This window comes from Telmatherina bonti (genome assembly GCF_933228915.1).
Source record: "Telmatherina bonti genome assembly, chromosome: 9".
In the NCBI taxonomy this organism is placed as follows: domain Eukaryota; kingdom Metazoa; phylum Chordata; class Actinopteri; order Atheriniformes; family Telmatherinidae; genus Telmatherina; species Telmatherina bonti.
The window spans coordinates 34,579,138-34,637,934 of record NC_136627.1 but is presented as its reverse complement, the minus strand read 5'-3'; the positions used below and the strand labels follow the sequence as shown (position 1 = coordinate 34,637,934).

General features: G+C 42.9%; 2 protein-coding genes across 2 annotated transcripts; both read right to left on the bottom strand.

The window, feature by feature from the left end:
- Window positions 1–7,049: 7,049 nt before the first annotated feature.
- On the bottom strand, window positions 7,050–34,737 carry galnt17 (polypeptide N-acetylgalactosaminyltransferase 17; the record flags this gene model as incomplete). The annotated part of the gene is made up of 11 exons (XM_079247058.1): window positions 7,050–7,184; window positions 9,443–9,604; window positions 12,037–12,132; window positions 12,241–12,378; window positions 13,190–13,375; window positions 13,988–14,105; window positions 15,764–15,961; window positions 18,816–18,990; window positions 26,309–26,475; window positions 29,557–29,740; window positions 34,488–34,737. 11 exons carry the CDS (start codon window positions 34,735–34,737, stop codon window positions 7,050–7,052), a joined length of 1,809 nt encoding a protein of 602 aa, XP_079103184.1.
- A 15,792-nt stretch (window positions 34,738–50,529) lies between these two features.
- Window positions 50,530–56,713, bottom strand: rhbdd1 (rhomboid domain containing 1). Its single transcript, XM_079246213.1, has 8 exons — window positions 56,472–56,713; window positions 55,879–56,043; window positions 55,442–55,721; window positions 55,210–55,342; window positions 53,659–53,747; window positions 52,926–52,991; window positions 51,875–52,018; window positions 50,530–51,731 (listed from the first exon to the last, which is right to left on the bottom strand). The coding sequence occupies exons 2-8, from the start codon at window positions 56,029–56,031 to the stop codon at window positions 51,625–51,627; spliced, it is 972 nt and encodes a 323-aa protein (XP_079102339.1). The 5' UTR covers window positions 56,032–56,043; window positions 56,472–56,713; the 3' UTR covers window positions 50,530–51,624.
- Window positions 56,714–58,797: the final 2,084 nt, after the last annotated feature.

Genomic DNA, 58,797 nt, shown 5'->3' with positions numbered 1-58,797 from the left:
CTGAAAGGTTCCTGGCAGAAGGATCCGTGTGCATCAGACCACAGATCCTGGAGCTCCAGCGATACTTCTCCTCTCATCTGTGTCTGTGGGCTGGTGTGAGGTGCTGGCATCACCTCATCATCCTCACAAACCAAGCAGTTAGAGTAAAAAGCAGATAGAAACTCCAGGACTGTGGATTCCCTCCTGGTTGAAATAAATCACCCCCTCAGTACTGTCAGTGGTGTCCAGTGCACTTCAGGGCTTCTGTGATGTAGATTTTTGGTCTATCTGATTAACTTCTGCCTCGGTTGATGATTTTCCTCATTTCTCAGAACGGTCCCATGCAGCTTGGAGAGAAGGTGTGATTCGGTTGCATTCAGCTGTGTCTTAATGTGTAAGTGGTAAAAGCAGAGATGGTGGGTTCAGCGAGCAGGTGAGATGTTTTCCAGCTGCATCCTCTCATCTGAACGTTGATGCTCTGCGTCACGAGGGACCAGAGCCAAACCCGGACATATTACTAGTGGTGTAAATATTCACAAACTTCAAATTCATGAAGTCACGATTCACTTCAAACGTTAAAATAAGTCGTTCTTTTAGCTAAATCTGTAAATTATTAATCTTTTTCTTTTTCCTTAATTTATTTTCTAAATTTTTCCTCAGATGTTTGGTAATTCCAGACATTTTATTCCCTCTTTGTCCATGTTGGTTATAGAAACCTCCAAACGCTGTCAGGAATATTTACTTCGAGTGGTCGTGGCGTCCACAGAGGAAGAACAGATGTAGAGGAAAAACAGACAGATGTAGAGGAAAAACAGGCGGATGTAGAGGAAAAACAGGCGGATGTAGAGGAAAAACAGGCGGATGTAGAGGAAAAAAGGGTAGATGTAGAGGAGAAACAGGTGGATGTAGAGGAAGAACAGGCGGATGTAGAGAAAAAACAGGCGGATGTAGAGGAAAAAAGGGCGGATGTAGAGGAGAAACAGGTGGATGTAGAGGAGAAACAGACGGATGTAGAGAAAAAACAGGCGGATGTAGAGGAAAAAAGGGCGGATGTAGAGGAGAAACAGGTGGATGTAGAGGAGAAACAGACGGATGTAGAGAAAAAACAGGCGGATGTAGAGGAAAAAAGGGCGGATGTAGAGGAGAAACAGGTGGATGTAGAGGAAAAACAGACGGATGTAGAGGGAAAAAAGGGTGGATGTAGAAGAAAAATAGCCCATCAGTCATAAGCGACTTATTTAGGTATTAACTAAAGTCATTTTTACTTTTCAGTGACACAAATCCACCTAAATGTGACCCAGATGTTCCGTGTTTAATATTTGCTCCTGTAAGTTGAAGTGATTTACTGTAACTCCATTCTGAACATTTCCTCATCCTGTTAACCTCTGTTGATTTTTAGTTATTATTTCTAGATTTCTACATGGAGCATTGGGATAACATCTTGCTCTCTTTAGACCCATGTGATGAGTTAAAATGAAGACGGACAGATTTACACACCAAACTCTGTGATAAGTCTCAAACCTTCTCGGCACAGCTCACACATCCTCTGAGGTTTGCTCTGAACTCCTGCACCGAGCCTCATCTGAACGTTTCCGCTCCACCAGGACTCACAAACATCAGTATTATCCAATGCATGTGATCAAGTCAGTGTCTTCTGTAAATACTGTAACCCTCGTCTGAAGTGTCCAAAGTGTGTGTTTAGGTGTCTATGTGTGCATGACTGTCGGTGCTCTCTGCCCACTCGGGGTTGGAGGTGCAGGAAGGGGAGCCCAGCTGCTCCCTCACCAACATGAAGGCCCTCTTTTAGTTTCCTCTCAGCCTTCCTGCCAAAGCCATAGAACTCTGCAGAGGTGAACCAGATAACACGCTGATCCAACGGGCTTTATCTTTGTCTGTTTTTTAGTTTTCCTGGAACAAATGTGTGTATCATGCAGGATCTGCTTTGTTGCTGTTATAGTTTTTGCACTGTAGTTTGTGTAACAGCGCCATCTAGAGGTAAGGTGGACTCACAGCGGCCATCTTCTGTCATCACAGTGATTTTGTGTGTTTTTCACTCTTCAGAATTATACTCACTGTCTGGAAAATGTTAATATTGAATGTTAAATAAGATAATTTTATGTATAGACGGACTTTGACTCCAACAGTGCAGGCAGAGCAGCATTTGTATGCGAACACGTAATTAAATGGTGTATTTAATGGGTTAGCGTTTGAACCTGTGGCAGAACAAGTCTTTTTCAACCTGTAAGAGGTTTTATTCACGTTTCATCTATCAGTATTATATTGTAGAGATCAAATTAGAGGAAAAAGCCTTGTAGGACACATTCTATTTGTTTTATTTGATTGTTTCTTGTTTTTAAAGTAGTTTTGGTGGAGTTTCTCCACCAAATAAACAGCTGATCGCTGCTGCTGTTACCTGGAGATGTTTTTTTTATCAATATTTTTTCATTTGAGACATTTGTCCTCAAAACTTTGATTTTTACTTATTTTTAGGGGGGTTTGAGTTGATAAAAGTCACATTTCTTACAGTTTTACTGTAATCAGACTGTCTCTGCTCCTGCAGGAGGTTTGCATGAGAAGCAGAGTTGCTGTCGGGGTGTCTCTTCAGTAGCATGGTGGTTGGATCCCACTGTTTTTGTTGTTATGTAACTTTGTACATAGTTAACAAAACATCTATTAAACAAGCACATATTATACTTTGCACGTGCAATATTTCAAGATTAACTAGAGAATGACTTTCAGTTGTACTATTTATGAGACAAAAGAATTATGATATTGTAAATATGGAAACCTGTACAAAAATAATAGCATTAAGAACTGTTGCAATAAAAAACTGTTTTTTTAACGGAAGCTTTATGGATTATTTCATGGATTATTCTTACATATACATGTAAGAAAAATTCAAATTCATGCAACAAATATTCAAGTCGTTAGAAGCGAATCAAACTGTCTTCTTTGCTTCTGCTAATTTCCCTGAAATTGATCATATTTATACATTTTAAGTTGTGGAAATTTCCTGATATGTCTGTGGAGGTGAGAGGATGAGGAGGGAGGAAGCTGGGTGAGCTACAGATAAAGAGAAAATATGTGAAGGTGGTGAGGCATTTTGATCCCTTGCTGTAAATAAACGTAACCCAACTTTGACATTTTATGTGCTAATAAATGATAAAGATCCCAAAAAGTTTTTAAAAAATTTTTTGTTACATTTTGTTAAAAGGTCAAAGACCTCATTTTTGAACAAATGGACTCTTCTTAGCATTTTTAATGGGTTTAAAGGATTAAAAGTAATAATTTATTTAGTCATCAGCTGACGTGATGTTCATCTAATGAGGCACGACTCAGGATGTTCGAAACATTTCTTGTTAAGGGATCAAAAGTTGCAGTAAATATCTGAGAAAAGTTGTGATCTGCCGGTAAAGCCTGATGCAGAGAGGAGGAGAGTCTAATCACTGGTTGCCACGGCAACACAAGAAGCAGCTCAGCACAATCCTTCGAGGTGAGGAGAAACGATTCATCATCCTCATTACAACAAAAATGTTTTACAAATTAAAAACACTAAAAAATTACAACAAAAAGTCAATTTATCGGAACTGATTGATGCTGTACAAGCCTTTCTAAGTTTTTACCGTACCAAGTCACCAACCTCTCCGCCCAATCCCTTTTGACACACGAGAAAAGATTTGTTCTTATTTGCTTTAAGCGCTTCCGCTCCACGTCAGCAACATCAGCTGAAGAAGTTACTTCTTTATCACTAATCTGAAGTTTGCTGGTTCACCAAAACTGGATGTGAAAACTGAAAGCCATGATGAAAGGAGATCAGTGAGAGAAGAGACAACTCAGGCACATCATCATCACCATCATCATCATCATCATCATCATCACGGACAAGACTGCAGCTTTTTGTCTGACCAGCAGAGGGCAGCATCGAGCTCTTTCACTGCAGGACTGACTTCTACAAAGAAACAGACATCCTTCTTCTGTTGTTATTGACTGATGTGTAAATTCAGCTAAACAGATGATTCAGTAGAAAAAAATCTATATGATTAGGAAGAGATAAAAACGTAAGGTTTTTTTTTTTTTTTTTTTAAATATCTTCTCTTGGTTACTGGCTGCTTGACAACTTGTTTAACATCGAAGCAAATTTGACAAAAATCCTGTAAATTTGCAGAAAGGAAAGAAAAGTCACCTTGAAAACATTTTATCTATATATATATAAACTTAAATAACTTGGTGAAGGAAAATGTGTTTAAGCACAATATTTAGCACCGTTTCCTCATCATGTTGGGCCAGATTGACTGAGAAATGCACAGATCCCGGCTGTGCAGCAACCATCTGCTGCAGGACTTATGTTCTTCTTGTCACTAAAAATACTTTCTTACTTCTCTGGCTAATGATAGTCATGGTGAAAATGTGATTATTCTACCACTAATTATAAACAATTACCCCTCTAAAAAAACAGCCTTGACTGAACCTCCAGCTTGGTTCCCTGCTACATTGTGCAGAACATTTGCACAGCACCACGTGTGGTCTCATCCAGCTGCATATGATTAGAGTTACTGTTGATCTGTTGCTGTTATATCCAACATCTCTGGTGTCTTTTTTTCATGCAGATTACAATCCTGCAGCCGGGCACAGAGCAGGGTGGAGGCAGAGTTGGCAGGTGCAGTGAAGCTGACCTGCAGTTTGCACCATATGGCACCGGTGATGACACGATCATGTTTGTTAGCACTGACTTCTCTGCTGTTATCAAGCTTAATCAGCTTTCATCCTGTACCCACAAGTAAAACACTGCTGCTGCTGCTGCTGATGATGATGATGCTGATGATAATATCCATATGGAAAGCAAAAGCAACAGTTTTAAATATCATTTCCCTCCATTTTTATTTATTTATTTACATCACAGTTAGTTAGAAACGACAGTCTTGTACCTGTGTAGTTAAAAAATAGATGTTTATTCTGTTATTTTCTGTTTTAGCTGCTGAGTGATGTTCAGCAGGGTTTAAGCAACATAAAGTAATCCTATTTCATGCCAGAGGGCGATGAGCCGGCCTGTCTGCTAGAGTCTGATCAGCATTCAGTGTCGAGTTAACATGCAGGCGCCGTCTTTCACTCCACACCACAATCTCCAGCTCCAGGGGAGAAACAGGGCCTGTGCTCCCAGCAGGCTCCTCCATCGCAGGCGTTTAACCGCCGCTACATCCAGCTCGGAGTGAAGAAACAGCAGGAGGCTGCTAAACTTTCCATTTATAGAAGAGTGTCTCTAATGTTCTGCCACTCAGCTGCCTCAGATGTTGCTTCGTCAAACTTAAAAGAAATCAAATCAAGGTATTTATGAGCCAAGTTGGTGCAGGATGGACCAGATGCAATGCAGATGGGACGTTTGGACGTTTTCCATTTTTGGAGATGATTTTAATCACTTATCATTTACCAAATCGATATAAACGTGGAGCAGCAAAGCAGTTCTGACTTTGCAACTGTGAAACCCTTCAACGCAGCAGATTTCATATTGCATATAGTTTCTTAGACCGTTTGCATCAATTTATGGAAAAACTTTAACCTGCTGTGGACAGTACTTCACCCAGCCTGGTGCACAGAGGGGCGAAAACTGTCTTAGACCCATTTAGATCAGGGGTGTCAAACTCCAGTCCTCGAGGGCCGCTATCCAGCAGGTTTTTGTTGTTTCCTTCTACCAACACATCTGATACAAACCAAATGGATCCAGTCGCCTCTTGTCAGCCTGCGTATTAATTTTGATCAAGTGTGTTGGAGCATGGAGACAACAAAGACCTGCAGGATACTGGCCCTCGAGGACTGGAGTTTGACACCTGTGATTCAGATGTATCACACAGTAATGAATCATAAACATCTTTATTAAAAATGAGGTTTTGTTCATTACTTTTTTTCCACACTTAATGAAAATTATTTACAAAAGAAAATCAGCACAGACCAGGAAACCAGTTGTTTATTGGAAGACAATCTTGGGAGCAAAAATTCAACCAGTAACATTGAATTAATCAAACATATGACATCATATACATGTCAGTATTTTAATCATTTCAGCCCTGAAGGCCTCCAGCAGGTCAGCAATCCACACTTTTCTGTTCCAGGCCGTCGTCGGCAGCCCCGCTCTCACAGAGGAGCTTGGTTGGTGGCGTCCAGCTGCAGACGTTATGGCGCTCAGCAGGCAACACAACAACCTTGTACCCGTGTGCATAAAGTAGTCACAATCATGCTACGAGATGTACTGCATCGGATAGAAAAAAAAAAAATAAAGTCATGACGAGTAGAGCCATGACTGAGCTCTGTAGCCCTCTTGGACACACAAAATATTTTTATTTCATTTATTTATCTGTTTATATTTCAGATGAAATGATTTATGACAACTGCAAAAATAAAAAAAATAAAAAGAAAAAAAAAAAAAAGGTTCTAATGCACCAAGTAATATTTACGGTCCATGCCTTTTTCTTTAAATATAAATATTTACAATATCTATTCTTCTAACAGCTGGAAAAAGATAAAAACATGAATATTTATCATATTTATAATCAGTTCTGTTCAAATTTAAACCTCTCAGATATTTTCAGCTAAAGTCTGTCAAAACTATGTAATCCTATCAATGCATATTTACTGAAACATTAAATTCCAGGTACTTAGTTCTGTTTCACATCCTAAAAGACGTGACGCGATGCAGAACGACGTATTGCAGAGCCAGTTTGGCGGGAATGAAACGGATGTCGCTTCTTAAACCTAAAAACACTGTAGCGAAATGGCACACACAGGAATTAAAACATCACACCAAAAGTTTGTCAGATTCAGGGAGAAACAGCAACCCCCCCCCCCCCCCCCCCCCCCCCCCCACATGTTCACTTTGTAAAAAATAAATCCTTTTAATCCACCGTCTCACCAGAACGTTCACCGCTCCATCTCCCTGCTGCCACTTTCCTCTCCAGTCTTTCTTTTCCAGATGAGCCGCTGCTCATCGTTGGTTCGAGTGCCAGGATGAGGTCCGGCCACATGTCCTGGTCGTGGCGTGTACTTTACAAACACCCCACTGAAACAAGCCTGGATGATGACTATTGCTTCATGGTGTTCTTGATGGTCCACCTCTGCCCGGAGCAGGGCTGCAGGACCAGCAGGTGGCCAAAATAAACATTGGCCGGCACCACCTCCAGACAGCGCCCCGTGGCTCGATTTATGATGGATTCGTTCTGCAAGGCAGGAGAAGTGACAGCTTAATGAGGTTTTACAGATGGCCACACTGAGACAGGGCGCAACCCGAGCCAAGTCCCGCATACACAGATGCTCCGCAATTAATCTTTGCAGGTTATATTTTTATTACATTAATCTTTAATTATGAATGCAAAGACATGCAGCTAAAGTGGCACAAAATAATTCTTAATCTGCTGCATATCCAGTAATAGGATTAAGTCATTGTGATATAAAAGGTGCTATATGATAAACATGCACAAGAGCTTCTATCTGAGCAGCTGAGATGTAACAGAAGACCACCAAGAAAGTTCCTGCAACACCGTTTTAACCAGCATGAACCGTTTAAACACGGCTTGTAATGTGTAAATATAGTCATAGAAGAAACAAAACAAACTGTCAGGTAAATCATTCACTTGTTTTCTACACCTCCTCGTCCAGTTCTGGATCACAAGGGGCTGGAGCCAATCCCAGCAACCATCAGGCGAGAGGCGGGGTACAACCTGGACAGGCCGCCAGTCCATTGAAGGGCACGAACGTGAGTATTTGAACATAAAACTGTAATTTGGTGTGTGTGGTTTTCTAATACCCTCCCTCCCCTCCTCTGCAGGGTGAAGCTACAGGAAGAGTCCTTCATTCCTAAAAGAAAAGTGGCACCAACTCCACCAGCAGGCATAAAACCCAGATGGGAGAGACCGAACTGCTGCAGGAGAAAGAATGATGGTCTGGCATCTGCAGCACATTTCATGTACAAAACAAGTTTTAGGCTTTTCATGAAGCATTAACAGAAATGTGCTAAATAAACAATAAAAGATGCATTAAAACAGAAGAATTAAAGCAAGCTCAGAGGAAAATCAAGATGCAGGAATACATGCAGTGGATTATATATGATGCAGACAGACATGAGTGGAGAATGCATCATCATCATCATTGTGATCGCTGTACATATGCAAGGAAAAATGTTAAATAAGGAAAAAGTCTCCGTTTAGATCTGCTTCAGAAAAGCCAAGGTTTGGACTTCAGGCTTTTTCTGATAGTTTGTTCCAGGTTTCGGGAGCAGAAGATCCAAATGCGTCCTGAAAAGCAAACTTGACCCAGATATGGTCGAAGTCTTGGCGGTGTTTTTAGGTCTTTGTGAGGACACAAGCTGCAGCTTTCTGGATTAGTCCGATCTTTTAGAGAGCAGTAAAAGCTCCATCGCCAGGACTGAAACAAGGTTTTCCATCTCGTGCTGTAATTACATTCCTCAGGCGGTAAAAGGATGATTCGGGTCCCGCATGCAGCAAAGTCGAAGATCAGAGAGGAAAAAAAAGTTAAATATGTACGAGCGGCTTTTGCTCAGGAGGAAGAGCAGTTGTCTTTCAGCTGTAAGGTTGGGAGATCAACCTTTGACTACATGCCGAAGTGTCCTTGGGCAAGACACTGTCGGGATGTGTGTGTGTGTGTGTGAATGTGCCACATAGTGTAAAGCACTTTGAGGTTTCAATATGACTGGAAAAGTGACATATAGGTACAAGTCCATTTACCGCATCGGTAAAAACTGGGGTTCTGCTGGTATCTCATCACATTACTGAAATAAATGTTGTTTTTATTCTCTGGTAATGAACTATTATTACCTGCATGCTGTGGATTTATGCCGGAGCACAATGTGGAATAAATAACGCCTTAAAAAGACCACAGAAGAAGAAACATGTCATCACTGCAACAGAGGATCAAATCACATGAAAACATGAGTATGTCTGGAAGAGTTTTGTCCGCTGATGGACACCGTCCGTTAACAACTGTGCTTTTCATTTGAGCTCATTTCCGTACCCGTCGTTACCGTTAGCTTGTCATGTTTACACACGACCTTTAATGTTAACATTTAGGATGAAGGAACGATCTGTTGTTTCTAACATTCCTGACTGAAGCTGGAAATTTGGTCATTTCAGATTCATCTTTATTTTGCTGAAGAAAACTTCTGTTTTCTCCATCGTTTTGTTTTGATCCGACTGAGGAATGTACTCTATATGGGACCAACATCTCCTGGTAGGACAGTAATATAGAGCAGTGTGTCATCGGCATAATGATGAGATGGCATTTAGTTTGTTTCTATGATCGCAGCTGGATGCTGAACAACAGGGGGCCCAAAATGGAGCCTTGATCGCCACATCATGTCATTTTCATCTGAATAGATTCATGGTTACCAACTATTACCAGTTGGCTTAAAAAGCAGCACAGAGATCCAGCAGAACCAGAACCAAATCTTCCTACTCCTCACCTGAGAGAAATGCCACGTCTTCTGTTTGACATTGGTCACTTTGTCACAGTTGAGGAGCTGCGGAAAGCTGCTGGTCTGATCATCCACCACGCAGCGGGTGTCCTCCCCAGTGCTTCCCAGTGGACCCAGGAACAGCTGACCGTCTTTGGTGTAGCGTCCCAACTGCGGAAAAATGAAGCAGCACATGGAAAACTGTGAATATTATAAAGTTCAAGTGTTCAGCTCTGTTCTTTCAGGTTGTTTTCTCCAGAAGCTCTGACAAGCAGTTGTGGCAGGAAGCTCGCTGCATCCTGGAGGCTGATTTCATGCCTGCTTTGCTTCTAATGCTGCTGAGAAACAAAACACGTCTTTGTTTTCCACCCACTTGTGTACTGTAGCTTTTCCTGTAAATCAGTGTTATCAGTGGAAAACTGTGTCTGTGTACAAAAACTGTTTGGCCAAGAACATCTGGTGGTGCATGAAAGCTGAAAGACCCATTTTCCACACAACGCGATAAGAAAATCAGGATCAAACGTGTTCGTAGATGCTCTGATTTCTGACTGAAATGTCTGATAACCACATCAGCTCTGTATCAGCAGTCATACTTCTAATGACTATAAAAGCATGTAAGCAGCAGTTTTTTCTAGTCATCATGTCCATCTTTCCTTTCAAAGCATAGTTATGAGTTTTGAATCCTGTAAATGATGATGAGGACTTGCAGGATATGAAGTTAGCAGGTTAACTTGGTAAACTTTGGTTCGGGAGCGGGGCCACGCCTCGACCGCACCTCCAGTCAAACTTTCTTCTACTGGTTTCACTTCTTCAGCTGTGTTTATCTTGTTCTCTCAACGTCTTCCATTCTGCCTTATTTGTTCGGTCTCCATTTTCCCGCCTTTCTCCTGACCTCTTCATCCCTCCTCCCCATCCCTTACCCCCCTTACTTCTCCTTCCTTTTTTCTCTTCCTTTTGCCTTCTTTCTTCTCCATTCTTTTTTCTTTCCTTCTCTGCTGCCTCTCTACCTCATCGTTCATCTCAACCCCACTCACTTCTCCTCTTTCCATTTGTTTCTTCTGTTTTTTCTCTTTCACCTAATCTCCACCTGAGCAGTTCTACGTGTCGGCTCTCTGAAGATCTGAGTCTCCCTCACCGGCTCATCACATCCCCACCCAGACATCCTCTCTTTGCATCCTCCCTGCTCCGGTCTCTTTACATCTGCTGCTGCGTGGTCCTCGCTGGTGAAGAGTGAAGTCTATGACCTGCAGTTTCACAGAAACATGGAACTAAAGCTGAAACTGTCAGCTTTCAGTCGTTCTTTAGACTTGTTGTACGTGACCAATAAGACAGGAATATAGTTGCAGAAAAAAATATTATCAAGAAATAATCTACCATTTATTTAAAAACGAAAAGCAGAAGTGTTGTAATGGTCATCTGTGGAGTTTCCAGCTCAGAATCAGCTTCATCATCTTCTTCACGTTCCATCAGTCACTAGTTGGGTTTACATTTACAAACAGCGAAACGTTCATGTCAGTCAGACACGTTTCCACTGGCTGTGTGGAGGGAATAAACCAGTCAGTGTAGTGGTGGAGGTGTATACTGAAGTAGTCCTCACTGGCTAAAACAACTGTAGTGGACATCCAAAAGAAGAAAATAGAGAAATTGCTTTAGTGCACATTCACATCAGCACATTTGACTGGAATCCAAGTCTGTTTGCTCGGAAAGTCCGCTTCGTTTGGGGAAATGTGAATGAGCCAAACAATTCAGATTCGGATCAAATGATTCTGACTCGGTCTGCCAACAAACGCAGGTTTTGGTCCATTTCAAGCGGACGAAATACAAGAAGTGGACTAGAAAAGTCACTTCCTGCATTTGACGTAGCATTGCATTGTGGGTAAATCCATAGCGATGGCGTTAAGGGTCCTCTGCCTCGTCTGGTGTTCATACTGCGTCCATTGTTGCAGTGGATTTCTGCAGTATACTTGCATAAGACACAATAAAAACCCAAAACAGCCATAGTTTCGTCTCCATGTTTAACTTGCAACAGTTTTCTTCTTCTAAATACTACAGCACCACCTTTGGTGGGAATGGGGATCTATTATTTTAATGGTTACTCACCATCCAATGACCCCTTTGATCAAGATGGAAGGGTTACCATGGAAACGTCATGTGCATTGGGAAAGATTATGTGTCTGATAGAGAAGAAAGTAAAAAAATTTTTTTGTTTTTTGTTTTTTAGGTTGTTTAAATGTTAAAACACACTCAGTGTAAATGTTTTAGATGTTTGCAGCACATCCTGCAAACCAGGGAATGTTTGTTTTATTCCCCTGCATTAGAGAGAGAGACAAACATTTAACTACAGGAAGCAGGATTTGTACCCGAAAGCACCTGCTTACCACAGCGAGCTATAATGGGGGCCCAGTGGGCCGAGGCGCCGAGGAGTTGACACAAGCTGAATAAGAGCTTCAGCGCACAAAAAAGGAGCAAACATTTTAAAATTAGACGGCAGATTTCACTCCGAAGTCAATCCAAGTTGAACGTGTGGAGAAATAAGCGAGTTAGTCACGTCACTGGAGGAAAACTCAGATGATTCATGCAGAATGTGATGAATCCATGTTTACCTGAGGACCCCACCCATGGCAGGGGTGCAGGGTGGCCGTATGGTTCTCCTTCATACCCTGATCCATGCACAAATGGCTTACTTTAGAGTTTCTGATCTGAAATGAAGAAAAGAAAAGAAAATTCTGGAAACCTCAGAACATTTGTCTGTTCTGTTTGTGTTTCGCTAAGCGTTCGCCTCCGGTCTCTTTCTCCTGCATCCTCACCTCACCGTAGAACAGCGTGTTATTGTACCTCCTCATCTCCGGGTAAACATTGTCGAGGTACCACTGAAAGCTTTTACACTGGAGACTCTTCCTCAGCGCGACCCTCTGAGATATGTCTCCATAATCGATGCCGTGGTTCTGCAGGAGCAGCAGGAATCATTACAGCAGCTCAAACCAGATCCTTTAAAATCACAACCTCAGTGTTGCTTGTGTCTGCAGAGCATTCACCTAATACTAATTCACAATGTTTCAAAATGTTGAAGACATTCAGAAAAACCAGCTTCTGCACAGCAACAGCAGCAGGTGAGGTTTCCATCAACAGCATGGACAGGTCACGGGAAACAGACTGATGTAAACCTGGTTTTTACAGCAGGACAGAGGTGGCCTGGTGCGTAACGCTGTAAACACCGTGAGACATAATATGCATCCGTTCAGCCTGTTTTACGGCTCAGTGATTATAACATATTATTTACTGACACTACTCTGATTTATGAAAAAAAGGTCGCACACAGACAGTTTCAGGGTTAAAAGCAAAGGATCGTCTCTCAGCAAGCAGCCTCTTGTGGAGGTGGTCCAAAGGGAGATGCAGGTCTACCTGCTATCTTTCCTTAAAGACCATTTGGAAACCTAAAGCAGCACATGGGCCAATCACGCGCCAGTAAATCTGAATAATTTCTAAAAACAGATTCTCTTTTTACACCCTGTTAGCAAGGACTTCCTCAGATCATTACACACAACTTTGACGCACAGCTGCAGTCATGTCCGTCATCCAGAACATCCAACGTTAAACCGGTGATGAGAGACAACATTACGACACCGCTTATCTAAAATCCTGTGGTTAGTTTTCTTCATCATCTGCAGTTGCTCGAACAAACAATCACTGCACATTTCTCAGATTTATGCTTCTGCGTTTAGGGTCCGTTGCCACGGAAACAAGCCTCTCTCTCACCTCCATGGGGATGTTCCAGGCCAGGTAGACGTTGGACTTGTACTCGTCCATCCAGACCTCGGCCACGCGCAGAGCATTGCGCCGCGTGTGGAAAGCTATGTTGCTGTGGTAGGGTTTCTTCATTCGAGCGATGTGAGCCACCCTGGAGCAAGGCAGCACCTCCATGCTGCCTCCACACAGCCACACCTGCAATCACAAGCGCACATTTACTGGGAAATGTACAAAAAGCTCACAGAATGTAACATTCTTCATCACCAGAGGGAAGAAGAGTCTAAATTAGCGGACAGATATGAAGGCTAATGGAGCAACGGCAGCTGTGTGGGTTCATTTCATCTTACAATCACCTGATTGGTTCCAATTTTAACTCTCTAAAGAGATATATTTCAACTCTGTGGATCAGCTACTTGCTCATGTCTGCAGTGTAATATTACAAAAACTAGAAGCTTAATGGGTTTAAAGTGATCTTAGAACTGATCTGGATGAGATTATTTTACAGGACGATAAACACTGCAGGTCACTTCCTCACACAGACCATCAGACGTCTGGACAAACGGCAAAATACAAATGTTTCATTTGCAGATTTTCTCTCTCAAATGCACAGAAGCAAACACCCAAACCTTCTTGCTTCATGTGACCTATTTATCTCTGTTGCCCTGATGTGAGCTGCACACACAGCTCTGGTCCACCAGGACCCCTAATGGGGCCTCATTCATCAGCGGTGCCATGCTACGGTGGCCACTGTTCCACTTAAACCTACAGGGCTAAAGAGGGATCAGGAACAAAGACCAACACACAAACCCGTATGCCCAGTTCGATGTTCTCTCCTCCGTACACATCCATGCCAGAGTCCAGCAGACCGAGCTCTCCGAAGTAATCGCGGTTGGCGACGAAGGAGCAGCCGATCATGGCAGGAGTCCTGCCGTGAGGAAGACGCAGTATGAACAGGAGAAACACTGAATCTTTGCAGCATGTGTGGTGAAGCACATTGTAAATGTCACTTCCAACTCTTGCTATTTGCATTTGTCTGTGTGAATGTGACTTTCAAGCTTTTTAAGGCTTTAGTTTGATATTCCGAGGGAGAATGTGCACATTTTTTCTCACATATCAGGCCATGAAATGTTCCCATTTCTGTGTGCTCGTATGAAACATCGTTCTGAAAATCAAACTGAGAAATTACATCATTAATCCCTCATAATCCCAGAAGTCGATGATGGAAACAGTAAAATTATCTCCCTCTTAAAGAAATCATGATGATTTCAGGAAAATATTAAATAAAAACCATTTTTTTCAACAGATGTCTGAAGCATCTGTTTCCTGTAAAGCGTGAAATCCTCGTCCACGTACAGCAACACCTCTCCAACCTGTATGCCATCTCTCAGTGCTTTCTGTCGGACTGCTTTTACTCATGTCCTACATGACCACTGTCTAAGCTTTTGTTTTTTTTAAATTAAGCCACTTAACACCTATAAATCTTTCAGGCATTAAAAAGCTCCTAACATAACACAGAAACCAGCGTCGACGCATAAACGATTGGATCTTTAGGGAGTTTGTCACCAGCAGCTGAAGACACGTCGTCTGTTCTCATTCCTTCAGATGCATCAAAGAAAAACGCCAAACGTAAAGTTTGCCAGACTGAAAATAGCAGCAACAAGGTGAGATTAGTGCTGCTGGCGGAGAACTGGCGAATCTAAGCGTCGAGCAGAAACTGGAAAAGTGGAGGACAAAAGACGAAGAGTCAGGACTGAAAAACTAACAGATGGGAAGAGATGGAAACAAATCCAGCAAAGACCTGAACCAGGACCTGAGAGATGCATCTGGACCTTTCTCTGCCAAAAGAAACCCTTTCGCTACTGCATACGAACCTGAAAGTTCTTCTAACTTCCACCGACAGAAGCGTAACATGCCGTTGTCTGGACGCTCAGCTGACAATGCTGAAGGACACAGATCACCTCCAACGTTCAGACGGATTAATCCATTTAATTAAATAACTAAAAAAGCAAAGCGACGACAAATAGATGCTATTCTATTAGAGGAACATCAGGAAGCTTATGGAACAAACGGATCTAAAAGTGGACTGTTTTTATGGTTCCTTCTCAGAGCTTCAGCTGAGCGTTTCCTCCATTATTCAAACCATGCACATGAGACAAGAACTGCACCGAAGATCCGCGGAAACGGGTGTGATGGCGCGACGAATCCTCCACAGAACTGAAGCAGTGTGGGATCATCTGCACAGAAAACCAAACTGAAGGCAGAAACAGCCAAAGAAGAGCTTTGGAGAACGGTTCCTGAAGAGAAATGACGGAAAACTCGTCGGAGAAGTTTCAGGCAAATATTCTGTGTAAACTCTAAGCTCTGTTTCTGCCTTATCTCGTGTTTTTCATGTTCATGTTCATGTTTTTCTCATTATATTTGTTCATTTCTATGAATTTGAGCACAGATTTGCGGTTTTTGTTGCAACATAAATGCGTCTCCAGACCTCAGAACTGCATCTCCTGATCTGTCTGCTCACTCCTGTGTCTTGTTGAGTCGTTTAAGAGTTTCTCCTGCAGCACATGTTAGATGAAGTTGGCTCACCTGATAGGAGCAGACATGTCTCCCTCGTCCCACCACTGTTTGGGCGGATTGATGTACATACACCACAGCTCCCAGTTGTAACCGTGGCCGGAGTTCTCGTAGCGCTCCACCTCGAAAGTGTCGTGCTTGATGTTGTCGATGGAAGGCAAGATGATCCTCTTGTGGTCTTCTTTTATCCTCGCTAAGACCGGTTCAGCCCTGGTGAGAGGGCAAACACATTCTCACGCACGCACTTTGTGCACAAACTACGACAGCAGAGAGCTTCTAAGATCACCAATCTTCTGAGAACTGCATGTTGGATTAACTTATAACTAATTCTACTTGATTCAGCTCAGCTCGACTCTGCAGGGCACGTTTCTACTTCTGCTGAGTGAGCTGTGGAAACCCGGGAGAGCTCGATGAGCTGGAAAACAGCCAGAGGCCTGTTCTCCACGCGGCGCTGAAAAGCTCGGCTGTTTCTGCAAGTTCTCGTCCAGCTCTTCAAACACACATGAAAATTTGATCACATTCAATCGTCCCAGATCATAATTATTCACAATGTAACATGGGAGATGTTGCTGCTGGAATCCACAGTTAAGAAAGGATTTTACAATAATTAAGATAAAAGTTGAGTTTAAATATTTTTCTTCTTAAAATCAAGAAAAACTTCACATAGTTGGGAAAGATCAAAAAGCACAACGCAGACCGGGGGTTTGGACCCCTCAAACGGCTCTTCGGACCTTCTACAGTAGATCTTAATAACAGCTGGCTACAAAACATCTAATGCATTTACGTAAACACACACTTTCCCACTGGATGTAATGGGAAAGTGTGTCCAAACTGCTGACTGGGAGTGTAGATGTTAAAACAAATGCAGGTTTTTGCAGTTTTTTTGTTGTTTCAATGGAATTATTGCACTGCATGTCTACAAAATGTTGTTTTGCTTCCGGTTGGTCCCTCTGAAGGCGCCGCCAAAGCCAATCATCGCTCACGGGAACTGGGACACGTTTCACGCTGGATGCCCTTCCTGACACAACCCTCTGCAGTTATCTGGGCTTGGGACCAGACCTCAAACAACAACGCCAACTGCTCATGGCATAACATCAACATAATCCCACTAAAAGTATGAATAAAAATACATTTATATGTTTTAAATCTAATTTTCTTCTCATTTAGTTGGAACTAATTTACATCATTTAAGAAAATATAAGTAATGTTTTTATAACTGTTTTATGCTGTTATTGACTTTAAAGTCCAAATATACAAATAAAACTAGGTTTTTAAAACCAAATTTCATATTTTAGATATTTAAGAAAAGGTAGTTGTCTTTTTTCTGAAAGTCATGTGACTTCTGTGGCTCCAGGTGTGATTCAGCTGAGCTGAAGGTAAAAATGGTTCTGAAGCCTCCCTAAAGGTGCATGTTGGTTTGAATCTCACATCTCTCAGAGGACTCTGGTTGATGTTAAATCATTTAGGTGCTTCATCCAACCACTTGGTGACTTGTTACACCACAGGCTTGACTATAACAACGTGTTTATGTGCATGAGCAAACTGACACGATTGCTTCAGATGGAAAATGTTGATTATTAAAATGATCATTAAGGCTTTCTCTACTATCTATTTGTAAAGAGGCCACAGAGCAGAAAATGCTGAGAGAAAGAGCAGAAGCAAGGAAAAATGGCAAGGAGTGGACCACCCTGGACTCCAGCTGAACAAAGAAGTGTTTATGCTCCATCAGATGTGATAGAAGAAGGTTCCTCTTAATGCATGAGCGATAGTTCAGCCGCAGTGTGGAGATAACCTGAAACAGCAGCGTTCACCTTGGCCTTCTGGTTTCCACTGATTACAGCTACACCCCAGCAGGTCCATCCTGCTGAGGATAATGACCCTAAACCAGTGCATCATGTGGCCCGATAGTCCTTTTTCAGCTGCATGTTTGTTTTTTATCTTCTGTGTCTTTAATCTCCGTCCTACTTGCTCAGCCCTCCTCCTTTTATTTCCAAACCTGTCAGGTGTGAAACAGCTCCCTCCCGACTTTTACACAGTGGAAAGAGGAAAGAAGACAGAAGACAGAAAAAAGTGGAAGGCGGAAGGTGGAAGGCGGTGGGCGGTAGGCGGTGGGCGGTAGGCGGTAAGCGGAACGCGGGAAGCGGAAATCCAACAATGGGAAGCGGAAAAGGGAAAACGGGAAGTTAAAAAAGGGAAAGCAGGAAGCCGAAAGGCAAAAAGCCAAAAGCGAAAACCAAACACAAAAGCGAAAGCGAAAGGGAAATGCGAAAGACGGAAAGACGGAAAGACGGAAAGCGGAAAGCGAAAAGCGGAAGGCACAAGGCAGAAGGCGGAAGGCGGAAGGCGGAAGGCGGAAGGCGGAAAGCCATAAGCCGAAAGCGAAAGGGAAATGCGGAAAGCGGAAGGCACAAGTCGGAAAGCCAAAAGCTGAAAGCCAAAAGCCGAAAGGCAGAAAGCCAAAAGCAAAAACAAAAGGCAAAAGCGAAAGGGAAATGCGAAAGACGGAAAGCGGAAAGCGGAAAGCGGAAGGCGGAAGGCACAAAGCGGAGAGTCGAAAGCCGAAGGCGAAAGACGGCAGACGGAAGGCGAAAGACAGAAGACGAAAGGCGGAAGGCCAACAGCCGAAAGCCGAAAGCCGAAAGCCGAAAGCTGAAAGCGAGGGAAATGCGAAAGACGGAAGGCGGAAAGCGGAAGGCACAAGGCAGAAAGCTGAAACCCGAAAGCCAAAAGCCAAAAGCCAAAAGCCGAAAGCCGAAAGCCGAAAGTGAAAGCGAAAGCGAAAGCGAAAGCGAAAGGGAAAGGCGGAAAGTGGAAAGCGGAAAGCGGATGGCGGAAAGTGGAAAGCGGTAAGCTGAAGGCGGGAAGCAGGAACCGGAAAGTGGAAGACGGAAATCATTCTTTTGAAACTTCTGCTTGTTCCTGTTCTTGCTCGTGCCATTTTACTGTTTAGTTTGGATTAAATAACTTAAATATCTGTAAAAGTGAAATTTGTTCCACTTATCTCAGAAGCAGAGAAAAAAATGTTTAAATGAACAATTCCAGTGAGACTCGAGGAAGAACTCACCATGAAGGGGTGAACTCCACATGCGCATCAAAAAATCCGGTCACCTCAGCAGTGGCCACCTTCCAGCCCTCGATTCTGGCCCGGATCAGTCCCTCTCTCTTCTGGTTCCTTACGATCTTAACCAGGCCGGGGTAGCGCTTGTTCACATACTCCTCCAGCGGTCTTTTCAGCTGCTCTGTAGTCCGTGAAAACAGGAAGTTGAATTACACATAAAGTCATTAACATCGGGGAAACTCTGCCTACAAGCCTGCTGTCATGACGAGCTCAAACAAAATGATCAGTCCACAAGTTTTTTATGGCGTATACTTGTCAGTACAAGCATCCTGTAGGGTCATTCCTGCAGGGTGGTTATAGTTCAGCTGGTTTTTTACCACAACTGATTCAATGAGTAGCTTCTCATTTCTTAAACAAGCACATGGAGACAGATGAGGTGGTCGTGGAAAAGATGTTAATCTGTTTAAGAAAGGTCAGATCATCGGCATCAAGCACACAAAACATCTAAGGAGATGCTAAAAATGGGTTAAAAATAGCGGTGAGAAAACTGAATCAAAAAATCGAAAATCAGGATTTTTTGCTTCACAATTTTAAAATCGATTTTGTTTTTCAAAGAAATAAAATCAATCCACAATAAAATTTTTGTCATTTTATTGTTTTTACTGATCTGCTACTGTGTTGTTTTTTCCTAATTGAAATCAAGAAAAATACCGAGCAAAAATAAAATTTTATACATTTTTCTTTTGTTTTTGATTTACAAAAATTATCAATATCAAAGAACGGTGAGAATCACAATTTAAATCAAATCGGCTCCCAAAAAATCGGAATCTAATCGAAGTGAGACATAATCATATTGTCACAGCCCTAGTTAAAAACATCTACAGAACTGTAATGGACAGTTTGTTAGGGAGCAGAGAGACTGGACTCTGGACCTGGAAGAGGGTCATGTGGTCTGATGAGTCCAGATTTATCCTGTTCCAGAGTGATGGATCATCAGGATAAGAACAGAGGCAGATGAACTGATGCAGACATCATGGCTAATGTCTACCGTAGCCTCTGATCTGGGGTTGCTGCAGTTTGTCAGGTCTGGGTTCAGGTCTGGGTTCAGGTCTGGGTTCAGGACTAGTTTCAGAAACATTATGTGTCCTCAGAATGAGGTCAGCTGATACCTGATTGTACGGTATGAGCAGGTTATTCCATCTTCCCTGATGGCGCAGACATATTCCAGAACTGATGAGGCTCAGACAGTGAAAGACACATTTTCATCTGTAACAGAGTCCAGACTTGAACCTCTGGAGTCATTGGGATGCGCTGGAGAAGACTCTGATTCAATTTAAATTGTGATTCTCACAATTCTTTGATATTGCGGATTTTTTTGATTAAAATCAAAATAAAAGTACAAAACCTTTTTTTTTTTGCTCGGCATTTTTCTTCATTTCTTCAAAAACAACACACAGCAGCCAGATCAACATTCCACTGCTATAATGTCCAAGAAGACAAGTAAAAAGATCAATAAATAGGCAAAAATAAAACAAACAAAACCATTACTGTGGATTATTTTTATTTGTTTGGAAAAAAAAAAAAGATTTTTTTTAACAAAAAATCAATTTTAAAATTGTGAAGCAAAAAAATCCAGATTTCCAATTTTTGGGATTCAATTTTCCCATCACTATATGTGACGTTGTTGGACTCTTCCATCGTCAATGCTTGGTGAAAAATGAATGCAACATGGGATGGAAATAAGTCTTGAGACGCTGCAGAAACTTATGGAGACAATTCAAGTGAATTCTGCTGGAATCAGTGCTAAAGAGGATCCGAGGAAATATTTTAGTTTAGGTAGTTCGGATTCGCAGCACTGTGTAACTATCTGATGGACAAACAAACCAAATCTGGAAACAAAAACCAGTTAAAAGCTTTTAAAGGCAAACTATAGCTACTATACTGGCTTCTGGTTTCATGAGGAGCCACTGATGAGGCTTGTTTACATCCAGTCAAGTCTGCTGACTCAGACAGCAACCAATCAGCAGCTTACCCCCCCAGCTTATGTTTCCTACGTCGATATAAAATATTGCTACTGCTACATCATCCAGGCAGAAAATAATAACGCAACTTCACAATACTCAGTGTTTAATGGAACGGCGTTGCTTGCACAAATAGCCCAGAAAGATGGCACAGATCGACTCTCTGGGGTCTTTCTGCTGTTTTAAGCTCCAGCAGAATCCAAACAACACCAACGGGCGTCGGCGGCTTCCTGAGCGTCACGACCGCTCCACCTTTGATCTCTCAATCAGCTCATCAGCCTTTTCCCTCCGGACAGAAACACTCGCCCTTCTTCTTCTGTATCACAAGCACACACACACTAAAACATTCCCTAAAACAAAAACACATTTCTCATTCTCTCTGTGTCTCTCTGCTCTTATCTCCTTCTCTCTCACACACACTCTTGATCACAGAGTAATTTCCTATGCTGTTTTCTCTCTCTCTCACTCACACACACACACTCACACACACACACGCGCACACACACACACACACACACACACACACACACACACAGTCACGGCGCTGGCTGACTGGTGCAGAGTGCTGTGTGTTATGTCTTTGCCTGCCTTGCCCTCTCTGCCACTGCAATGTCTGTCCCCGTGTGATGGATAGCTGGCTGTCAGCCAATCAGCAGCGTCAGCGGAGACGGAAGCGGCTGAGGCATAGCGGTGGCGAGGTTCAGCTGGCTCGCTGCTTTACCCTCTCCCTGGCATGTTTCATGTTCGAGTCCCAAATACATCCGTGCCACACGCCTTTGAGCCACATTCAAGGCTGTCACAGTCATTCAATCATCAACTTATAAAACAAGCTGATTAATGTGTCTATACAGTCAAATAGACTATTTCTAAGACTTTGCACATCATAACATTTAGTCCCCTCCCCCAGAAGTCGCTGGTATGATCGTTTGTATGATGATTTCCATCAATCATAACTGTGGAGGAATTTTGCGCCGCTTGTCTTCACAGCCTTGCTTCAGTCCATTTAAGGTTTGCAGCTCTGTTCATACCACACAAGTGAACTTTGACAGATTAGATCATTTTGGCGTCATCTAACGAAGGCTGCCGCCAAAAATATTCTTGCTTTTAATGACACATATGCAGGATTATCATTGCTGCATTGTGTATGTTGCATTTGGTTTATGCATTGCTTGTGTATGACCTCAGAAGTGACGCTACGGATTCGCATGGTGCAATATGCAAGCAGCCACTAGGGGCAGTGCCATTAGTATGGTCCATAGACCGTATATGAAAGATGGATGGAGCCTCTGGCAATTAAAAGTGAAGCCTATGTGGAAGTGCATAAAACTGCAGTTCCCCCTTCATCCACTAGGGGCTGCAAAACAGAACAAATCTCCATAGACTCCCATGTTAAAAAGACCAACTTCACAGCAGAAATAAACATGTTTACAGTCTGGCTCAAAAATCCATTTTAGGTTTAATAGGTCAGGTTTACCTTCATGACAACTGTGGGCAGAGTGATTTTTTTTCTAACTCACCCGTTTAAAAGTAATTTAATCTCGAAGTTTGGCATATTTAGGGGCGTGTCCTTTTGATTGACAGGTACCCGATCTCCTGCTTCAAGTAAGAAGAACGTAGAACAACCACGGTTTTTGGCTGGTTAACAACGTGACTTAGCTTTAGCCCGCTTACCTCCGTTAGCTGGTTAGCTCCTGTTATCTCCGGGTTAGCTCAGTTAGCTCTTAGCTACAGAAAGCTCGGAGTTCGCTCGATGTCAATCATCCCCCATGACGCTCACAGCCCCCCTCTCAGCTCCACCTCTTTGCCCATATTTGTATTTTCTGGGAGTGACGACACGCCTGCCTTTTTTCAAGATGGTGATGGTAGGAACCGCCCACCGAGCTTCAATTCAGCTCTTCAGAAACCTACAGGTGACATCACAGAGGCTCCGCCCATCTTTTATATACAGTATGGTCACATCGTTTACAGCAGTACATCTACGATACCACTGCTCTTGTTTTCTCCCATCACATCAAAACTAACAAAATACTAACTTCCTCTACAGTCATCACGTCTACAGTCTCGTTTACACCCTACAAATTCAACGGCTCTATCAAGGCTGGGCTCTCCAATGCGCCCCCTAGTGGAATTCTTAATAAGCATCAAGCGAGTCTGAACGGCTGCGCTCACAACAGAGGCGGTTGCATGTGAGATTCTTCAGCTAATGTATTTTTTGGCCTAATTCGGCATCTGTTTTGCATCCTGCCTCCTCTCTGAGCGCTCCTGGTAGTAAACATGCTGGATGTCGGCCTCAGGACGCTGCTGTCTTGCTGCTGTTTCACTGGAATCCCCCTGCTGGGGACAAGCAAAGGTCTCGCTTTAATTAGCAGAAGAGACTTTCTCCTGCAACTCCTCCAAACTTGTCACATCCGTTCAGTCTTTTTCTGACTGTGTGTTGCGTAATTGTGTGTAATTGCGTCTCTGTGCTCATAAACTAAGGGCTTAGCTTGCATTATGTCTTGTCTGGCGGACCCTGACCCAGACTTAGACTCAGGAGCAGCAAGAAACCTGGAGGCAACGGAGCAGCTGACAATTTGTCTATGTATTGTAAATAAAAGCTATTTGTGTTGCTCTAACATGAGTTTATCAGCACAAACTGTCTCTGTGCATAGAAAGTTAGTGATGTATGAAGCAATGTGACTTCCTGCAACCTGCTTTAAGTCAGCGGAGATATTTCAGCTCAGTCTGAATTCACCTTTTCTGAAATATGGATCATTTTTGGAAAGATTTATGTTTTCTGTCATGTATTTCTTTCCTGAAACCTTGAGTCTGAAGTTATTCAGTGGCTATAAACGTGAAACCTCGACTGAGGCTCAGGCAGAGAGAAACTCCTCTGTTAAACATCTTCACAATGTTGGTTTTACTTCTTTGTGGGATTTGTTGACAATACATGGATTACATAACGCCACTCTGATCCTTCGACGCCTTGACAGTCTTTCCTTGAGATTTGTCTTTGCTTTCAGTTCTGTTAGATTGCTCTTTCAGTTTCATCCGGATCCGCATTGCCTGCACATAGTCTCCTCCTCTCTGTCCGCCCTCATTTATCTCAGGGCCTCTCCATCTCTCCCTGCCTCTGTTTCTAGCAGCCTCTCCATTATTTGATGCTTCCTCATCTCTTTTTTCTCCCTTTTCTTTGCCTTTTCTCATTCCCTTCAGTGCTCTTCACTCCTTAACCTCTTTGTCCCTTTCAGTTTCATCCCATTTCTCGAAGTTCTTTCCAACACCTCTCCATCTTTTCGCTTTCTTTTACTTTGTCCGGTTTCATCTCTTTCCCTCCCCGTCCCTTCATGTAACAAAGCCCAGTTGGACAGCCCGACCCAGTTAATAAGATGGGGACATCTCTGCCGTGACATCCAACTGAGCGCCTTGCCTCTATCTGCCTGACACATCAGTCATTCTAGTTGAAGCTACTCCTCAAACACAGCGATGGTCGATCACACAGACGACCACGCTACCGTCATGTCGGCATAATCGTCACATTCATGTTAAACATGCAGGTAAGACCTATGTGCTGATTGGTTTGTGTGATATATTTGCTGCTTTGTCTCTGCACGTTAAAAATCAAGCAAATTTTGCTTTTATTTCAGCTTTTTCATCTCAGTGATCTGGGCTCAAGTTAGCCCATGTTCACCCTAATTCACCAACACCTTCAGAAGTTTCTTCCTAAGTTGTGCTTATCCCTGTAGATCCCAACAGGACTTATGTTATACATACAGTTTCTGAGACATTTGGCATTGCTGGGTAAAAGAAAATGGTATAAACGGTAAAAAACTTTCCTCAAAATCCTGTTTAACACAATCTGATACTTCGTCTTCTGTGCCAGGAAGCAGAAAACAACACTAAAAATTAGACATATCTGATGGTTTTAACTGGTAAATATCCACAAAAAATGTTCATTTTTAATTAAAATACCAAATGAAGACGTCGTATTAAACAACGGGACTTTTCTTACCAGTTTTTCATGGCTTGGACCTGAAAGTGTTAAAGGGCCAATGTAGCTGCCGTCAGAAGCAACTGTCATAAATTCAGTTTATTATTTTCACATTCGGTTAGACATTGTAAAAATTCCAAGTAGTATTTCATAAAATCTTCAATAATTATTTCTATTTATTTATTATTATTTTTTCTTTCAGTAAATCCATGTAAAAGTATGTTTTTTATTTGGACGGAAGTGTATGGCAGAAAGGGGGGACCATTTTCTTTTTGTTCCGCTGGCCCACATTGTTGCTCGGGGGATGTAGTTGATTGGTGCACTCTGGGAGCCACACGAGGCGCGAGGTGTCTGCAAGAGACAGGCCGCATGTATGTGCCAGGAGAATGGAGGTAAGATCTTTGTTCTTGTGGGAATCCGTAGATATTTTTATTCTCTTGGAGTTGATGCAGCCAATGAGGTACAATTTTTACTTGTTTTTCATTGTTAATTGGTTCATTATGTGAACTTTATGTAGCTGTAATGCCAATTAAGCCTTTAATTTGATGTATTTCAGAAAAGTTTACCTTTTTCTATGTCTCGTGAATTCCTATTTTATTTATGTAATTCATCTGTTTTGCTTTAAGTTCAATTGAGTTTGGTATTTCTTTTCTCTGTTCTGACGGCATATTTGGGGCAATTAAGGATCTTCCGAGTCAAGTTGAAGACACTGTCCATCAGTAAATGTCTGTGAAAATCCAAGAATGATTTTGAGCTTAATTAAACTTCAAGGGAGTAACAGCCAATACGCAGAAATTCATTATTTCTAGAAAGAAGGGATTTAAAAATGGCTACGTAGAGAACTAGAGGTGTAATTTCATCTGGATTATGACACGATGTCACACACAGTCTCTGAGGTAAGCTCCGTGTTTACCAGCCGGTCCAGCCCCACGTTCATGTACGTTCATGTGAATCGCTGCCCCCACCTAAATTTAACAGTTAGGGTTCGTGACCTTATGCTTTCTTTAAGGAACCAAACTCGACCTCAGAGTCTCTTTATGAATTAATGAGTTGAAATTCCTTCAGTCAACCAGGTAGTTGCTGTTACAGACGTAGCTGTAAGCTAACATTCACATCATTTCTCCTCTTATACAAACATGTAGGGCTGTGTTTTATTCAACAAATAAAAAACCAAGTGGGATTTGATTTTTTTTTACGTTCAGGACACACACTTGTTGCACTGAGCCTGAGATCTGGCACAGTCTGTAAAATCAATTCCATGCTTGAGCTCTTGGCAACACGGACACAAAAAACTTATTTTCCCACCTCAGGTCCCTCAGCATGAATAAACGAATCAATACTCTTCATTTCGCCAACCATAGACTCACTTCTCAGTGATTGACGGATAAAAGTTTAAGCAAATTATTGGTGTAAGTAACATGACAAATCCAGCTGTGACGCTCGGCTGGCGCTCACACACAGATGTTGCGCTGGATTTTCAGAAAAGAGAGGATTTCCTCTGAACTGACCGTCGTCGCTGTTGTCGTCCACCAGGATGATTTCTTTCAGCAAGTGAGCCGGAGTGTGATTGACGGCCGAGTGGACGGAGCGCAGGATCACAGACAGAGCCTCGTTGACGAAGATGAAGATGAGGGAGATTTGGGGGAGGTCTCTCTGGTAGTTGACTTTCCTACATCTGCAGAGAGATAAGCAAACAGATCCTCTTAGAAATAAAACTTTTGGGAAAATGTTGCGTCTTTTTGTTGCAGCTGGAAAAGAGGAACCTTCCTCAGAAGAGCAGCCGTTTGACGAGGACGAACGCCAAAGCTCGTACCACTTCCTGTTCTGCTGGAGTCACATGGATTTTTCCTTAAACGGGCCTTTTCTCTGTGTTTCTGCTGCAGTTCTATTTTTACTCGGTGACGCTTCAGTTCAAGTTCAGCACATTTACAGAAGACCACGTCTGTCGCTTCTTTAAGTTCTTCATCTTATTTACTTTCATCAATAATATGCTTTCTATTACAAGATTAAACGTTAATGGCAAGTAATTCTATATTAATTCTAGTTTCCTCATGAAAATTCATGAGACTGGACGACTCTTCTTACAGGCTTTTTGGCAGCAAAAAACTAAAAACAGTTGCCAACAATTAGTGAATCAACCATGAAGAACAAGATGTCTGCCAGTTTGCTTCTTTAAGGACTTATTTATTTATCTATGTATTTATTTATTTTTACTTCTTTTCTGTCATGCTACATAGGATTTCCCATCAGACAATAACTACATGCATAAAAACTAAAAATATTATATTCAGATACATTAGTCAGATAAAAAAAAAGAACTAATAAAAAATCTAAACCTATTAACTTTGTCTCATGTAAGCAAATAATGCAACAAACAAAATAAATAATAAACAATGCAGGCTATCCAGACCCTATGTTCTTGAAATCTGTGCCATGAATCGTACTGATTTAGTCAGTTATAAAACTGTTATAATAAAGTTCATGGTGAGAAATAAAACTTTACCAGGCAACCCGTAAAAATGATTCAGTCACAGGAACGTTGTGTTTGCGAGGCGAACTCAGCTTTACGACACCGCAGCTCGCTTCACAATAAAGTGTCAGTGTATCTCAGTCTGTGGAGTCAAATTATGGGATAAATTAAACATCAAATTTAAATTAATTATTAATATCAGGCAGTTTAAAACTTCATACAAAAACCATTTGATTAATAAGTATAAGGAGAAAGACTAGTTCTATTGATACTACATTAATATTGCACATATTTGTTCATTATATTATATTGTATAGAATTATGTAGTATAACTTAATTATATCTTAATAATCTGTGTTAAATTATGTTGAAATGCTATTATAGTGTCTTTTTTAATATATCGGTGTAATAATCTAATGGGTGGTATTGTTAGTATTATTGCTATTATTATTAATGTTGTTAGAATGTTGCTGTTATTATTATTTATACATATCAGAGATGGTAGTAATGTTGTTGTAGTTGTTCTTGTTGTTCTGGATATGTCATTGAAATTTATCAGCTTTATATATGATGTGAAGCATGAATATGTGTATATATGTATATATATTGTTGCTTATAGATGAAGTCTAATAAGGTCCATTTATTGCTGGGGAAACTAGAACATCAGGCCAGAAATCTCATGCAAGGAGTGGCACGAAAAACAACAAATATTTCCTCATTCATTTCCAAATGTATTACTTTTTGTGGCACTTTTATCACTCCGTACAATTTCAATCTGTAAAAACAATGAAAATAAATCAAACAACTTCCTGCATGTTTCCCAAAGCAAAACAAACATTTACTCACAATGTTAAAATATTTAGCATCAGAGAAAAAAACCAGAAGCGTCTCATCGATGAAACTGTCTCAGAGTAGAGAAAGCGTGACGCAGCAGGGATTCTTCCGAGACACAGATTCCCTGCAGCACTGATGAAGATGAGAAAAACTCGACCATAAAGACATTCAGACGCTCACAGCCAGGTGGAAAATGTATTAACCTTTAGTAGCATAAAGTCAGACTTTTAGCCATATTTCCAGGTGGTCAATAAGACGTGAGGCATCGCCGCATGACCGATGGAGACTCGGTGGTGGAAGCATCAAACTTTCTGGTTTTCTTCAGATGGAAACAAGGTTTCAGGCAAGTTGGGAATCAGGAACAAGTTTCCAGATGGAAGCAGATTAAACCAAGCTGACCTGTTGATTCTGCAGCAGATGGATGTGGAAAGAGGAAGACTTTTGATGAGGATGATGATGAGGAAGCAGGCTGTGACAGCAGTGTTGAGGAGACAGCATGAAGGATCACATTCAGAGTGGGAACTTTACAAGTACAGCCTCATTGATTATTCTTGTGTGACTGTAGGAGTCATCTTTCTTCACCCATATTGACACATCAGCGATCAGCTTTGCTCTCATAAATAAATGGATTATGTTGGGGGGGGGGGTTGACAAATAGATGGAATTTGATGTCATACGGTTGTCATTTCTTTCCTCCGTGCCTCCTCTGTCACGTTTCACCGCCACATCCTGCTCTGCAGCCTGAAAACAGGCTCATCAGACTCCAGCTGACATGCTGCTGCTGCTAAGCCTGAAGATATCACACCCCAACACGCTTCACATGCCACTTTCATCCCAGCAACATAAGAGACCCCCCTGGGTGACAAATAAGAGCGCTGGATTCTTCATCCCATCAACCCTCAAAACAACACATGCAGCTGGTGGCAGGAACGGGCCAAGGACTCTTACATCATTACCGACTTTCAGTCTGCTGCTCATTAAACCATCGCAGCGCCAAGACGGGCAGACCTGGGTACAAACGGAAATACAAGCACACTCCCTGACCTGGAATAAAATCTAACCCTTACAGCAAGTTTTGACCCTAAAACGTGCCTTTAAAGTTAGAAAACCCAACGTTTTGTTCTTCAGAAAGCTGCACAATAACAACACAGCGAGTGCCTGCAGACCAACGTACACAATGCAAACATTTTTTTATCTTATCTGGGTCAAAGACACTCAAATTTAGCAAAATATGCTCTGCTTAAAAAACATGTTTTGGACAGTTTTAATGGCATTTCTTTCCAGCTGAAAGAAGCGGGAATCCTTCCAGTGCTTTCCATAAGTTGCTGCTAAATGATCAAAATAATCATTTAAAAGAACATTCCATCAAACAAGCTGATCAATCCACCAAAATATGCCAAAGAAGAGTTCCTTTATGTAGTTTAGTTGTTTTTTTACTTCTCACATACTCACTTGCTGGGCCGGTGGTCTGGTATGTTCCGATCCAGAGAGATTCTGTCACTGAGATAAGCATTGTAGCCGTACTTGTCTCTCAGGTATTTAGCATCACTCTCTTCAGCTGGGGACAGCGTGGCAGGGAGCCCCCCTTTACCCCGACCCCCGAAGCCCTCAATCAGGCCCAGGGATTTGGACAGACCTGAACGAGACAAACAAGAGCAGATTACATGGCGGGATGCGGCTGAGCGGGTCTCCTCTGTGGCCCGGGGCTGCTAGCTCGTCCTTCATATGCCGTACGAAGTCACCGACTGTCAAAGCAGGGGAGCTTATGGGCTGAATGATCTAACAAATGTCAGCGCAGATTCAAACAGGAATCTCTGCGATGAGCACGTTTCCAACATGCATTAAAAGAAAGAATCCCATTAAAAGCTGCAAGACGGCATTAAGATTCACTGCCTTAGAGATAAAATATGGATCTTCTGTGTGGTTGGATTTGTGGGTGGTAGAATGATCAAAGTGACCCCCCCCCTCCCCGTGTTCATGCCTCTATGTGCAGCCGAACATCCTGGATCCGCTGAATCCTCCTCCTCTGTGTCGACCCTGACCTCAAACCATCCTCGTGGAAGTGAGACATTGTCTATTCAGGGATTAATTAGGTACAACTTTGGATAAGCTTGCAGTAAAAATCTACTCAAGCTAATTGTATTCATTTATACTCATATGATAGTTATGTGCATAATGTTTATTTGAAACAAATCATTTAATTGTTTGTTTCTGATGCCCAGCTGGAAGAGCTTTCAATATTTTCCACTTCAGTGGGTTAAATCCATCATGTAACTGATGATAATTAACTTGTTTAATCCCAGCAGCAACACATGCTGCCAATGTGGGGGTTTTGTCTGTTTGTTTTTAGGAGCTATAAAAGTGTTATTTTGGCTTTGGGCAGCAGATGTACGTATTAGATAAAAGAATAAGTTCTCTAAATGGTCTCTGTGTCATTTAACTTGTGTTAAAGGCAGGGCTGGGTGATTAATCGGATTTTAATCTCAACTACGATCTGGGTTTCCAACGATGATAAAAATAAAAGGGTGTGATTATTTTTCTCTCTGCAGTTTCCTCTCCTGCTGTCTTCAGCTGCTAATCGAGCGTCTCTGGCGTTGCAGCGCTGTGCTGTAAACTCCTCCCACAGCCGCTTTGCTTTCATTCAGACACTGTTGCCAACTTGGCGACTTTCTCGCTAAATCTGGAGACTTTTTTGTTAAAAGCGACAAATCTAGCAACTTTTACTGGAGTTATTAGAGACATTTCTGGTGTTTTGGCGACTGACTTGAAGGCACATATTGTTCTGCAGTTACTGTAAGGAAGGAGCAGCGGGAGCCTCTCCCGTCCTAAAGCACTCCCAGGCGGCCAGTCTCAGTCGGCTCCGGCTGCAGGTCCATGTAGAATAACTGCAGTAGGTTGTGGAAGTTCACCTAAACATAATTTATACCATTGTCAGTGACAACTGGCTGCATTATTTTCCTATACATAGTTCGGCCAGTTAAACACTGTAATATCCCTCCGTTACGGGGCGTTACCATAGCAACGCGTTAACCAGCTGGTTCAGATCAGCCGTCTTTTAACAGGTGAATGAGAGAAACGCGCTGCAGCCTGACAGCGGTTGTTTGGTATAAAACGTACATCCAGGCCAACATAAAATAGTTCCCATATAAGCGGTTTAAACAACTCGGAACTGTGCATTAGACGGTTGTCATCCGTGACACGGAGCCTAGAACACCACGACGCGCAGCGTTGTTTAAAAATACTGGATAATTGTGTTAAATAATCGAGATCTCAATAACAGTCAAATAATTTTGGTCATAATCGAGAAGCCCTAGTTAAAGGCCTCTTTACCTCCAACCTGCATTTCTGGAAAGAAATGTCTGGAAGTTGGTAAGATACCTTAATTAACCGACATTACTGAAATCTTTTGGACATGTAAGCTTTAACCTCTTCCTCACCCCCTGAGCAAAGGGCTGAGTGAGAACCATGCAGCACAACTATGTTTGTACACACAACAGCAATCTGTCGAGAAACTAAAAGCTAAAAGACTCCATCAGCCGTCAGCATCTCGATTCAAACCCCAATAAAATACATGGGCAAGTAAAGAGAAAAAGAGCTTCTGCTAATTCCTGCACTTCAGCCGAACCACATGAATACGGTAAAAGACACAAATTCTGCAAGCTAGCAGCTTGTCCTCACCAATGACACTGCGAATCACAAAGGGGCTGTTTGGCAAAAACATTAAGGAAGTTTTTCTTCCTACAATAAACAAACTTTCGCTTACTTATTTCTGGAATGTTGTTATTGTTGGTTCTACGGGGAATTTGGGCTCCTCTATGCTGTGGGCTGTGATTGGTCAGTAGAGGTGTTGATTATGAAAGTCAGCCAATAGGTTGAAGAGGCGGCTGTAGCTCAGGCAGTTGTCCTTCAACTGGTAAGTTGTGGGATCGATTCCAGGCTTCCCCTGAAATGCCGAAGTGTCCTAGGGCAAGACACTGAACCCCAAACTGCCCCCCAATGTGCCTATCAGGGTATGAGTGTGTTGAACGAGTGTGTGTGGATGTGACAAGTAGTGTAAAGTGTTTTGAGTGGTCTGTATGACTAGAAAAGCGCTATAGAAGTACAAGTCCATTTACCAAGAGATATTTCTCAGTCTGTGAAATAGAATTTTAGTTTTTCCATGCTGGTACTGAAGAAAGCTGAAGTAAAACATTTGGGCACGTTTAGATGGTTCTGCTTTAGAACATCTGTGAAACTGCTCAAGTTCATCTGCTTATATTCCACACAGTAACTCTTTAGATGTTACTTTCTTAATACTCTGAGCTAATATTTTACGGTTCAAGGCTTAGTTTTCTCTAAATATAATGTTTTTTGTTTTTTTTTAAATTAAAACAGATCTGTAGAAATCTGAAATGTCTTTACTTTCTTATCATTCATACAGCACTTGTAGTTATGAAGATATATTTAATTCATTCTGGGTGTGTAGTTTTGGACAGGAGGTATAAAAAAAATAAGCCAAGTGAAGAAGAGGTTAAATGGTGTACTACTGGTATTTAGTAAATATCGTTATACTCAAACAAAGATGGCATGTGGAGTTCCCCAAGGCTTCATCTTTGGCCCCGTGTTGTACAGCATTCACATGCTCCCAGTAGTTCGATTAATGGAAACAAGCAAAATATCTAATCATAACTATGCCGATGACACTGAGATCTATGTGGCCAAATCAATATACGGATGCATGGGAATCTTCTCCAGCTAAATAAGGATAAAACTGTTTGGGAGAAATATGAGCGTCTAAAGATTAGAGCCCAGCTTCACTCAGCAATGTTGAAATAAGCAGATTAATCCAGAAACATATCAGTCTGGTTCTCAGGTTTCTTCACTGCCTTCCTGTGAGACGGGAAAAAGATTTAAGAATTATTTTTTAATTAATAAATAAATGAATAAATAAATAAATAAAAAATTCTGCTGCCGGTGTACAAGTCTCTGAATGATTCTGGTCCAGAATATCTATCATATGTGCCAACATATGAGCCACTGAGACTTCTGGGATCATCTGGGTCAAGTTTGCTTTTTTATCTTAAGAGTTAAATCTAAACAACGAGAATCCGTTTTTAGTTTTGTTTGCTCTTAATATGTGGAACAAACCAGAAAACCTGATGGCTGCTGTAAACCATAGCAAAGACATTCATACTGCAAGTCTTTACACTAAAAACTAAAAACAAAATTGGTTGGTTGTTCACATTATCATTTAAACATGACCGCTATCGAAATTCAGTGTTAACTCACAGTCCTGAAATGACCCACATGTGCAGAGAAAGACCTGACATCACTGTTCACTGAGGTAAATATGGGTGCAACATTTGTTAGTATGAGTGTTCCAGTTTCATAGCCAGAAAGAAATGTATGATATAACATGTTCCATTCATTTTTAACCTCTCATGTTCTTTCTCCTGAAGAGCAGAATTGTTACGTCTCACTTCAATAACATGAAACGCAGATGAAACGTAAAATTATCATTCCGAGTAAGGTTGTTTTGGCTCAGATTTGTATTTGATCCCTTTCATTTTACATCTGTACAGAAGGACCGGAAACTGTCAGATTGGACAGCTGGATTTGTAATCATCCAATCAGATAAAAGTGTAGCTAAAAATGGGGCCAAAAATCTGCATCTGCAACTTTAGAGTCTTACAGGTAGATTTTTGCTTTGCATCCATAAGATGCAAAAGCATTTCTTTTTTTTTTTTTTTTTTACAAATACAAACCCCTTTTAAAAGCCTGCAAATCCGTTTCTACTCTGTTTCAAATTAATATACTTTTTCCTTTTAGTTGTTTTTTATTCTCTTGTTTAATGTTTGTCTTGCACTTTGCTGTAATGCTTTAATATCTTATGTAAAGCCCTTTGACTTGTGAAATATGCGACACATAAACCTACTTGGCCTAAAATGATCAAACACCAGATATTAAGCTCCAGTAATGTTGTGGTGGTTTCCCCCACGCCCCATTGAGGGCTAGGGCCCCAAAAAGGTGTTGACCGGCCCTGCAGATTTGTGTTATTCTTACCTTTTATATGTGCAAATAGGTCAAATTGAAGAATGAGGAATTTGTAAGTTTAGACTCAGTATTAAAAAAGAAAAAAACACTTTCACAATTATTATCAACACAGATTAAAAAGGCATAAAATGAAGCCTTGTCTACTTATTTTGCAGGGATAAATTTAGGATTTAAAAAAGTTAAACTTAGAAACCGGTTCTGTTGACAGATGACAGATTTAGAGCTTCACCGCCTTTTACATGTCAGTGAAAATATTTCCAGGAAAAATCAAACGTGGAGTCTTTCCAGACTTTTCTTGGAGGAAAACGGGTCAACATGTCATTTCAGTTCAATGTGCTGAGGCTCTTTACCGTTTAGCTGTCTGTACACCACATCCTCCAGAGAGCTGAGCCTCTTCAGCAGCACCTCGTGGCTGACGCTGGACCCCTGCGCGGTTCCGTTGGCCCGGGGCCGCTTGCCGGCCGCCGGAGCCTCCGGAGCCTCCGGAGCGGCGGCTTGGACGCTGCGGGTGTTGCACCTGGACCAGAAGGTCATGAAGCCCGCGACGGCAAGCACGTTCAGCAGCAATAAAACCCTCCATCTTCTGAACACAAAAGCCATTAAAAAAATAAGTCCGAGTGGTGAGGGGGGGTCAGGAACAGGGGGGGTGGAAAGGGGGAGGGGGTGCTTCAGGAGAAGCAGCAGATTCCTCGGTTTGAGATGAAACTGCAGGGAGGTTACATCGGCAGACCCACGTCCACGCAGAAACACAGGCGTTGCGGTGCGCTGATGTCTGAACGCAGATCCGCCCTCCCACCATCTGACACGCGGGTTATTTCAGCTGGCATCCCTCTTCTGGGGACATTTAGGACGCCTGACCATCGGCTGTCATCCGTGTCACCTCCACTCTCTCTCTGGCCAGGCTGTGAAATCACGCACGGAAGCTGCGAGACAAAGAGTCCAGCATGCGCTGAGCTGGAGGAACAGATCCTCGTTAATAATTCAGCTCGGAGGAGAATCAGCTTCTCTGCAGACAACCTTTCAGCTTCTTCTCTGTTCCCACGCAGACTTCCCAGCGACACTTGGTAAACCCAGTAAGATGTGTGTGTGGAGACTGGGCGGACTGGGAGGAAGCTGGCGGCGCGTGAAGAGATGCAGCAGCAGCATCAGCATCATCAGCATCCTCTCTCCAGCAGAACCTACAGATGCTCCGGAAACGCAGAAGAAGAAATGCGTCCTTATTCCTCACATTCTCCCCCTCTCTCAGCGCTGTCTCCCTCTCTCTGCCTCCCTCCTCCTCGCCTGTTGTCTCCTCTTGCTCTCTGTCTAACCCGCTCTACTGAGGACCTCAAACTGGCCACATTTCACCTCACAGGAGGTCGGGAGGGGGGGTTAGTTGGGCTGGAGGGAGGGGTGTCTGCACACTGATTACCAAAACCGCTGCCCTTGCTTTCAGAGTGTTTCTGAAAGACCTTTACAAGTTACAATCTTTTAGAGATAGTTCATTTGGGAAATGGATTTATGAGCAGGAAATCCTCTGAAGTGACAAAGCAAAGCTCATTACCAGTCGATCTATGTTCCTACCCTCACCTATGGTCATGAGCTGTGGGTCGTGACCGAAAGGAGGAGATCTCGTATACAGGCGGCTGAAATGAGTTTCCTCCGCAGGGTGGCCGGGCTCTCCCTTAGAGATAGGGTGAGGAGCTCGGTCATCCGGGAGGAGATCAGAGTAGAGCCGCTGCTCCTCCGCATGGAGAGGAACCAGTTGAGGTGGCTCGGGCATCTGGTCAGGATGCCTCCTGGACCTCCCTGGTGAGGTGTTCCAGGCACGTCCCTCTGGGAGGAGACCCCGGGGAAGACCCAGGACACGCTGGAGGGATTATATCTGTCAGCTGGCCTGGGAACGCAGAGTTGGCAAATGTGGCTGTGGAGAGGGAAGTCTGGGCTTCCCTGCTTAGGCTGCTGCCCCCGCGACCCGACCCGACCCGGATAAGCGGCAGATGATGGATGGATGGATCAGGTTATCTGGGCCATTATCATTGATCCATGTCGCTGATCAGCCACACCGATAGGTACAGGAAGACTCCTGATCACGCCCGGCAGGTTATAAGACTTAAACACTAACTATAAGCAAAACAAGCAGGAAAAGGCTGATTTCCATCCCTAAATGGACCTTAAACAAAGTAGATTATGGATTAAAAGCTTCTTGTTTGTTTGCAAGGATTCGCCCAGGTCTTGCGAGATCGTTGCTAACGTGGTTACCAGGGACATCAGCTGGTTGCGTTCCATTTTACATGACGGTATCAGGAGTGTTATAAACTTCATTTTCGTGTACATTTCGGGAGGTTTTTCCTCGTCGTTTGCGGTGACGTCCAATAAAGCACCTTTGGCCTGGTTCTGACATCACAGAGAGTTGACGGTACACTAAACTACCGAGATGGTGGAAAAACTGCATGTGTGCAGATCAAAAGCTTCAACTACTCCTATAAAAAGTCAATATTGGGTTAACAGGTCTTTATAGACCACATTCCTCATAAAACGCTGCTTTACTTTCATTTATTTCATCAGGCTGGGCTTCGTGTGTTGCATTAAAACCCCAGCGTGCATCATTTAATTATTCATGCACAAGCAAGTGTTGAAAATGTTTCATGTCCAGCTGAAAAACTATGATATTGCCTTCTGCATTCACATTCCAGTCTCACGTCAGTACGAATTTCAGTCATTATTTCATTATTTTTCATTTCTCATGTGTTTATACTTGATATTCAGTGATTTAACCCCAACTCTGACCCACTAAAGCTGAATTTAATTCTTAATGGCTTCTTGCAACCTATATAAATTGCTTGGTTATAATTAATGTTTATATATGTCCTAAACAAAAGGGGAAAAAAAAGATTTTTGTTTTATATACAAGTCTTTTCTGAAACTAGAACTATAAAGTTTTTTGTCAATCAAATGAGAAAAATAAAAACTCTGTGTGGAGAATAACACGAGATTAACGGGACAGGTTGTCATGGAGACCTCTGGACCTGAGCTGTGCTTGCAGGTCCATCATTATGTCCAGATGATCGCATGAGATAAGATGAGTTCACCGAGGTTTTCATTTATTCACTTTACAATCAATAATCTGCAGCTGATTCAGATTAAGGAATCTCAGTAACGCATCAAGTAGCTTTTATTCTGCCGTCATGCTGTGATCAGATGGAGATGATCTCGTATTGATCTAGCTTGTATGGATCTGTCCTCCTCGTGGCAGAGTGAGCGATAGGAGATGCAAGGGAAGAAGAACAGAGAAGGGATGGTAGTGAGGATGTTGAGGAGAGGAACAGGAAGAATGGAAGAGATGAACCAGGATTTCACTCACAGAAACCATTCAGAGGCTAAACTGAGATCATATTTATGATCTGTGTCTGATACCACAGGAAAAGTATGCGTGCAAACAATTGACCAAGTCAGGATGGGGGCCCACCGACATACATCTACATTTGTACATAGGACCCAGAATTTTGTGCTCTGCCCCCGCACCCTAATAAGAATCCAAAAGTCTCAATGTGACTATTTAGAAAGAAGAAACGCTTGTTTCTGAAGGGAAATTTTATCATTACAGCATAAACTGTTCATGCAAAATGTATCAAAACAAGTTTTTCCAAACCACCTTTGCCGCTGTGAGTTTGGGTCTGGTCTTCAGGATTGCTTACTTGTGACGCGTAAGGAAGTTCTCCGACAGATACTCTGAGATTCAGGGATGAGTTTTATGTACCTTTATTGCATTTCCCAACCTACAACGGCACAACTAGGATGGATAAATGGATCGTTTTAACCAGTGAGATAAACAGACAGAAATGATGAATGAATGAACAGCGGTCAACAAAATGCTGCTTCCTGCTTCCCAGGTGAGTATGCACCTTTATACACTTCTGTGCATGCACACGCCTAATCCCACACACACTAATGCACCGTGCACCTCCTCCTCATTTATGTCTCCTATACAGGGGCGGACTTACCATTAGGCAAAAACTAGGGTGCTTAGGGCCCCCAGTTCTTTAGGGCCCCATAAAACTTGTCACACACTTATGGTTATTTATTACTTAGTTACATATTACTAACAAAAATTATGTTTTTGATTAAAATACATTAGCTAAACTGTCAGCAGAATGATTATTATATGTGTCTCCAGGACCCCCTTCAGGTATTCAGAGCACTAATACCTGATGTGATCTGTGTGTGTGTGTGTGTGTGTGTGTGTGTGTGATGCGGTCAGTGAGTTGATCTGTAACTTAAAGAATGAGTCGTCACAATAAATGATCAGTTCGTACCATGGAGTGAAGCAGCCCTTCCCTGTCATTAAACACGGTCCTCTCAGTCAGCAAAGAGACTTTTACACTGGCTGTTTGTTAGCAACGCAAATCATGTACAGTAGTGGAGTAGAAAGTGCAATATTTACCGTAGGGCCCCCTGCCTGCCTTTGCCTGGGGCCCCAAATCTCTTGAATCCGCCACTGCTCCAACACCAGTCATGGCGACAGCTGGGATGGGTTTCTGCTTTGTGCGATCCCAAACTGGATGGAGTGGGAACAAACAGGAATTGGATGGTTTGAAATGTTTGCAGATAGATGTGTATGTGACATCATCAGACATCACCTCCAATGCATTTGGGTGAAGAGATACAGGATGTTCGATACGCAGAAATTTTACTCTCATTTGGCCCAAATCCATGCTGAGACCATGTAGTTTCCTCTGCCGTGGAACTAAAATATTATCCTGCACACTCGTTGTCATGCTGGCAAACACAGACGTTCCACTTTCCACTTGCATTTTGTTCAGCATGTCAGCTTGTTTTTAAACGAGACAAGTAAGACGTGCACATCCTGTTCTGCTTTAAACAGGTTTGGCGCCTCTTGTTTTATTGGTTAACCACGTCGTTGGAGTGGCAGACGTCCGATATTTTTTCAATCAGCATCTTGTTTGGGTTCTAATTTCAGATATTAGACAACTTTCTGTTGGCATGGTAACTTCACAACAGATGTTGAACAGTACATGATTATCCCGACAAATAAGCAAAACTGCACCTAAACCAGAATAAAAGGAAAATGTTTTTAAAAATCAGTCTTAAAGATGAAAAAAAGTCCATAAATCTTCTACTTTTGTTTGCATGTTTGGGAAATTTCAGCCTAAACAAAGAGCTTTAGCCCGTGGTGTCAGCCGTTTAGTCCTTTCTCCATCAAGAGTTCTGCTCCTCCACTGCATGATGTGAAGAAACCCGCCGGATTCTGGTGTTCCACGGTGAAAACTTGCATGGTGGTGAAGCTCATTTGTGCTACTGATGAAACACATCACAGCATTTCATTTCAGTGCATTAAAATGTGTGAGTTTGTGCAGAAATGGGTCACCCAGATAGCTCGTATGAATCAAGGCTCTTGATAACTCTGCAGCTCACAGGAAGACATGCCAACTGTGATCTACAGGCGAGCCGGGAGGAGAGAGGCAGTGGAGTGTTTGTGTCTGAAAGAGAGGCTGGGAAAAAGAAAAAGTGCAGCGAGATCAAACCAGATGTTGGGTTGTGTGAGATGAATCCAGAGACGAAGAGAGGAAAAAAAAAAACATGAAGGGAAAAGAAGAGAAAAAGCATGGGTGAGAGGCACACAAGGAGGCAGAGATACGGGGAAAAGAGAGGTTTAGAAAGGTGGGAGGAGAGTGCAGACACTGGGGAGGAATCAAAATTCAAAGGAAGAAAAATTCCTAAAGCAGCAGAGAGACACGCTGAGATGCAGGAGAGAGAACAAAAGACAGAAATGGAAGAGAGAGATTGTGTGACAGCAGCACACAAGACAGCCCAGTGAAATAAGAAGTCTCCGAGTAGATATTCGTCGATGGGGTGAACATGAGCCGCTGCTCAAGTGCTGGTGTCAGATTCTCACGTTGCTGGCCAGGAGGTGGACGGTTTACGCTCCATAAAGGCCAGATGAACTGAACACGACCCTCTGAAAGGAGGAGGAAAACTTTCCTTCCTTTGCTCTCAGGATTAAATCAGTTCAGTGTGTGTGTGTGTGTGTGTGTGTGTCAGGTGTGTTTCATCTTCGGTGCACGCAACCTTTCCCATGAACACTGTACAGCTTCACAAAGCAGCTTTTTGTGTGTTTACATCTGAAATATTGACAAATATGTCTTTTTTTTTCCCCAGACACAGAATAAAATCGTCTGATGTGGAAATAAGGTCTGACTGGGAGAGATCCTCGGAAACAGCAACACATCTGTGCACATCTGTTGCTAAGCGGCTAAAGCAGTTAGCCAGCGCTCGTTTTCCAGATGCAGTAACTTTATCGACATCTCGCATCATTTCTGTTCTCTAATCATGTATGTCTTCAACATAACAGAACCTGTTCCGGCCACTCCTGCAGGACGAGAGGTTTCTGACTCCTGACAAAAACGAAGCAAACAGACACAAAAATGATCTCCGTTTATCAAACAATAAAAAAAAAACTTACGTTTTGCATCCACAAAACTACAGCGACTACTTTAACAAACAAACTATAAACAAAGGGATGCACGGTGGCGCAGTGGTTAGCACTGTGGCCTCTCGGCAAGAAGGTCACTGGTTCGGTCCTTGGCTGGTTTGGTCAGTGGCCTTTCTGTGTGGAGTTTGCATGTTCTCCCCGTGTATGCGTGGGTTCTCTCCAGGTACTCCAGCTTCCTCCCACCATCCAAAGACATGCATGATAGGTTAATTGGTCACTCTAAATTGCCCCTAGGAGTGAGTGTGAGCGTGAGTGGTTGTTCATCTCTCTCTGTGTGGCCCTGCGATGGACTGGCAAGCTGTCCAGGGTGTTCCCTGCCTGTCACCCAAAGCCAGCTGGGATAGGCTCCAGCTTCCCCGCCACCCTGAATTGGAATAAGCGGTTCGGAAAATGAATGAATATAAACAAAAATATTTTCTTCTATTTACAGTCAGAAAAAGTGCAGCTCCCCGTCCTGCTTCATTTACAGAACCACTGAACATGCACACTGCAGCGCGCTCTCTCTTCATGGTCCTCATGCAGGACGTTAAAAGGAGACTAAAATAGTCAATTTAACTATAACATATTGTAGGAGCCATTATAAGTCATGAATGTCTGTGAATATGCTGATGTGTGCAGGCTTGATTGGCACTTGGGTGGAGGGTGTGTCACTTTGGGTGTGAATGCACACGTTAGAAATAGTTGCACTCACCTGAGCGCATCGTTTGGCTGTAAGGATGCAGAAGTGGGGTGAGCTCGGGAGTAAACTTTTTGTTGACCACAATTAGATGCTTTTGCTCTGCGTATTGTTTGTTCATTGTAATTTATTTAAAGTAACGATGAAAATAAACAAACGCAATAAGGAGAACATACATCTTAGTGCGCGTCATCAATATCTCCCGTGTTTAGCCTGCAGCGGCTGAAGTAGATAATGGCGTTGGACAGTTAGCTGCAACACATATAAAGACAAAAATATTATTAAAACTATACAAAACCTACCAAAAATGTTCCATAGCAGGATAAATAATACATTACTTATAACAATAAAAAATGGTTCCATAATAATGTTACGTACAAAAACATACCAAATTTTTACATGGCTCCAACAATTTCATTTAAGTTTTCTTAATAGCCATTAAATAAATATTTCTAGATGCTTATTCTGTGGAAGAACAGTCTATGTTGTATATATCTGTGCAGGGTAAGGTCTGGAGGGGTTCACACATCACACTGAGCTGAATTAAAACGGTGTTTCCAAGCAGAGCAGTCCTTCCTGCTCTGGTCTGTTTATGGTCTGTCCGCCTGCGAGGGGAGACCATGAATGAGCTTCCCCTCCACATCAGACAAGCCTCCTCCATCTCCATTTTTAAAACTCATCTTCAAACCCATTTTTATTCCTTGGCCTTTAACCCAACGTAAGACAGTTTCCGGTCAGAGTGCTTTATTTTTATTTGGTTTTATTTACTATTTATTCAGTTTGTTTTATTGTTTTAGTTCCATATTTCTTGTATGACTTGTTGTTTTATCGTGTTATTTATTTGCATTTGAACTGTTTTATTCTGTTTTTATTTTGGCCAATTGTGTACAGCACTTTGTTTCAACTCTGGTTGTTTTAAAGGGCTTCATCAATAAAGTTGAGTTGAGTTGAGAATCTCCAACGTTCCTGCTGTCGTCCTCATGGCTCACCTTCCTTACCTGTGACCTCACATCCCCAATGACAAGGAAGGAAAACGTGGCAAAAACCTGTTTGGCACCTGGATGAATTTTACATCATTTCTTCTTCATCTGGTCAAATTGCAGCACCGGGCCATCGCAGTCGCTTCCCATCAGTCGGTGGATCCTTCATTAACTCAAATCGAGACTTAATCTGAGATAACGGCAAACATTGATCCAATAAATCAATATAATGAGGTGTTGTGGAAAGAGCTTGTGTCTTTATTGTTTTTAAATGTCTTATTATGTCCTGTTTGTTTTAATCCTCATGACTTGATTTTATCTTGTAAACACTTTGTGTTGCCCGTGGCATGAAAAGTGCTCAAGAAATAAAGTTTGATCGGATTTGATTGTGATGAAACTGGTAGTTGCAGACGTCAGGGAGCTGAACTTACTGGTATTTCTCCAGTTCAACTGGGATTGTGGGGATCTGTGACATCACCCAGCTCGACATCTCTGTAAGTGTGTGAACTTGGGTCTTAACTTCACAGACATGTCCTCCGTGCACAACACCGCTCTTCCCTCGACTACCTCTCACACACCGCTGCGTACTGGGAGCCCCCCCTTAAGACCCGCCATCTTGCAGACACGGTGGCCCAGTGGTCGACCTCTGAGATGTTGACCTTGTCAACGTTGCTCAGAGCTTAATGTTGGTCTATTTTCCCCACAAATCAGCTGCAGATGCTGGCTGTTCCCTAACACACAACGACACTAAGGACACCACGCGGCTGTACGATCCCACGGGGACGGATCAGAGCAGAGCGAACAGTAAACCACCTGAAGTGCTTCCAGCATGTGCTGGTTTTTATTAGGGGTGGAGAAATCGAATCGATTTTTTTCCAACTAAATAAAAATAATCCATAATAAAAAAATTTGCCATTTTTATTGTTTTTATTGATCTTTTTACGTGTCTTCTTGGCATTTTAGCAGCAGAATGATGGTCTGGCTACTGGGTTGTTTTTTCCTCATTAAAATCAAGAAAATGACATGAAATGAAAAAAAAAAGTTTCATACATTTATTTTGTTTTCTACAAAAATCAGCAATATCGAATAATTGTGAGAATCACGGTTTAAATCGAATCAGCACCCAAAACAAATCGTAATCAAATCGGGACAAAAGCATATCGTCACAGCCCTAGTGTTTATCAGTGCTGAGGCGTTCAGGATGAAGCCAGTTTAATACTGCAGGGTTGTGTGTGTGTGTGTGTGTGTGTGTGTGTGTGTTACAGAGTAAAGGATAGCATTAAAATTCTCTCTCCTACCAAAGAGAGGTGAGTTTCCCACCTGCTATGCTCTAATCTCTCCTCACACCTCTGTTTCTCTCGGACGTGCAGGACCATCAGGCAGCATCACATTTTCATGTATTACATAAGAAATCCACGTTATGTAAAGTGTTGTAAACAAACATTATTCATCAAACCTGTTTTTTTTATCATTATCATCTCCTAATTTACAGCAGATCGTTGCTGTTTTGCATTGAGAGTGTAGAGATGGAGGATGTCTTGCATTGTGCAGACTGGAACGGCCCTTAAGCCAGATTCAGGACCTCAGATAAGCAGCTAAACTGATTAAGCTTGATGATATCAACCACATTTGATGAGTATCTGCATCAGAAGGAAATACTGGGAGTTCAGGCTGACATTTCCTCCTTCTCATTGGCTCTGTCTTCTGGAAGAAAATAGTCACATTTTCACTCATTTCAGTCCAGTTTGGCCGTAACTGATCTGTCCTCTGGTGACAGATGAGATGTATGAGTGTCTGACTACATAATGAAGCAGTTCATAAAAACCCTGAAAACTGCCTGTTGGTTGCTTTGACATCTTAATCTACAAAATGAAATGAAAAAACTTTATTAATCCCCAAAGGGAAATTCAATATTGTAGTATCTAATAATAATTAACTAGAGGAGGTCTTGTTCTGGAGGCTGATGGCTGCTGGCAGGAATGATCTTCTGTATTTTTCAGTCTTACATCTGACCTGAAGAAGCCTCTCACTGAACACATTTTGTTGTTTCTTCACTGTGTTGTGGAGAAGGTGTGAAGAATCCTCCTTCATCTTCATCAGCTTGTGCAGCATTCTTCTTTGGACAATCAGCTCTGTGATTGTCACAACTGGGGTCTGTTTGTGAGGTAGTCATAGATCCAGGTGGTTGTGGAGGTATCCACCTGGAATTTATGGAGCTTCTCACATAACAAAGCAGGCTGAATTGTGTTAAAACCACTTGAGAAATGAAAGAACATGACCCTCAGAGTGCTGCCTGAATGGTCCAGATGAGAGTGTGCTCTCTGGAGCAGGTATATGATGGCATCTTCAACCCCAAGTCCATTACGATATGCAAACTGGAATGGGTCCTGAAAGGTGTTTACTTGCTTGTTGAGGTGAGCCAGTAAGAGTCTCTCCAGGACTTTCATGATGTGAGATGTCAGGGCAACTGGTCTGTAGTCACTTGGTTCAGCTGGTTGTGTTTTTTAGGCACTGGAACAAGGCAGGAGGTGACATTACAAGGTGCATTATTTATTTTTCTAGTTAGCGACTGGGTGTCCACGTATGACCAAAGATTTATGGTTGTCTATTAAAAGAAAACATAAAACTAAGCTACTGTGCAGTGCAAACATCTGACATCATCCTTCTCTTACTTTTCTTGTCTTTCAAGCAGCCAGACTTTGTTTTAATCGTTTAAAGTGGGACTGAATAGCAGTTCTCCAGCTCTCTGAAGCGTTTTCTTCAGACTTTTTTTTGCTCTCGTCTGCAGTCCAGACTGTGTTCCTGTTTACAGGAATCCATTTGTTTCAATCTTTCACGCACTGAAATATCTGAAGTTTCTCTTCACGTGGCAGAAGACTTGGCAGGAAATCTTTAGACATTTTGTTTGTTGCATAGATGAAACATGTGAAGGATGACACAGTTTGACAGACGGATGAGGAGGACCGAGCAGCAGCGAGGTGATTCCAAACAAAAACCTGAGAGATGCATCTGGACCTTCGGCTCATCCATCTACTGTCGCTGGTCTCCATGGAAACACGGCTGTCAAGAAGCCTTTTAAGGTAGGGAGACAGGGAGGAAAGGCTGAGGTGTGCAACATGACCCCAGAACTGGACTGAAGACCAGTTTCACCAGGTCAGATGGAGGTCTGGATCCTCTCCAGAAGCTGGATTGTCTGGACGGAGAACGGGACAAAAGGCAGCTGTTCTGTGTTTGAAACACCAGATTTTACATCAGTGTTTTACTCTGATAAAGTTAATTAACTTTCATAAAGCTGGTCGTGGGCAAGCTGACTGCTCAGGTCTGAAGATGACGCAGCGCCACCTTGTGGCTGCAGGACACCTCTGCTTCTCTTGTCCTTCCTGTTTCACTGATCTTTGCCTCATAACGTTCATTAAACCTCACAAAGCAGCAGTATTTCCACTGAGCCTGTTTCAGAGCCGATGTGGTGTTAGATTGGTCCTGTTAGCGGAAAAGTCATCTTTCTGGACTTGGACCGGTACTGCAGATCTACTTGGTTCCATCTTCACCTCTTCCTCTTATCAAAACTCTAAAATAAAACACAGCAGCAGAGGTCAAATCTGGTTCATGCAAACTGTAACTGAGCAGAATCTGAGCTGGGTGACATGTGGAAGAGGGAATTCAGCTACGTGAGTCAGGTGTGCTGGACGAGGGTTGCATCTAAAAGTTGCAGGATGGATGATCTCTGTTCTAGATGTATCCCTTCTCCAACACACCTGAATAAAACGACTGAATCCGCATGTCATCGGCTCTGCAGCAGCCTGGCAACGAGACGCTCATCTGATCTGGCGTGTTGGAGAAGAGATGTTTACAGCAGGGGTCCTGGGGGGCTGCTTGCTGGCAGGTTCTGTTGTTTTCCTGAATCATATTAAACTGATCAGTCAGCTTCATGTCAACGTCAGTCAGTTGTGCTGGAGCAGGGAAACAATGTGATTCTGCTGGAAAGTGGCCTCGGGAACTGGAGTTTGAGACCCTGACAGCCCCTCCTCTCCAACGGGAGGATTTTAGCTTGTTGCATCTGTCTCAAACGGCTCCGCTTGCCTGAGTGTTGCAAGGTCCGCAACCGTTTCAAGCAAACCAGTAACCTCCCCACACCAGCATGGATCATATCCAACAACAACCAATCAAATTCATCAAGATTGTCGAGGCAGATGGCTGCCCTCCCTGAGCCGGGTTCTGCTGGAGGTTTTCTTCCTGTTAAAGGGGAATTTTTTCCTTCCCACTGTCGCCGCGTGCAGCTCAGGATGGAGGATTGGATCCAAGTCATGACTCGATGCAATCAGTTGGTTTCTATTATAGGATATGTATTGGAATTGGCTTGAAATGATGTGTGTGTAAAGTGCCCTGTGACAACATTGTTGTTAAGTGGTGCTGTACAAATAAAGTTGAATTGAATCAACAAGTTAAAGAAATTTCTCAAAGCAAGATTGTGAAGAACCTCTAAGTTCCGACTTGATAGAAGTTTCTGTGTGAAGGCTGAAGATGGCTAAAATGTTTGGGTCATTGTTTTGTTGTTGCATGTCACGACTCTGCTCTGATCTGTGGCTTTTATTTGAATTTTCTCTGCAGAATTTTGATCCGGTGCTGCTGTCTGAACAGGCTGGATAAATAAAGCGGGATTGGACCGGTTGGAAATGGCTTTTGAGGAACCATCATGTCTTTACATCCCACACAGTTACACCACTGAAAACCGTTCTGACTCACCAATCTGAGCACGCATTGAGAGATGTAACCTGAAACTAACCCACAGGAAGATATTTATGGACTCTGCGCAGGTTTAATGCCGAGTTGTCTGGAGAGAAGCTCGTCTCAGGTGGACAGAAAAGACGGTGGACATGTTGGATGAGTCCAGGTTTCCATGTTCATCCCATCAGGATCTGTTTCTGATCTGCGGTACTGTAACATATTTACCTCACCAGTTCTCTGGTTCTCTGAACGTCTGCAAACTGAGAAGTTGCCAGAACAAGAGTAACCATGACAACGCCGACGTTGTTCTGAAAAGTTCAGAGGCACTTCAAGCAGCAGCTGCAGAACAAAGCGAGAGCTCGGTGTGTTTTCTCACGGTTCTGTTCTGACTGGGAGCGGCTGGTGCTCAGAAAAAAACAGCCATGTCACACAGGTGAGAGAGGGTTAACCTGAGGATAACCATGGCAACCAACATCAGCTCCTGACACAACCTGCACATGTCAGTAGCGTTCAGGTCGTTCCTGCTCCACCAAACAACCCGCCCAACGTGGTGTTGGAAGATTTTAGACCACTTTTACATCGTTGTCCTCCTTCTCCATCCTCAGCACACGATGCTCCACCCAGCAGCTGCTCCACCTGCCCTCTGAGGCGAGAAGAGATGTGAAACATCTGCCGTCACTGCTGAGGAGGAACAATTAGCCATCTGCAGGCCGGACTTTGATGGTTAGATGGACGCCATGCATGAGCGATCCGGTGCTGTAACGGTCTCCATGACCCTGTTCTCGCCTCTCTGCTCCCCGTCTGTTTCAGAACACGGTTTTCATCTGTTCTGTTTTCTTGATGCTTGATGGTTTGGCTCCAGTTTGTTTCTCTCACCTCCTGCAGCCTTGCTCTTCAACCAGAGATGGAAGGTCTGCAACCAGCTGCTTCCAGCTGCACTCAGGTAAAGCTCAACTAAAGGTTTTTAAACCTTTCATTGTTTTGATGTTAAAATTAACTTCATTCTTTTTATATTATCATATAATACCGGCTCAGATGCGTCTCTCAGGTTCTGCTTCCTACAACATCCTGTTAACTCTTTAGTGTCTGGATTTACTTTCCATTAAATATAAGTAAAGTAAAGGAAAATAAAAATAAAAAGGCTGTAATTATATAAAATAAAATTACAGTAATAACAACAAATGAATAATAAAAATATATCATATAAAATAAATGCATAAAAGTAGATAATATTATTAAATCAATCATAAAAAAAACTAATAAAAGCTAAAAAAAAAAAAAATACTCCAGGTTGTTTATTGCATCTAAAATATGAAAAGAAATGAGGGCGGCTCCAAACTTTGTGCAAAACAACAAACAAAGCAACAAAACCTGCTTTTCACACATTCAGACTTCTCCATCCTGCTTGAATTCCATGAAATTCCTCACATTTCACTGCGTGTCTGGACAGCAGAGGGAACAAAGTCTGCAGGATAACCGAGGGGGGGGGGGGGGGGGGGGGGGGGTCAGATTGTTAGTGTGGCAGTTCCTTCAGTCATCAGCTGCAGTCTGTTCTCTGAAAATGAGCCCTGAGCCTAAAACACTGTTCTCTGTGAGACTTTCTGAGTTGCTGAGTGGGATTTGAGTTGAAGTTAATCACGGCTCTGTGGGGATGAAGGAAAAACCAGCACATTTACTGGTCCTACTGGAGTGGACAGGATCTCAGCTGGCTGATGCTGAGACTGACTGACCTTCACGCCGGACTGACTGGAGTAGGCACTTTCTGTCTCCTGGTGTTTTTCTGGGGGATCAGAGCAGCTGTGCAGCATGTGATAGTGGGTGCCGCTCCACAGCTCCACAGCTCGAGTAATGTAGGTCACCAGCTAATGCTGAGACCACCAGCAGGTTCCTGCCTGCAACAGAAACCCGTCATGGTGTTTAGTCAGCCGTTGCTTTAAAACCACGATGGAGGGCTCATCCAACAGGACATGTTTCGTGTTTATCCCCCACCTAAAAGAGCAGGAGCTCTTTCTGCAGAGGAACCACTGCAGCTATCGCACATGCAGAACCACCATCAGGGCAACAATCAGGAAAATCAGGCATTAATGAGTCTAAAAGCAGCAGACACAAAGAGGGACGCGAAGAGTCAGCCCCATGAGATTAGGACCCCCCACCTGATGCTCAACATGCCTGCTCTGAGCTGTGGAGGTGTCTGGTATGCTGGGGTTAAACTGGGTCTCTACAGGAGGAAGGACGGCTCTTGGTGAAGCCAAAGCCAGATATTTACATCTTTCTGAGGAACTAAGACTCTTCAACAAGTGGAAATGCAGCTCTATGCAGAGAAAAGAGGCTGAATCAGCATCACTTGGTTTAAACCCTGTTCTGCTGCATGAACCGACACGAAGAACGATGATCTGTGTCAGTGTTGCAGCAGGAGGTGCTCTTCGCTGAACCCAGCAGTCATTACTGTCTGCCAAGCAGGTGGAACGAAACATGGCGGCTTTCCAGACAGACAGACGCAGAAAAAAGGCATCAAATCATCCAAATGTCAAGAGCTGCCTGCAACCTGCAGACAAGTGAGGACGGCATGGCAGCATCTGCGGTGCACCGTGTGTTCCCATCCTGTCGGCCCGTCACTCTTCTGTCTCCTCCAGTCACGTCCCGCCAGGGCTTGCCTCAGCTCCCACGCTCCACGTCCAACACATCCACTCAAAACGTGTCACAGCAAAGACATTAATATAATAATCTGCTCCAAACCCAACCTCAGACGTCCCACTGCGTCAGAACGCAGAACCAGCCGGCTTCTAGAAGCATCTTCAGCAGCATCAGGTTGACGTGAGGCGTCTCTGCTCGGTGGAACCAGTGTGTCATGGAGGGACGTTGGTCCATGCTCCAGTTTGTCCTGCACAGATCTCTGAAGGTCACCACCACCGAGACCACCAGAACCCCTCGACCCATTTCTTTCCAGCCATTCTGTCCAGATCTGCGGCTGTGTTTGGGATCAGCGTCCTGCTGCGTGGGGATGTTCCAGCCGAGCTTCACCTGCCAGACAGACGGACTCCATGCGACCAGAACTCGCCGTGTAGGAACCCTGCAGAGGGCGGTGAGCGTCGTCCTCACAAACCCTTACCAGAGACTCCTCACCCCTCCCACCACCATCCGTAGGGCTGTGACCATGCACTTTTGTCCCGATTCAATTCGATTCGGATTTTTTTTGGATGCCGATTCGATTTAAATTGCGATTCTCACAATTCTTTGATATTGCTGATTTTTGTAGATTAAAAACAAAATGAATGTATAAAACTTTTTTTTTTTTTTACAAGTCATTTTCTTAATTTCAATGAGAAAAAAACGACACAGCAGCCAGATCATCATTCTGCTGCTTTAACGCCCCAGAAGACAAGTAAAACAATGAAAAAAATTTATACTGGATTATTTTTATTTGTTTGAAGAAAAATCGATTTTTTTTAACAAAAAAAAAAAATCGATTTTAAAATTGTGAAGCAAAAAAATCCCGATTTTTTTTATTCGATTCCCCCCTGATGATCCGGTCTCCCTGTCGCCCTCTGGGAAGAAGTTGTGCACCAGTTTCATCCACCCGACCATCAGACTGTTGAACACTCAACCACCCGGATCATCCTGACGTCTCTCCTCCTCGGCACGGCGTCCACGCTCAGCTGACCGCTGCAGACCTGCTCACGCTGAAACAGACCGACCGTCAGCAGCACCTTTATTAGCAGAGGACGGTTTCACACACCGATGCAGAAATAACAGCCCGGTGTCGGGTCTCATCTCAGGCCAGACCCTGTTCTCAGAACCAACAGAGGGTGTGTCTCCGTTTCCACCGCCAGCTCCGAGTTTCCTGCCGCTAATTTAAGCTGTCCTACTTCTTGTCGAGCCTCGGGGCTTTCGGGGAATCAGAGCCAGAGATGTACTTCTTCAACGCTTTGCTTTGATGACTTTTTAGAAACACTGGGATGAGAGTGTTTTATCACACACACACACACACACACACACATGTTTGGAAAGATACTGAGGAGCAAAACTGGAGCAGTTTATGGGTTTCCATTAAAACACACTTCCTCAACATTAACTGGTAACATACGAAGATTTGGCCCAACATGTTCCGAGGAGACCAGATGTAAAAATGCACATTTCTGCTTCGTTTCTTCCACTTCTCCTGCGCTGCTTTTTGCAGCTGAGCCACACAAGCAGAGGCCTGTTGATACAAGACTTACACAGCGTCCATATTGTTATGTTTCCACAAGACGGCTCTCCATTCAGCTTCCAGAGGTTTACTACATCTCCGTCAGCTGTAAGGTCTCTTTCAGAGGCTGGAAATCTTCTCGTGAATGTTTCAGCTTTACAGAAACAACTGGAGAAGTATTTGTACGCATAAGAATAAAAAGCACAACAAGTAGAAAACTCTAACATAGATCTGAAACATCTACATGACGGCTTGGACACGTTGCACAGCTGTTGGTGTGTCCGCCTGGAATCCAGGATCAGCATCGTTCCACAAAGAGCTCATCCTTCTCCAGGTCCAGCCAGCGTTGGTGCACCTCTTCAGCCTGGGAAAGTGGAGCTTTAAACTGAACGCCTTGCATCTTCCAGCCAAAGCAGTCTTCCTCAGCTCAGCTGTCAAACCTCCTCAGTCTCCTCCACCGGACCTCCTCGGCGGTGGGCTCCTCTGAAAGGTTGAAGCCGTAGGCAGGAGGAGCTGCTCTCCCATGGCTTTGTCCTGCACCGCAAAATCTTATTAGGAAACTAGAAAATAAAACTATCATTTATAGTCTAGTTTATTTATAGAAAACTATAAAGTAGACTTTTTGTTTTTATAAGTTTACAACTTTAGTTCCCCCCCGCCCCCCCCCCCCCACCTACCTCTGTCATTCAGGCTGTTTCTGATGGCCGCCTCCAGCTGCTCCTCCTCCGTCAGTCCACCCGTATAAGACGATGTGGGATCTGTGGTGTAGCCTGGTGCATGCTGAAAGTTTCCTGGGTATCGTCCACTAGCACCCCCGTAACCTGACACACACACACACACACACACACACACACACACACACACACACACACACACACACACACACACACACACACACACACACACACACACACACACACACGCAGTGTGTCGGTGCGTACCGGGTGATCTGTCCGCATGTATTTATGTAGCAACCTGTCTGTTGGAGTCCTTTTCAGCATGAAAGTATTAAACTGGACGCGTGCGGCGGCATCGGCGTGCGGCGGCATCGGCGTGCGGCGGCATGCCGTACCGTCAGCATGTCTGACTGGTGAAATAGGCTGTCACACTCCAGCGCAGGGTTACAACTTTATTTTGCAGTTTTCCTTCGGTGTTTTTCCCATGAACTCAGTGAGAAGCTCCAGAAATCCAGGAACAGGGAATCACACACCAACCAATAAAAAGGGAGAAGTTCTGCGTAACCCCACTGCAAGCAGGACCTCCACGCAGTTCCACAGAGGATTGGTACACACCGCTCAGTGCAGCCCTGCTTGCAGCACGGTGATGCAGAAGTTCTACCTTCTCATTGGTCGGTTTATGATTCCATGTCTCCAGACTTTCTGCCGTAAACACAGACAGGAAAAATAACCCATCAAGCCATCGCTGGAGTATGAGAGCTCATTTCACAGCGTCGGCTACGCCGGCCTCACACGCCCGAACCTACCGCACGCCGATCCGACGAGTATATTTAGTTTTTTCAGGTTGAAGGAAAAACAATTTTGTGTCGTATTTGAATGTTTGTATATTTTTGTAAATCATGCAGAAAATGTAAATGTATTCTATGAGGATCATGTCTAGACGTGTGTCTGATGCATCTGCAAGAACTTCAAGTTTCACACAAAATGGCTTCTGAACCCCGTATTTCACACACGGTGATGCTGAGTGGATTTTCTCTCCATGCTCTCATACCTGCAGCGCCTGAGGAGCTGTAGTACGCACGAGGCTGTGGGACACGTCCGGTTGATGAGACAAACTCTGGAGAAACAAGACACAGCGACAGAACATGTTAGATGTTCACACCTTCCTCTGGATGTGGAATGAGATGCTGTTTCTACTGCTGGATGTGTTCAGTCACATGGAAACAACCTCAAGTCATGTAAGATGCATAAACTGTACGAGCTCTTCAGGCGTTTTCCTACGAACTCTGGTGGTGATTTTTCCTCCTGAATCAGGTTTCCATTCAAACAGAAAGCAGATCAGAAGTGAGGTTTTAAAAGAGCTTTAAAAGGAAACAGCTTGCAGGTTTCTACAGGCGGGAAGGGAAGTTTGAAATGTGCCGTTATTTAGCTGGGATCTGTGGGATTGTCCTGAAAACTGATCAGAACCCAAATGAACCCCCTGCTGCTGCAGTAGCTCCTCTGCAGCAATGCAACTGATGCATTTCAGGCTTGTACATCACTAAACGGGACGCCAACATGTTACCCAGCCTGAACAAGTCAAACCTTTATTTCTTCATGACAGCAGAAGTGCAAAGACATGACAATAGATCTAATATCAGATACGAAGAGGACTCACCAGCATAAAACGCATTTTAGATTTTATTAGTTTCAGGCAAAATATGTTTCAGAAAAACCTGTAACTTTGTTTTTTTTTTTGTTTTTTTTTTATTACAGACAAACTTAAAAAAGAAAAAACTTCCAACCTGCACACTTCTTCATGATGGTCTTCAGAGGTCCAGCGGTGTAGAGCAGACCTACCAGGATACCGGCCAGATGACCAACGAAAGACGTCCTGCAGACAGAGAGCAGATCAACCATAATGCAGGGCCAGACTGCCATCTGGTGGACGCTTTCATTCATAGCACCTGGTCAGAGACCAGCATCACGTCGTGCAGCGCGCTGAGCGAACATCAGCGAGAAGCGTCTCCAGGTGGAGACATGAATCAGGACGAAAGCAAACCCGGCTTTCAGTGGACAGGTATGCTGTTCTGTAACAAACATTAGGTTTCCTACATGTGAGCAGGATCATGGGAACTTTCAGGCCTTCACAAGGACACGTCTGAAATGACGCCGTGTCCTAATTCCTGCATCTGCCTGGAGTTTTCTACTCTGTCAGTCTGAAGTTGTTCTTGAGGTTTCTGACTGTCTACGAGTCCACATGGACTTTCTTTTCATCTCTTTTTCTGCATATGAATGAACTCCTTCCAAAAGCTGTTTCCTACAGACTCAAAGGCATCATCTGGGCCAGGGGTGTCAGACTCCAGTCCTCGAGGGCCGGTATCCAGCAGCTTCTTGTCAACCTGTTTTTAAGTTTTGGTCAGATGGGTTGGAGCATGGACACAACAAAAACCTTCAGGATACCGCCCCTCGAGGACTGGAGTTCTACACCTGTGATCTAGGTGTTTTCAGCATTACCGCAGGTCTTTAAAATGCACCGTAGCAGCCTGAGTCTTCCCTGAGAGGTTTGGGGGGGGGGGGGGGGGGGGGGGGGGGGCAGCTTGGAGCCACAGTTTGGAGAGAGAAGCATTTTCTCTGAATGATGGTCTGGAAGGGTGTTTGGAAAAAACTTTACCAAGATTTAAAAAGTTTGAATACTTCTTCTAGCATGAAGAAAATCTACTGAATAGCACAAGAACCCCTGGAAACAAGCGACAAAGTAGAATATAAATATTTTGGAACGATTTTGTACCTGATGCTTTCAAAGCTGTCAGACTGGATTTGACCTGGATGTTCAGTAAATTTCAAGACTTAAAATAAAATAAAATTAATCACAAAATGCTCTGAAAATGATCAAAAGTCATTTTAAAAATGTGACAAAAAAGACTGGAGTTTTAATTAAATTGTGTTTCACTATGTGAAAATCGAAAGAAAAAGTCCAACCCTGATTAAGCAACAGTAAAATGTTGGGAGGAGTTCTCCTGAGAGTTCGCAGGACACTTTCTGAACTTTGTATGAAGATTATGGCTTTCTACGTACAAAGTTCATTGCAGGACTTAGGAACAGTTCCAAAATGTCATCAATCAGGATAGTTTAAGATCCTGATGCATTCTTATAATCTCTAAAAGTTTGCATTTAGATCAAGTTTTAAATCACAAAAACCTGGAATGAAACCTTGTAGCTGAGCTGTGATACACACTTTGTATCTAAACATGAACACTGCGGACATTTATCTCGATAAGGTTTTTATAAATATAAATAAATGGAACAGAGTTTAAATCCTGCTTCCTTTCTTAGAGAACAATCTGGAAACTTACCCAGGTGCTGTTATGTGGATTAGTACAAGCTCCACCCAGCTAGCGTAGCGATTCGACACAGGGAGGCCCATCACGTACGTCACACCGCCAGGGTGGTAATGGTTGCTGAGCACCTTCAGACCAAACAAGACACCTGGAAGCACAGGGATGAGGAAATACCAGAATAATAACTTAGAATAGAGTCACATGCAATGTCTGATGTGTAAATACAAGTTTGCTAAATGGTTTGTACCTGAGAAGCCAACAGCACACGCCATGCTGTAGGACTCGTCCTGAGTTAGCTCCGTTAGCATCATCTCCAACGCCACATAGACCACTCCGGTGAGCAGAGAGAAGACGGAGAGCAGGTAAAGGAACCAGGCTCCTCCCAGCCGGCGCTCCAGTCGGATGCCTTTCCACAGGAAGGACACCATGTTGAAGTACAGGTGCCAGTCGTCGGCATGGTGAAACGGGGACAGGAGAAGCCGGCGCCAGTCTTTATACCAGTATGCCTGCTGGACACTCACACAAGCCTAGACATCGGACAGAAAGCACAGTTCTTCACGCTCTCATTCCAACCGATTCTAACACAGAGAAAACTGGAACATTTTAGAATAAAAACAACAGAAATCATCTTTTCAGCTGATTCAGTTCTGACTTCTGAATATGTAAAAGCAAAACGTGAGATACCTTCAACAGTGGAGCGGCGGGGAACAGGTAGAGGTACACGTTGAGAGCCAGGACAGCCAGCGTGATGGGGGGGATGTTTTCCAGTCCCACCTGAAACAACTGGGAGGCCAGGAGCAGCAAGCCCAGATGGGACCTCCTCTGTCTGCTCTGCATCCTGAAAACAGCCTGTCAGGAGACAACAGCATGAAGCAAATGTCTTCATTTGGATTCACAGAGAAATTTTTTCACAAATAATCTCTAAAGTCAAGAATCAGAAAATAAAACTTCAATCTATGAACCGAAACTCCAGATAAGAGCCAATGTGTTCATTTTAATTTCATTTGTATGAACATATACTTAATAAATAGTTAAAAATTAGTCTGTTCGCAACAACCCGACAATTATATTTATTTGTTTATGAAGTTTTCACCAGATTAAAGTTCTTTTATCTACTTTAAGGCTGTTTTACACTAAGTCTTGGTTCTATTAAGTTGCGACTAAAAGCTTCAGTGCAAGTCTAAATAAGTCTCTACAAATGTTAGAGTATTTCTGTTCATTTTCTTTGCAAACATATATTGGTAAAAATAATAAGAAGAAGAAAAAAACAAACTTACTGTGAAATCAGCTCTTCTTGCTTCAACGATCCGTTAGCTGATGCTAATGCTAACGTCAAAGTTAGTCGCAAGTTTTTAAGACGAAGCGACCGGAACGCGAGTTTATGAAGTTTAGCATGATCTGATAAATTCAACCTGTACTCCTGCACCTCCCAGATACACGTCAGCCAGGTTTCTTACTGGAGGTTTCATCATTTCCAGCGTTTCCAGCACTTACTGGAAACAACCCAGCAAGACGGGGACGGAACTTACGAGTCTGGATCACGTGTCACGTGACAATAACAGACGTACGTAACAGCGCAGCCGCAGAAGGGACTTCCAGGGAACAATTTAACTTATTTGTTCATTTATTGGTCTTTTTGGTTTCTGCTGGTGCCTTTTATACCCAGAAAGCAGACTGATAAAACGTATCTTCGTCATTTAACGTTTTTTTTTTTCTTTCTTTCCATTTTCTTCTTGCTCATCTCATTAATTAAAAACACCTGAAAATAACTTTCCGTCGAATTTCCGGTTTACCTGTAGGCAAACGTGGCCCGTGGTCCGTACCCGCCTGTAGCGAAGATAAAGAAATGTCATGTGGAGATATAAGATAATTTAACAAGAATTAGTTATGTACTAAGCAAGCCTTTTTTTCTTGTTTCAATAAGGGAAGAAAAAAAAGAACATTTAAGAAGATCACGCAGCATTAATAAGGTTTTTTTTTTTAAACAACTAACACTTTAAAGTTCAAATTTGCATTTAACTTCAATTCAAATTTTGCAATGCTTAATATTGTACGAAATGCAGACATCCATGTAGTAAGTTGTAGATGCTGGACGTAATCATCTGAAAAATATGACCAAAGTCTTCTTTCATTCATGGAGCCAAACTCTCTTTCCAGGTAGTTTAATTCTTCCTTAAAAATTAAGAAAGCTTATCTCACAGGATTCTGGGTGTATTAGAGACTACTTTTAAACTAGGTAAAATTATACACACTTTTTGCCTTAAACAGCATCTCCATTTGTGTTTCAATGGGAATTGCTCACATTTCCCTTTTGATATATATATATATATTTTTTTTAAAGTTTCATTTTTCATTAGTTCCAACAGAAGGGGTGTTATGATGTATTTCCTATGTGCATGCAAAACCTTACAAGGAGCTGCCTGATGAAACTTTATATAAAACTTTATTTTCGTGAAGTGTTGAGGAACTGCGTTAAGATCACAGCTCAATATAAATGATAAATGATTGACACTGTCTGAAATGGGTTTTAATAACAATCTCAGTAATTATTTAAACAGAAAATATGATTATCAATAAAATGAAGCATTTCCACAGACGACAGGCTGCTGGTTGAACCTGATTAACCTCCCTGACGTGGATACCAAGCCAGGTGCAGCACACCGTTCAGGATGAATTATTGAGGCGCTCGGGCCCGACATCCGGATCACCTTTCCCGTGTCTTCAACTCTGTCGGTCTGCTGTAGTTTGTGCTCACAGTTTCACAGTTTCTCGTGTTTCTCTGCTGCTTGCAGTGATCACGAAGCAGAGCAGGCGGAGAGGCTGTTGCTATAGTAACAGCGGTACGCAGAGCAGACAGAGAAACGGGTTTTGGCAAGTTAGCAAAAATCATTCAGAGTAAAGCCGGAACACAAAGAGTTCTCTTGTCAAAATAAAAGCAATGCTAATAACCTAATCGCTTTAGAACCCTGAGGTACAAAAATATGGAATCAGATTTCAGAATCTCCAAGCAAAACTTTTTTAATCTCAAGCAAAAAACGACAATTAAAACCAAAACTTTCTAAAACTTAAGTCATATAAATGATCTCAAAATCAAAGATTATCAATCATCATGAAAACTATTGGGCTTTTATTTGATTAAATTTAGTAGTTCTGTTTGTAGTTTCCTCTTCCTCTTACTCTCTTCTTGCTATTTTGGTTGCGCTTCACAGTCTTTGGTTTTGATTCACAATTGTTTGGTTAAATTTCTGCCCATAGATTGTATATAAAGAGATGGACAGAGCCTCCGTGACGTCACCCATAGGTTTCTGAAGAGCTGAATTGAAGCTCGGTGGGCGGTTCCTACCGTCGCCATGTTGGCAGCGCCGTGTGTCGTCTCGCCCGGAAAATACAAATATGGACAAAGAGGTGGAGCTGAGAGGGGAGCCGTGAGCGTCATGGCGGATGATTGACATCAAGCAAACTCCGAGCTTTCTGTAGCTAAAAGCTAACCGAGCTAACCCCAAGATAACGGGAGCTAACCAGCTAACGGAGGTAAGCGTGCTAAAGCTAAGTCACATTGTTAACCGGCTAAAAACTGCGGTTGTTCTACATTCTTCTTACTTG

Excerpts from the sequence above, each read along its gene's own strand:
- rhbdd1 (XM_079246213.1), bottom strand. The coding sequence starts at position 56,031 with ATGCAGAGCAGACAGAGGAGGTCCCATCTGGGCTTGCTGCTCCTGGCC. Across the intron at positions 55,722-55,878 it reads CCGCCGCTCCACTGTTGAAG|GCTTGTGTGAGTGTCCAGCA; the intron begins GTATCTCACGTT and ends TCCGATGTCTAG. Across the intron at positions 53,748-55,209 it reads ATCCACATAACAGCACCTGG|GACGTCTTTCGTTGGTCATC; the intron begins GTAAGTTTCCAG and ends CTCTGTCTGCAG.